Source organism: Centroberyx gerrardi, chromosome 24 (genome assembly GCF_048128805.1).
Source record: "Centroberyx gerrardi isolate f3 chromosome 24, fCenGer3.hap1.cur.20231027, whole genome shotgun sequence".
NCBI classification, from domain to species: domain Eukaryota; kingdom Metazoa; phylum Chordata; class Actinopteri; order Beryciformes; family Berycidae; genus Centroberyx; species Centroberyx gerrardi.
Genome location: NC_136020.1, coordinates 874,988 through 935,935, shown reverse-complemented (window position 1 = coordinate 935,935; position 60,948 = coordinate 874,988). Strand labels below are relative to the sequence as shown.

The window sequence follows — 60,948 nt, the reverse complement described above, 5'->3', positions numbered from 1 at the left end:
ATGTAGTCACAGCCTGGTTAATTGATTTATAAAAGGATTTGGGCAAAAACAACGGGATGGATTGAAATAAGTAAAGACATTTAGGTAAGCTATTCATTTTAACACCGTTAATCCTGCCTATAAGCAATAGTAGTAGGTTACCCCACCTGTGGAAGTCGGATTTCATTTGAGTGAGGAGGGGAGCAAAGTTTGCAGAGAAAAGAGTGGGTAAAGAACGTGTTACGTTCACACCAAGGTACGTGAAACCAGAGCGGCAAAGCTGGAAAGGCAAGTCAGACTGCTGGAGCTGTAGTGCAGCTGGATTTATCGGGAAGCACTCACTTTTCTGAAGAATAAGCTTGTTACCAGAGGAGCCAAATTTCTCTAGAATTGAAACAATAAAAGGTAAAGAGGCAACAGGGTTTTTAACGTAAAGTAATAAATCATCCGCATACAGAGATAGCCTATGTTCCACACCTTCCCGTGCTACACCTTGGAAGGAGTTGGAGGCGCGTAAAGCTGCAGAAAGAGGCTCAATAGCCAGAGCGAACAGCAAAGGGGATAAGGGGCAGCCCTGGCGTGTATCGTGTTCAAGGGCAAAATAGTTTGAGCAGGTGTCATTGGTGCAGACACTAGCTTGGGGAGATGTGTACAAAAGGCGTATCCAAGAGTTAAATTTGTTCCCAAAGCCAAATTTTTTAAGGACGGCAAATAAATACTCCCATTCAATGCGATCGAATGCCTTCTCAGCATCAAGGGAAATAACTACTTCAGGGGAAGTGGAAAATTTCTTTGAGTAAATTATATTAAAAAGCGTTCGTATGTTGAAAAACAAATATCTTTCCTTTACAAAACCAGTTTGTTCCTCTGATATGATTTCTGGTAAGACTGCTTCCAGCCGCCGTGCCAGAACCTTAGCTAGTATCTTTACATCCACATTAAGGAGGCTGAGCGGCCTATAAGAGTTACAAAGAGTAGCATCCTTCCCCTTTTTAAGGAGTAGAGCTATAGAAGCCTGTGTTAAAGTAGGTGGAGGTAAGCCATTCTCGAGTGATTCATTGTACATAGATAAAAGCAAAGGGGCCAATTTGGCGTGACATTTCTTAAAAAACTCGGAAGGAAAACCATCAGGTCCTGGGGCCTTGCTGCTCTGCATTGACCTGATAGATTGAATAACCTTGTCAAGGGTGAGAGGAGAATCAAGGTGATCTGCAACTTCAGACAGGGTCCGACTAGTGCCGACGGTGCGGGACACACCGCAAAAACTAGGGACACCGACGCTCACCGACGGCCCGACACTGGCCGGCGGCCGACCGTCAGGCTGGTGTGTCAGGGCCTTATGGGGTCAAGGGTCAATGGGCTGGTCTTGGGTTCTTTTTCTGTTTTTTCTGTTTTTTTGTGTGTGTGTGTTTGTTATGTGTTTTGTCTGTTTGTCCTGTCTGCGTGTCTAGCTGTAACTGATTGTGTATTTGGTATCTTTGCGCCTTACAACCTATTTTTCTGGATCTGCTTTGCTTTACTATGTTTGGTCAGTGATAGTATCCTTTTAAACTTTAAGTGTCAAACTGGATGGTGTTAAAGGACTGAAAATAATTCATTTGAATATCAGAAGCCTTCTACCAAAAATTGATTTATTTCGAGCATGGGTTGTAGTACAAAAGAAGTACAAGTACAAACCTAATGTTATTACGTTATCAGAAACTTGGCTCACTAGTTTCACACCCAAATAGATTTTTAAAAGCAGGGGTTATGTCTGACTGCCTCAGTGACCATGCAATTGTGTACTGTATTTGGAAAATTAAACTACCCAAATTAATTAGAATCAGGCAATATAAGAAAATGAATATAGATCAATTTATTAATGATCTAATTTCAATTAATTGGGACAGGTATCAACTAATACCAAATGTTCATGATGCTTGGGACTTTTTATATTCCGAATTCATTGAAGTTATAGACATGCTCCCTTGAAAACTACCAAAGTCAAGGGAAGGCATCTTCCCTGGATAACCTCTGAACTTATAAGTATTTTCAGGCAGAGAGATAATGCATGGGCCACATTTCGAAAGTCCAAGGATCCTGCTGACTGGGAAAAGTACAGACAGTTGAGAAATACAAGCAAAACTATGACCAGAAATGCCAAATCCAATTATTAGAAAGAATCTCTTGCTCAGGACTTTAAAAATCCTGAACAATTTTGGAATAAAATCCAAACTATAACTAATGTATCTGATAAAACTTCACCTAATCAGATAAGAGTTAACAATGTCATATTGCATGATCCACTTTTAGTCGCTCAAGGATTTAATCAGTATTTCTCCTCGGTTTGTTCTGCTATAATGCCTGATCCTTCTATTGGTGGTGATTTTAACAATGCACTGTCTAGTCACAGCTCCTTCTCTTTCAGGAGTATAACACCTGTCGAGGTACAGAATGCCATTAATGATCTAAAAGTGAGTAGTGGTCCTGGGTTAGATGGCATTGAAACCAAATTTCTCAAATTATCGTCCCACATTCTCATGTACCCTCTTTGTGATCTTTTTAACATGTCTTTATCTACTTGTGAAATACCTGCCATATGGAAATGTTCACGTGTCACTCCCTTGCACAAAGGGGGCAATGTACTCGAACCCAACAATTATAGACCAATTTCAATCATCTGTTCTACTGTAAAAGTATTTCAAAAACTAATTTATGATCAATTGTCATATTATCTCAATCTGGCTTTCGATCAGATCATTCCACAACTACTGCTTTATTAAAACTTACAAATGATATTTTCTCTGCATCTAACGATAGTAAATTAACAGGTGCAATTTTCATTGATTTGACCAAGGCTTTTGATCTGGTTGATCACTACCTTCTTTTAGATAAACTTTACTCTGTTGGTCTGTCACGTAATGCTTTACTTTGGTTCAATTCCTATCTTCATAACAGAAAACAACGTGTTGTCATACAAGGAAGCAAATCTGATACATTAGTACAACAACAAGGCATGCCTCAAGGCTCAACTCTTGGTCCACTTCTTTTTTCCATTTTTATTAATGACCTCCCCTCGATTTGTTCTGAATGTTGTGTTCAGCTTTATGCGGACGATACGGTAATATACACATCTAAAACTAATTTAATACAGATTTAATCAGCTTTGCAGTCTGATTTTAATATCCTACAACACTGGCTCGCAGCTAATAAATTACTACTCAATAAATCTAAATCTCACACTATGATTTTTGGTACTCGTCCAAGCATTAAATCCAAATCTAAAGCTTATTCATGTGTTATTGCCTGTCTTGATGGTATGCCACTGCAAAGAGTTGAACACACCAAATACCTGGGCCTATTGCTAGACTCAGAACTCTCATTTAAATGTCATATTAATTATATTGTGAAGAAAATGAACTTCGGTATTGGTGTTCTTTACAGTGCCAGAAACTGCTTTTCATTTACTGTTAGAAAGAAGCTTGCGCTACAACTCATTTTACCAATCTTAGATTATGCTGATGTTGTATATCAGGCTTCATCCCAAACTAATCTTCTTCCTCTCAATATAGTTTATAATAGACTATGCAGATTTGTTCTTGGCTGTCCTTTCATAACTCATCATTGTACAATGTATGAAACTCTTAATTTGCCCTCTCCCATCATAAGAAGACAACGACATTGGCTGCAGTTTATTTTTAAATGTATACATTTCAATTACCTTCACTATTTAAAACAGTTTATGGTACCCTTCTCCTCTAATTATCAATTGAGACACTCTATACAGCTCTTTTTTTCTGTTCCTGCAGTGTCTAAGTCAATAGCTAAGAAAGCCTTTATGTTTAAAGCTCCCTCTGATTGGAATAATCTACCTGTAAATATTCGGTCCATATCATCTTTCCACCTGTTCAAAAATACCCTGTCTTCTTATTATGGGATCAGTTGTACATGTCCATAATAACAACTCTATAATTATGTTTTATAACTTTATTACTTAATGCTCTCACTGACATTAATACTTTAATTCTTTTCTATAATCTATGAATGAATGATCCATTTTTCATGTTCCGCTTGGAGTATGATCTCCTGATTTTGTATGTCTTATTATTTGATATTTATTGTTTTGTTTTGTTTTGTTTTTTTTGTTAAATGTTTTGTCTATGTTTATATTGTATTTTTGTTGTTTAGGACCCCCTTGAAAACGAGATGGTACATCTCAAGGGGTTATTCCTAATAAAGAATTTCCATAAATGTAAGGGCAATACACCTTTTAGTGCACTAACAAAAAAACCTAGATGCAACGCACACCATGTCAGAACCATGAAATTAAGTGGAAGTTTCTAATACTATGATGGATGGGCAGTGCCATGGAAGTAGGCTCACATGACCGCTGTGCATCACATCCGAAGGCGGGGTTCAAACTGAAAACAAACGACAGCGTCCCCAACAACCTGGAACAGCTGAAGCAAATAGGCCAGCTTTATGAACATATTCAGAAATGTTAACATCAGAACACAAGATAATATTCAGACTGTGTAAACACATAGAGAAAAAGAAAATGTCACTGGCATATTCCAGGCAGACAGGAAAATTTTAAAACCATGCTAAATGTTAAATCAGATAATTGTACATCCAGCATTTGTGTGGACAGTACGTCACAGTCAATAAACACTAAACATTACTCGATATGAAAACCATAGAGATTAAAACATATCAGAACAGTCACCAGTAACAGTGTGGCTAGCAGGCTAGTAACCATAGCCAGCCAGCATAACCAAATCAGGCTAATTGGGTAAGTAGCTTAGCCGACAGTTAGCCAGGCATTCGACTATCTGTCAATGAAATCATTGGTCCTCTGCCGTCGTGTGCTAATCATGCCTCGGAAGCCCCGAAGTGACGCTTGGCATAGTCCAGAGCCGCCTTTGGGTCCGTGAATGAGTGTTGCTGGCCGCTATGGGTGATGACGAGCCTCGCTGGGTAGAGCAGGCCATACCTGACGCCTGGCTTGTTCCGCAGGATCTCCCTGGCCTGAGTGAACTCCCTCCTGCCCCTCACCACGGTCGGTGGGTAGTCGGGGAAGAGCTGGATCTTCTGGCCCTGGTATTTTAGATTCTTCAAATCAGCAGCTTTTCGTAGGATGTCCTCCACGACATGATAATAATGGAGCCTCACGACAAATGGGCAAGGCGGTTCCCCATCAGCGGGATGCTGTCGGAGGGACCGGTGACAACGGTCGATGAGCGGCTTCTGTTCCAGGGATAGCACATCAGTAAGTAGCTGAGCAACAAAGTCCCTGGGTCTCGGGCCTTCCTTTCCCTCTGGAACCCCTATTATGCGGTTCCTCCGCGATCACCCCTCCAAGTCCTCACACCAGCCACCTCGGATTGCAACTGGGAGATGTCTCCGGAATGCTGGGTTGCCGCCTTTTCCACTTCTGCAATGGTTTCGCCATGTGCTAGCGTTGTAGCCTTGACTGCCGCTATCATTGTCTGTGTGTCCTTCTTCAGAATGGAGATTTCATTTTTCAGATCAGCCGTAACTGCCCCAATCTGAGCCTCGATCGTATCACAAATGTCTTTCTTGTTTTGGGCCATCTCTCTGCGAAGTGTCTCGATGGCGGCGAGCCCCATGTCAGTCGGGACGTTGCTCTCTTCCCAGGAGTCCTTGCTAGGCGAGCTCGGCGCTTCCCCCAGGCCTCCTTCTGACACTGCATTCTTTGTTGATTTAGGTTTCACCATCGCTTAAAATCGATCAATTAGGTCACAGATTGTGTTATAACTATGAAATGATTAATGAAATCGCGCACTGATTAGGTTTCAACTTGTTTATAGATGTTTTTAAAAGTAAAACTGCGGAGCTAACGAGAAGTGCGACTACTCTCTCATTGCGCGCGCCAGAAGCCACAGTCAAAATCACTTTTATTGAGACATATGTTTACTATGAACTCTGAGCAATGACAAAGAAAGTGCAGACATTCTCTGAAGATGAGCCAACTGGATCAGAGTGGCTCTGAACATCTTTTGCAAACAAGCTAACTGTCCACACAAGCTCTCCTCATCTGGGGACTTCATATAGTCTCCTGCAATGGCAAAACGGGAGAGAAAAAGATGGTTAGTGGCTGCACATTAAAGTCTCCATAGCACACCAGTTCAAGTTGACAGACCTCTGTAGTTGACCAAGGGGCATTTCTACTCAATTTCTCATTTCTCATCAATTTCTACTCATTTCTACAAAAAAACACAAGAAGCAAATTACAGTTTAAATAAATAAATAGTTCTCTTTCAACACACAACACTTTTGCTAGTCTCAAGCTTGAATTAGGATGTTAGATGGAGCTCACCTTGTTTCTTTGACTTCCTCCTTTTGAAGATAGTTTCTGGCCACATGGTGCACAAACACAGCTGATCAAAATTTGACCCTGATTGGTTACATGCCACAGTAACACTTTCAAATAATGTGGAAATAACCCCAAAAATGTCCAGACAGACTCAAACCAGCGTTTGGGTAGATATAACCCAGCATTTTTAGTGTGTGAGTAACTGTTCAGATCAGTGTTGCAATTTTCATGCATACAATAATTAGGCTACTTTTGTTTTTGTGGCCACAATGTACAGCTACACAATGTACAATTGGATTTTTTTTTAGAACTGTGGTTTTACACTGGTCTCTTTGATCAAATCCAGTCGGTTTGAGAGCAGTCATGTAATTTTCTTGCAGGAAGTGAACAATAAAATATCATTACTGTCATTGTACTTTTGTTTGTCTTTCCTTTGTCACAGTCATGGCAACAAATGTCTTACTAAACATTAGCAAATGTTTAATTAATGTTATTTGCTGCCACTTTAGATTGGGGGCAGCAAATGTCTACAACTGTTTAACAGATTGTTAATAAATATTCGAACAAATATTTTATAATAAATGAATAAAACCTGTGTAAATACTTTGTCGAGCATTTAGATATCATCTGTTAATGATGAATGAACAAATTATTTGTTCATTAATTAAGAACTATAATGACTTCACATGCTCCCTAGGAAGTTACATGTACACTACATTAGGTAATGTTTTACAAATGATGTATTAGCAAAGGTATTCTTGACTTATAAATCAAGTACAAAGATTTAACTAATGTGATTACTAATGATGTACTAATTTGTTATAAAATATTAAGACATAATTGATAAATCATTGATAATAATGAATTGATGATTAACTCCACATGAACTCATCATGAATTAATCAGTAATTCATTGTTTATTAAGGGCTTATAAACATTCATTATTTTAAAGTGTTACCCATGCCACACCTCCTTGGTGGAAGAGGAAATGTGTTGACCAAAATATTGCTACATGCTTGAAAACATCTGACAGGCTGATAGTGTAGTGGTTACAGCACATGTTTTCCACACCATCATAAGCTGTGTGTTGTGACACGCAGGTTCAAATCCCATGTGAGCTACAGTGTTCCTGATCCCTCTGGTGTGATGAATGCTGTCAGGGCTTCCCTTATAGCTATCTAGAGTTGAATCCTGGATGAAATTTATATAAATATGTCTTTGTTACTTAAAAAATAAAATAAAATGTAATGCATCTAAGACAAATATAGTGAGTAAATAAAGTGAGTGATTTTCTATTTAGGGAACCTTTATTGGTTTATGTGCTGCCCCTAGCCCTTGCTGAAGTTAAAATGCCCACTAACTAGTAACACTGCACACACAGTATCACCTTCAGTTGGTCAGTATGGCTCAGTTGGCAAGAGCACAGCATTCCCATCATTAAGGGTCAGAGTTCAAAACCTGCTAAAGATCAATATTTTAATACTAATATTAAAAACTTAACAATAATTTTTGGTTAACCAAGTTAACTTAATGTATACTGGGCATTTAAATGCTGATATCAGTTAATTTCACTGATTAGCACAACTTCAACTGGAAGAACTAATCAGTGAAATCAGCTGGTGTAGTCTTTGGTTGGAGTGAAAACCTGCAGACTCTCGGCCTCCATGGCACATGGAGTGCTGAGTGCCGAGTGCTCCATGGGATCCCAGAATAACTATTTCTTCCAAAAAGGGTTCTTAAAATGAAAAAGGTTCTTGATATAACTATTTGTCGAACAAAGAACCCTTGAGGATTCTAGTCAACAAAAAAGGGTTCTTTAGAGGCAAATGGTTCTAGGTAGATCCTTACCAGGGGCGGAAATTACGGGGGGGACAGGGGGGTCCGGACCCCCCCTTCCTGGGACTAACAGAGAGTTGTCCCCCTCAATATATCATTGTAAACATAACTATATAATTTTAAATAATATAATAATATGCATTGAAAGCACTTGTGCTAATTATAGACGCAAAACAATGCGTTTTTAAGTTTCGAAAGATTGCGTCCCCCCCTCATACGCCTCACAGTGGTTTGGTCCACTGCCTACCTGACTCCCCGAACCCCCCCACACACACATTAGCCCTCGGTACGAGTGTCTGTGGAGGATCTCTGGAAGTGTGTCAGTGGTGGCAGACCTCCAGTAAGAAGGTACTTTGCAAAGGTTAACTTAAAACAAAGGATGTGTCAGACATTTTTCTTTACTTCTACCACTCAATAGAATAAAACACATTCACAATTGTAACCAGACTACATTTTGTTCGCTCCATTACCTCGCGGTTGAATCTTGTGCGTCAGCGTGTTGGTACGGAGCAGCCGCGTCTCCTAATGCATGTATGTCTATGGAGGCAGGAGGTCTGTCCACAATTAAAATCATCATAACTCACTGAATTTTCGACCGATTTTCAAGCGGTTTGGTTTGTTACAAATGCCAGACATGTATTTATGATACAGGATACTTGGTTAAATTAAAATGCGGGTTTTCATACCAAAATACTTTATTTTTTGTAGATGGTAACAGTAATATTTCTATAATATAATATTTAAGATTAACTTACCCTATGTAATTAGGTTCTAAGTATATTATTTTTTTCTTACTGCATGTAAAATGGCTGCCACTATGTTATTTTGTTCATAATTTTGGAAATAAATGAAGACTTAATTAATAAAAAAGACATAATTACAACAAACATTATGTTAAATATAAGTAAGTTTCTGGCAGGCTTCATAGCGTTCTGGACTTTTACACATTGACAGCAAAACATTAGAGATCTGCTTTTTCGGGAAAACTAAATCTAATTAGGCATATATTAGCTTTAGTTCAGTTAATGGGTGTTGCATCTCACCTACTACTGTAAATAACCTGCATGCTGTGTGTGTGTGTGGGTGTGTGTGTGTGTGTGTGTGTGTGTGTGTGTGTGTGTGTGTGTGTGTCTATTTGTCAGCCAGTCAGTTAAAATGGCAGAGAAAAAAAAAACAGACATCCGATCATTTTTCAGTGCACCGAAACGCCAAGTAGAAAGACCCCAGTAATATCAAAGGCAATTTGATAAAATCTTCATAAGAAAGGAATGAAGTGCTTATGGAAATGTTTCATAATGGACCTCTATATACATTTAATACAACAGTACTTTTGGCGGGACCTTTGGTGTCCTCTTCAGGAATTGCTCTTGAGAAATTTTTCTGTTTATTTCCCCCCCCAACAGTGAAATGAAATATCCGCCCTTGATCCTTACCCCTCCATAAAGAACTCTTTTGGAACCCTGATTTCTAAGAGTGTACAGGCACTGTCATGCATAGCAAATTGTTGTACATCGACTTCATCATCCAGTTCTACCTTTGATAGCGTTTGTGTTTTGGACTTCAGTCTGGTAAGTCCAGCTTCCACTAGTATGGAATTACTTTGGCTACCAAGTACAATGCATATCACAGACTACTTCCTCAATTTCTTCCAGTTCTGTGGAATTCAGCAGAATGCTGAAGACTTACATACATTCTGTTTATCCCTAGCAATGTAGGCTACTGTACTTCAAATGTCACTTGGCACATTAGATGACGTTTTTTTGGACAAATAAGTTGTGTAGTAGCAATGAAAGGTGAACTGTACAGTGTCTGATTTAGTCAGAAAATGTCACAGTGTATGGCTGCCTTTGAGGGCATGTCATGATTTTTCTTAAACGACCTGGGCCTAAATGTTAGTGTGTTGTGAAAGTACAGGTCTGTAGGAGTGTTTATATAACTTGTGCAGTAACAATGAAAGGTGGCCTGTGTAATGTGTATTCTGTGTAGGCTATGTAGGCTAGTCCAAAAATGGGGAACTTTCAACAAAATGATTACAATTGTTATCATAGAAAAACATTGTACAGATTGTATAGTTGCATTCTGATGTTTAATTATTATTATTATTATAATTTTTGTGCAAAAAGAAGTTTGTTTTTTTTAGTCTGTATTTGAGTGTTGTGGCTTTCTAGAAATTACGCTCTTATTCTGAAAACATCGGACCGGATGTCTGCCAGTCGGAACACTAGGCTGGCAGGAACGGAACGGCGGAACATAAGCATGCCAGTTTTCCTGCCATTGATTCTTCTGCGATGAGCGTTAGTGAATGCACTAACGTTACCCTACTCAATCTGTCGTGGTATTTTATTAAGTGTTTATTTAGATAGACCTAAAGGGGCAGCTATATTGATTTACAAGGCATTAAGCGGGTAAATCTTGTACCTTTAATCAGAACTGCTATGGCTGCACGGAAGAGAGGTAACTCTGGTATTGACGATGTGCAGGATGGATTCCTGTCCGCCAAGCAAGTCAGGGATACAAGTAAGAGGCACATCACTGCCTTGATTCTGGCGAGGGGAGGAAGCAAAGGGATTCCTCTGAAAAATATCAAAATGCTAGCAGGGGTTCCCCTCGTCGGATGGGTATTGAGAGCTGCTATGGACTCCAACATGTTCGACAGGTAACGTTAGTTATAGCCTATTACTTAAAGGCCTAGCTTATTATCGTTTTATCAGAGCTTATCAATTTATTTCATTTTTTAAGTTGTGGCTGGCTCCTGTCTGTGTCAGCACCTGGACAGCTGTTCTGTGTCTGAAACCAGGCACTATATTCATAACTAGCCCTGTAGTCCTTCCATTAAAAAACACTCTGAAAACATTCTGTGCGGCACTTTGACTTCATTTAGGCAAGGTTTCCAGACCGAAATGTGCCAATCTGACAAGCTTTCTTGCAAATACTTTCAAAAAATGTGATTTACTCGTGTAACAGAAAAGGGTTCAAGGACCCCAGTAAGCTTGTCTGATTGGCAACATTCGGTCTGGAAACCTTGCCTAAATAAATCAAAGTGCCGCAGAGAATGTTTTCAGAGCGGTTTTTAATGGAATACAAAACCAAATGTAAAGATCCAACAAATATTTTTTATTAACAGTCGAGAGTCAAGAGAAAGGAAACGTTATTGCTTGTTGGCTGTCAGCAATCAGATTTTTGCTGCCTTCAGGGCTCCTCATAAACTTGTAGCCTACTTCCGTGTGTCAAAGTTGTAAATACAACTCGTTGCGTATTCAAAGTACCTTTTAGTCAGATATAACTACCCTGAAACAAAAGTAGCTTTTTCTGGCATAAAAAAGAATAAAGAGGAAAATATTATCAGTTTTGTAACTGATATTTTATTAAGTTTATTTGTTAAAAGTTGTTGTACATGCATGACACCTAAAATATCAACAGGGTGAGACTGTCACATCTTGGCATCTTGGATATCATGTAAAATTCTACTTTCCCATTTGTGTTTATCACTTTATTGTAATTACTGACAGCATTGAAAGGCAGCGTAGGCTTGCTCCTGTAGCTGTGTAGCAGACTGGCAGTGCAGAAAAAGTGTGGAAAATCTAGGGCAGGGCTTGAAATACAATTCCAGCAGGTCCACTAACATACATTTCCTACATAGCAAAAGTCCGGACTATATTGTCCAGGGGTGCCCAAACTTTTGCATTCCACTGTATGTATTAAAACATTAAGTGAAACCAACTAGGTATATTTCAACAAATAATATACTGTATAATTTCTCTATTGTGAACGTTTAATATACTTTCTTGAGTCAGTGCATTAGTGCAATTTTTAATTGCAGGAAACAAGTAGGTTAAAACAAAAGTATTACATGGTCAGAGAAATATTAATATTAATGTTTTAGTTTGATAACACTGATTAACAGTCCCTATAGTAATATTATAGGAATATTATAGTGACTTTTCACTGTGTTTTTAAGCTGTATTTTATCCAGCCTTTTCTTCTCTGCGTTTAATTGCTCTGTAGCCGATTTATCTGTCCTGTCAGCTCTGTACCTATAAATGAATATAGCCTAAATTATATTTTTTTATTATTAGTTTACAGAGTGAAGCCACAGTCTGAAATGAAAAAATGTGATGTGACTTCCACTCTTTCTCAAAGCACCAAGCTGGTCGCAGCTTATTACAAATTACATGCTTGTTATTAAATTATAAACTTTACTACAAACTATTAAGCCTGCTGCAGCCCATCCTCTACTCATTTGAAAATGTTTAAAATGAGTTAATAACACACTTTATTAATTTTTCTAGTGTGTGGGTGTCAACTGACCATGATGAGATAGAGAAGGTAGCAAAGGCTTGGGGGGCCAAGGTGCACCGCAGGAGCCCTGAAGTTTCCAGAGACTCTTCTTCTTCACTGGAGACCATCCAGGAGTTTATCAGGCTCAACCCAGGTATGCAAACACACACACACACACACACACACACACACACACAATATTCTTATGTTCTCTTCTGTAGAAACATGTTTATTTTATGTTGTCTTACTCTGTGGAATGCGATAGTAGTGTCTTGTCCTATTTTTAAGCTCATAAAGTTATGATTTAGTCAATTAACGGAAAAATACAATTACTCCACCCATCTTGGGACTACAGGTCCCGAGTTTGGTATCATCTTATTTGTTCTGATCTGAACTTTTCACATCTGCCACCAGAAATGTACCATGACCGAGTGTACAACTTCGCTTAAAATAATAATGAAACACCACCTGGTCCAAGACAGTATTGATCAGGCTAATACGTAGGTGGAGACATCACTCCTGCAGCACCACTGCCCATAACCTGATTGGCCGAACGTCCCGTCTGGAGGTGGTAACACGAAATCCCTTATAAGATCGTTCCCCGAGAATAGCAATTGAGATAGCTCGTTTCAAGTTCACTTGTTTCAAGAGTTTAGTCAGGCCTCTGCGGTTAGGCCCTGTTTATGAATTGACATAGCCTTGACAGTAGCCCAGCTCTGTACCACTTGGTTTCTAAAATAGTCACCAAAATTTTGTGTCAGGGTCCATTTTGTTATTTCTCACTAAAAAGTACTTGAATACACCATGAGTTGTACGACTGTACGACTGTCAAACTAGGAAATAGGCTACGAGCTTACGGGCAGCACCTGAAGGCAGCAAGCCTCTTCGACAAGATCGGTGACAGCCAAAAGGCCCGTAAGAAATAAAGTTTCCTTTCTGTTGGCTCGACTGCTAAGTGTTAAATGCATTTGTTGGATCATTACATTTAGTTTGTATTATTTATTGCTATTTAAATGTATTCTAGCATATTTAAAACATATGTCCAGTAAACATTCTACTTGTCTGGAATCCTGAAATCTTGCCAGCCATGTTGGCCACTAAAAAAATCTCTTAATAACATGACCTCTTATTGAAATCACACTGTTTAAGAAGGCTATTTAACTTTTCATAAAACATGTTACTAGCTGATGGTGGCCTATAAATTCCAATAATAGTAAAGGACATTTGTGGTGAAAGAGTTAACTCAATGCCAGTACATTCTAGGTCACTGACAGAAAGGCTTCATTTTTGTCTAAACAGTAATGAAGCACCACCGTGCCACAGAATCCTGGAGAAATGCCAGCCATTGTTTAATTTATTCCTCTCTTCACTTTGTTTTGGCAGAGGTAGATGTGATCTGTAACATCCAGGCTACATCCCCCTGTCTCCATCCTTTCCATGTAAAGGAAGCCGTAGAGATGATCACGCAGCAGGGCTTCGATTCAGTCTTTGCTGTGGTCAGAAGACACCAGTTCCGCTGGCAAGAGGTCAAGAAAGGATGTAAGTCATCAGTGTTTGATTGTCACTAGATGTAGGACTATTCCAGTGGATTGATGGTTTGTGATTATTTTTGTCCTACTGGGGATTGGGACCTAAAATAGTTCCACACCTTTCAATGGCACAGCTTTTATAGATAAACCTTTCACTTGGGTATAAGCATTACTGTTTTTTTTTTGTGTAGATCTAGGCCAGGGGTATTCAACTGTGTGCCATGGAAGGCAGAGTGTATGCAGATAAGGTTGAAGGTGTGTCAGTGAAGTCACCTGGTGCAGTCTTTGGTTGGCACGAAAACCTGCATACACTAGGGCTGTGACATTGACCAAAAATTACAAATCGAATAAAAAAAATTGAAATATGAAATGCATATAAAATCGATAATTATCAATATTTTATTATATATATTTTTTTAAATCAATAATGTTAATGTATTTCTAGTGTTATACTGGATATGCCCACTAGAGGGCAATATAGTGAAGGTTTTGACAGAAAGACTGACAACAGCAGCTCATTTAATAAGATTTATTAACAAAACAAACAGAAACAGTGCATTTAGCTTACTGCCGCAGCCACACTGATCCATCAGAAAACGGACAGAATTTTACTGACGGAATTTTCTGTCCGTTGGGCTGTTTTGGAACGTCAACGTGTTCGCCACTATTTAAAGTAGGAACGTCTCGTGTTTCTCATACAGTCTGTCCGTCAAAACGGATGGAAATCTGATGGAGACGGATGCGTAACCTGGACAACGGACAACTCTAATTGAAAATGAATTGATATAACCCTAACCCAGATATAATGCTATCCATATACCCTGAAACAACAAGGTGTAACTCTGTACAAAATGCATTGATTACTATGACATGACATGACATGACAATGATTGTAGGCTGCCTCGCGATACGCAATATTCATATTAAGTGCTTCTCTTTCCTACATTCTCTCTGCTATTGCAGCACCCACCTACTGCCATCACACACACACTGCTCACTTTAAACGGTGACAGCACCTATCATTAATGAAAAACGGCTTTGGCCGAGTGCCCTGTTACCATAGTAAGCTACAATTATAATCATACAATCAGCAGTGATCTTGATGCCCTACCGCATCTTATGTTATGGTGCAGTGGTTTGGTTTAGTCCATTAGAGGGTAACGCCTTGGCCTTAGCTGGGCAAAGTCTGTCACCAGTTCATCTAAGTGTTTTGACCAGCTGAGACTCCACAGAGCATTAGGTGGGTCAGTCTGTCATCACTCATTGTTGTTCTGAGAAGTAGGCTACTACTATTGCAGGGAATTTGCGCATTAATTGCAGTGAAGAAGGGAAGGAAAGTAATTTCTTTTGGCCTGATCTATTTTTTGATTTAGAGAAAAGACAATTTAGAGAAAATACAAAGTGCTAAATTCCTAGTTTGTTTAATTACTATAGGCTTTATCTGAATTACTCCATGAAGCCAAGGTATGACAACTGCCATACACTGCCATACCCAATCCACGCCCATGCATGGAAAGCAGAGTGTATGCAGACGAGCAGCAGCAGCTTTCACTGATTATTTCCTCCTCTCTGGATGAAGGTGTGTCAGTGAAGTCACCTGGTGCAGTCTTTGGTTGGCATGAAAACCTGCATACACCCAGCCCTCCATGGCACACCTTAGCACACCGTAGACACTCCTTTAGACTGTGCGGCTTTCGTGCTTGATACTTCTTATTGGCACCTCAACATGCACAAACCTGTTCTTCCAGATAGGAATACCACAACAAATAGAGGCCCTGGCTAAAAAAGCAGCTGGACCACATTTATTGCAGTGAAAGCAGTCATTGTTGTGCCTTGGATAATGACAAAGTTTCTAATAACCACAATGCATTGCGGGGCAATCAGCAAACAGTTTATTTTTTGTCATGCTATGGGAACCTATTCATTGCTGGTAGCAGCTATATTTTTGATATTTGCTTTCACTTGATGTTACTCCCTTCTTGGGCCTAGCAAGTTGCTCTACTATTTGGAAAAGGGCTGCATCAATAGTTAGGTATTTGACAGCCATTTGATTGTCAGTTGCACCTTCCCAAGTTAGTGTTCCATTAATTTAATTAAATTGGATTAAACTGGATGGCAAATGATGTCAGTTAAAGCAGTGCACTGTATAATTGACCTAACCCTGCTCTCCTCCTTTTCATCCCTAGCTGGTGAGATGACCAAGCCGTTCAATATAGATCCAGCTAACCGGCCACGGCGTCAGGACTGGGATGGAGAACTTTGTGAGAACGGATCCTTCTACCTAGCCACTAGAGATCTCATAGAGAATAAGGGAACTTTGCAGGTAATGGAGGTAGCTTACTCTAGAGCCACACAATTAATCGCAGATAATCGTGGGCCCATATCAAACTAAGTGTAGAAAAGTCTTTTTGTAGTCTTTCTGTAGTATGTTGTATAGTCTTTGTTGGTGTGTTGTTGTGTGTTTGTGTGTTTAGGATCCTTTATGTATATGCCTATTCAGTGTTCAGTTATCTCCTCAATCCGTAGGGAACCAAGGAACACCAGTTCACAGGATTCTTGAAATTGGACCGTCAGGGTAGTTCGCCATCCAGTTCAAAATGCTGTAGAACCTTTAATGGTTTCTTAAAAACCTGACCTGTAGTAAAACGGGACATAATTCACTCTATGTTATCTATTTTCTACTGTTGTACAACATAAAACCAATTTCTAATTCAAATATATGTATTCATTGCAGTTTCTCACCAAAAGCTACATATTACAGGCTTACACTCGAACACATTTCAATTGAGTTGCAATACATTTGAATGGAGTTACTATGTTAGCATTGTCAAATGCAAATTTTTCCAAAACGGAGCTCGAACGCACCATAATGTAACTCAATGCTACCTGGAATTCTATTGATTTCTAAGCATGAAATAACACAATTCAACTTAAACCAAGTTATATCAATAATAATGTGTTTCACCGTTACGTTAACAGTGGTTTTAAACAAGAAAATAATAACTAACGATGCAACTAACAATTATTTTTGTAATCGATTAATCTATTGATTATTTTCTTTGTTACATTAGTCATAACAAAATAAAAAAATGAATCAAGCAGCTAAAAATTGAAAGCTTTATTGAGCTCTCAAGTCTTTGAGGAGCAGGTGGATGATGCTTCCTGTCAAGACTTCTGCTAACTGTGGAGAAAATCATTTATACACCTTTGTTAGTAGGAAGACAGGAAGAAAAAATAGTATACTTCATTGCACAATTGTATGTTATGATAGAATAATATTGTCTTAGGTGTACAATACAGAAATGTATTGATGAATTTTGTTCAGTAATTTCATGCCTGCAAATGCCATAGATTCTCTGTGTACAAGTAGAGGTGAAGAATTTACTACTTTAACTTTGGGGTTGTTCTTTAACATTGTGTAACTTATTTGAGCGCTTTTCTTTAATTTAAAATTATAAAATACTCTTCACATAAATATTAATTTAGTGGCCAAAAAAATAGCAGCCTGTGGATTTATGGCTAAATTTTATGAAAAAGTTTTGCTTGGAGATGAGAGCTGTATGTTATCTTCATCCTATAAGGTTAATAGTTACCTCACCATATCTAGCCAGAGCGATCAGCACATATAAGTTCTGTAGTCAAGTTACTCATCACTGATAGCCAAATAGCATAAATAACGTCACTCATCAACTACTATCAGTTTCAGAAGTGGCTCCGGGATACTTTCGTTTTAAATGTTGGGGTGGTGCTATTGTGGATGTCCATTCTATTCTACAGAGGTTTTACTCTGCTGTATCATTGGCTTTAGAGCTGAAAAATTCCCGGACTTTGTTTTGAAACTTTCTTTTAATGTCTCGCAGGTCCGGTTGTATTTTCCGTGGTATTTTTCAGCCGTCTTCAGTTAGGGAAATGTCGTCTTTGCCTGTCTACTGCATGTCGATCAGTTGGACTTTTTAAGCACTGCTGCTACGTAGCGCAGCCTTTGCGTATTGCATCGACTGTATATAGCCCTGATACAGCCTGAAAACGTAAAGATATGCGACGCGTCGGTGATAAAAATCCACATTGACGAATTTATGTGATCGATTTCGTCGATTACGTTGACTAATTGTTTAAGCCCTACTTTACCACACAAATTAACAACACCCTTTTTACCGAGTTGACACAGCCAGCAACAATGCCTACATTGCCACATGAAATAGATATGATTGGATGTCAATATCCTTACATGTTAGAACATGTTTTAGTACTCATAAATGTTTGCATTGCAGTGGTGGGTTTTTTAGTGCATGGAACAAGAGAGAATGAGCTCCTGCTGTGAGCCCCCCATTGTTTGTTGGTTTCATTTTCGTGGTTTGGCTTCCACTGTAGTCCAGCAGACGTTTAGGTATGCTGCTCTGTGTTTGTCACTTTTCTATTCTCATGTCCCCCTACTCTCTGTTTCACCATTCCGCTCTCTCCAGGGTGGCAAGATGGCCTACTATGAGATGCTGCCAGAGTATAGTGTAGACATTGACGTGGATATCGACTGGCCTGTGGCAGAACAGAGGGTTCTCAGGTGAGACACACACACAAAGGCTTAGCACACAAGCTAGGAGGATGAACGAAGAGGAGAACTTTTCATCACAGCCAGCCTGAATTAGGGACAACACGACAACTGTATTACTGTTTGTGCTGACATTCATCTTTAATCCTACTCTTAATCCATGGAATACATTGTTCTCCAACAGATGTTCATTCATTTCCATTACTGTGCTGTCAGCTCACCAATTTAGATTTGCCACCTTAGAACTTTTGCCAGATGCACTTGCCATCTCCTGTCTCACCCACCCAAGTGTCTACATCCCATCTGGATGGCCGTTGTTAATCAAAATACATCATTTGAGTTTTCATAGTAAAAAATGTAATTCCTTTACATATGCCATTATTACTGGGCTAGGTTGGAAAACCCACTATGTGGTGAGAAGACCAATTATTTTGGGCTGTCCAACAGTAGTCATAGAAAATAACCTTATAAGTCAAATAGCTAATAGTCTAATTAGAAGTTAACTGAGCCTAGGCTGAAAAAGGAAGTTTGTGTGGAAAAAACTGAAGTTGATGGGAGGGGTTAAGATACCTCTACACTGGTTCAGAGTTACCCCAACATCATACTCGCAATCTACACTGGACGCGACTCAGCCGCGTTTTTTAGTTGTCCATCTCTCGGAACAGAAGCGCTCCCATTTTAATCAATGCTGCTGTCTACACCGGCCACGTACAGGCACGCGCTCCAGCTCCGACCCACGCGTCACTGCGACCTGCAGCATCTTTTTATGCTTCAAGTCTATTTTTTGGGGAGAGCGCACGTAAACGCGCCATGTAAAACCCATTGCATAGGCTTTTTAACCATTTTAATACCAGTATTTTGGTGTATTTTTTCTATTAACACTAGACAGGGCATGGGCTGGCTGTTTCTGAAACACTGGAAATACTATAGTCTCATTCCTCCATGACTTTTTCCAAATATTTGGGCTTTAAATGCCTGTGTTTTCATAATAAATAAACTAGGATTGTAAATACATTTTTTGCAATTTTCTCCCTGCAACATACCTCCAGCTTACAGCAGTACAACAGGCTACAGTGTGTTGATAGACAAGTGAAAGTCTCTCCCTCTCCTTCTCCTCCTTGTTGATCAAATCAGCGCCATCAAAACCATACCTGTCAACATTGGACTTTGAAAATAAGGGAGATTTTCCGGGACCCCCACCCGACCATAATTTTTACATTATGAAAGGGATTTCCTCTCTCGGTTCCAGAGATCTACCAACTAGGATGCTGGTTGACATCTTTTTTCCACCGTGACCAACACTAAACTCCACCCTAAACCTTGCAAAACGCATGGTTGTTTCCCAACATACTTCTGGTCAGGAATGGATAAATAGTCTCCCAAGTGTCTTTTTTTTTGCTGGCGTCTGATCAGGGACGGACTGGGACAAGAAAATGGCCCTGGACTTTTTGACCCAGACGGGTCCACATCCAGCCTGCAAATATTCCACCATCCCCAACCCATTGACACATACATGAATACAGCAAAACATAGTGTCACTACTTATACAGTATATATAAACTAGTACTACATACAGTTTGTCGCCAGCAGACCATCACTGTGAGGATACCACAGCATTGAGCATTTAGTGCATCATGATAAAGGGCTATATTTGAAAAGGCGATATAATCTATATCAATACAGATGAAATCAGTCAGGGATTGCCATTGCCATTTTTAGCACTTTAATTTGGTAACTTTCAACAATAAATATTTAAATTAACCAACACCAGGCAACAATAAATTCTAATAAACTATAACATCTAATTACAAACTATAAACAATTAAAAGGTGGAGTAAAAGAGTGGGCATGTAGAGAGAGGCACTGAGCCTCTTGATACCGGCAATGGAAATACTGCTGGTGCTTGCACTACTGAAAAGGTCAGTAATTTTTGCGCATTTTGATGCCTGAGCTTCACGGGCCTTTATATTTTGTCCCTCAATTTCCCTGCCCCACCTTTTCGTTTTTTGGAAGGATTCCTTTCCATTTTGTTACGTTTTACTGCTGTCTGATCAGTCTGCGCTGATCAGCTCATCTGACGCTCCGTTCGCGAGGGGTGGAGGCATAGCTCACTCACCGCCATAGAGATATAACACTAGAGAGGACATTACGTCATAGACTGTGGGATAACTGTCCGCCATCTTACCTGGGTACAGTTTACCAGCAACTACAACAGCTGTCTATGGGAAGCAACCACTGTCAGTGTTTCCCACACATAGACTTTACTTGGGCGGGCCGCCCAGGTATATTAACGGCCGCCAAAGTATATTTGGCGACCCATTTTAGCATTTTTTATTTTTATTTTTTTATCCGTCCGAGAGAATGACGCCATCCGCGATCGATTAACTAGTGGACAATCTCTCCTCGCTCTACCCCTCCAGGGTTTCCCACACACAGAAAACTTTATATGAAACTATATAATCGTAAAACTGCGTGTAGCACATTGATTCGCTCAGCCCCTAATTGCTCCACGCGACCTCTCTCTCTTGCTCTCTCTCTTTCTCTCTCTCTCTCTCTATCTCTCTCTCTCTCTCTCTCTCTCTCTCTCTCTCTCGCGCTCTCTCACCGGACCCGTCTGTTCGCCTCCCACTGCACAAGCGTGAGGGATATTTTTTTTCCATGCCAAGATGACGGCCGACTGAATTCCCGAAAAGAAGAACTAACAGTTAACGTTACTCGGAATACAGCTGAGTTTCCGAGATTAGCACGCTGTATAGCCTAGCTGCTCAGTATCCACTGAGTGGACTGATAACGTTAATATTAACTTTTTAACTCTGACTCTGAATGTTTGCTCCCTCAATCCAGATTAATATTGAAAAATATTTTCAAAGAAGGAAAAGGACTGGTCCTGAGGAGGAGCAGGACAGTCTGGACCAGAGGAGCTGCTGAGCAGTAAAACAGAGTAGATAATAATGTCAAAGGCTATAATTTAACGATGTAAAGATACAGGTGAAACTGAGAGCACAGAGAGATGCAGCAGGGCAGAGGGGCAGAAAAGCAGATTTCTCTGTAAAAGGAGTCTCATTTCTATTCTTCACCTTGTAGACAAAAGCAAGCAACAAACAGAACAGTGTAGCACTGTTTATATTTTTAAGTTATGTTATCTTTGACACAAAGTACTTTAGATATATACAGGTTAGTTATTTGTTTGACAAATGGAACTATTTAAAATGGAGTACATTAGATAATTTTTCAGCCATCCAGGTAGTGGGATCCTTTATTGATATTAGCCTATATATTGACAATATAAGAGAATACAAGAATAAAAAGGCATTGAACCCCCCCCATTAGATGTAATCTTTACATTTCAGCTGTATGTTAGTTGGCTAGCTCTCTGCTGCCATACAAACACGTTTCTGAGAACAATCAGCACACATCATTCAGCATTATGTCCAACCAGTGTTTATATTCTTATATTCGCCACCGTAAAGTCGCGACCCGCCATGCTAAACATACGTTCTATAGTGTTTTCTATAGTATTTGTATAGTACTCTGTAGCGGCACCGCTGCTGAAAATTTTTTTAAATTAATTGCAGGCTATTTCTGCCAATACGCACCTTAGTGATGGAAGTGACACATAGTGGCGTGTGGTGGCAGACAGAGAGGACATTCATTTGCATATCTGTATAGGCTACTGTGGATTTTAAGTTGATTCAAGTGTAGCGCTGTTTGTTTTTACTGTAGTAGCCTACTTGTTTACATGATGGCATCTATATAAATTATTTCTTTATGGATTGTAATCTTAATTGTAGGCTAAGATGTCATGCCAATAAAGTAAAAAAAAAAGTGAGGGCTGTGATGTTCACAGGAGTATTATGTGTTGACAGTGAAACTACGCCACCTAGTGAAAGTACTTGGGACACAGGAAGTCAGCGAGACAGAGATAACTGTGCGTGTACAAACTAGGGTTGGGCGATAGGACGAATATATCGGCAATCGGCAATTGGATGAGTCCATCGCAGGTTGATTTTTTGGGCGATTTTTTTGGGGCGATTTTTGTCATTTTATTTTGCTAATTTAATGGTCTAATTTAATGGTAAATAATTAACCTGTAAAGCGCAATTCAAAGCGTGCGCGAATAGGAACTGGCAGTTGGAGTTGGGCCATATTATGCACGTTCTTGTTGCACTGATTTCTGACGAGTCTTTCACAAAACAGGGCAGTGAGTGACTAAATGACAGTTAAGCCGTCTTTAGTGGTTGCTGTCCGATCAATTGGTGCTGAAAAGCAACGTCAATTCATAAATCATATTTGAGAACTAGACCAAAAGCTGTATGTGCAGTTGTGCACCCTGATCATTTAATAGCATATGTTATCCCCACCTGTTTGTTCATTTGGAGGCTGCAAGCGGAGGCGTCCTTCATCTGACGCCATCGGACTCTTTTTCAAATAGTGTCGGACAGCTGTTCAGCCTGTCTTTACAGCTTATTGCTTAGCAAAGATCTCAAGGTGTTTTATTTTGTGTAAGAAGAGTAGCCTATAGGCCTATAGGCTTTAATGTTTCAGTAAAATTAGATTTTCACATTAAAGATGTCAGAGGATAAGGTGAAGGCAAATTTATTCAAACAGAATAAATATTTGGTCCACAAAAATCACACAACAATCACACAAAATAATAATAACAACAATAAGGCTACAGCCTAGGCTATTGCTTAAATAAAGAACTATGAACAAAGAATAATAATGCCGTTTCGGCCGTGGCTAAAAACGCCCTTAAACTGTTCTAAAATCACAAAGTGGGTTATAGCCTCTCGTATTGCTCAGATAAATATGAACAAAGAACAATGGAAAGATAAAGTGCAAAAATCACACAACAATCACACAAAATAATAATGCTGCTTCGCGCCGTGGCTATAACACCCTTTAGCCTATTACTTAAATAGGCTATCCCTGTGCAAAAATGATGACAGTGACAGGCAGAGTGTCGGTAACACACATTGTGTTACTGTAAAGGCTTACAGATTCTTCTAAAGGAAAACGAGCATGTTCACCTTATCTGGACTAAGCAAAGTGCGCAGGTGGTTAACGATATTACCAGCCGTGCTAAACGCCCTTTCTGACAGCGTGCTCGTGGCTGGTATGCACAGATATTTCCGTGCCATGTTCCACATTAGAGGAAAGCGCTTTTCGTGCGCTTTCCACCAAGTCAGTGGGTCGTCTTCACTGTCAGTGACCTCTTCACTGAGATAACTGTCCATCTCTGTCTCTGCCTTCTGCTCCGGGGTGCGGCTAATCGGAGGCTTCATTCTCCCTAAGAGGCCACCCAGTGATTTAGTCTTCTTCACTGGCTGTTGAGGTGCTTCCTCCTCTCCCTCCTCATCCTCATCTTCCACCTGAACACGCACCGCTGGGCCAACAGGGCCTGCTCTTTTATTTGACCAGAACTCCACTATCTCAACCTGGAGTTTAGTTTTGATGAAGTCAAGCTGGGCGGGGGTTACATGGTCTCCCTTGTAACGAGGGTCGAGCGAAGTTGTTGTGCGCATCAGTTGCATGGTTTTGTCATTGTCATATTTTGTGTCCAGCTGCGCCAAAACCTCCTCTTTGATGACCCTTGTCATGTTGGCATCTTCTTTTTCCACTTTAAGAGCAATGTCTCTCAAATGATGGAGCATCGGGATGAGGGAGGAAACAGTCACGTAATTTTCCGCCGTCAAAATGTCCGTAAAATCCGTGACTGGCTTCAAACCCGCATTCACCACCTCAAGGACACTGACATCTTGCCAGGCCAAGTTGGGGAGAGAACGCCGGCTCTTGTCTGCAGCGAAAACCCTTTTAATGGCCGGGGCTTGTTCGAGGACCCGCTGCACCATTTTCTGTTTCGTTCCCCAGCGAGTTGCGCAATCCTTAAAACACACACACGCAAAAAAATTACATAGGCTAATGCTGGGATCTTTCATCCTGGCACTGTAACAATGAAGATGTGGCTGAATCTAATGCTGCTGTTTTTATGTTACTTTAATTTATCTAAGGAATCTGTGTAAGAGTCCATATTCCATAATGACCAACAGATCATGGCACCATAAGCCAACAAATATGACCCAGCAATATTTTTCTGCTCAGATTAGATGCTTCGACTCATTAGACAGACACACAGATAGATAGAAAGATACATATTAGTCAGTCCGTCTCTCCATCCCAGGAGGGAAATTTTCCTGCAGCCTGCACATGTTCATGTCTCACATGAAAAACTGAATATGGTTTATACATGCAGCAGAGCATGCACCGACACATTATCCACAACTTCCTTATATTATAAATATATTTTGTGCTGCACTCTATTGAAACCAAACACTACTGACTGAACTTTTTGCTCCCTCATATCCTCTTCTGCACAAGAAGTAGTGAATTTAATATGTATGGATGCAACTTCATGTCGCATATTGGCCATTGCGGCTCCACAATAAAAGCATTATTGCCCAGATTCTAGCAACTATCAGAAATAACCTATGTTTAAATAAGACCAATTAGGTGGAACAAATATGCTTATTTTATTTATATTACCGTTATCAGAGAATATAGTGGCAGGTCAAGTTCCTCTTGCGCCTTGCGGAGCTCCCGTCGCCTCTGCCAACTATGCGCAAATGCTCCATTGATAGAGCGGCATACACCAAAGGCTCGGTCAGTGTTTGCTTTCTCTTTCTTAATGGCATTATTCACTGCCACATTAAGGTTATGTCCAAAACAATTAAGCCATGGCCAATCGAGGTTCCTGATGGCGTTAACGATGTTGGCTCCATTGTCTGTGGTGACACAAGACACCTTTTCCTCTGTGATCCCCCATTCTTGAGCGCACTCTCGCAGCTCTTCGGTTAGCACCGCGGCTGTGTGGTCATCGGGAACATATGTTGTTTCAAGACATTTCGCTTGCAGTTCCCAACTTTCAGTGACATAGTGTGCTGTGACACTCATATAGGGGACCATGTTTGTAGCTGACCACATGTCCGTAGTCAGCGCGACAAAGTCCGCTGCCTCCAGCTCTTTACTTACTTCTGCCCTGACTTTATTGTAGAGATCTGGTATGGCGGTTTTCGAAAAATATTTCCGCCCGGGAAGCTCATATTGCTTATCAAAAGTTTTGAGCAGCTCCTTGAAAGACTCCCTTTCCACAGTGTGAAAAGACATCATATCCTTTGCAAGATATCTAGACACAGCCAACGTGCATTGCGCCCATCTCGGACTGTCCTTCTCATATTTACTAGTTTTGGCAAAAGCACCAAGGATTGAGGGCTGGTGAAGCGGGGCTTTTCCAGTGGCAGTTGAGGGGGCCGCTGCTCTCGGTGTTAGTTTAGCGTGCTCAGCAGGATGGTGTATTCGCAAATGCTCGTGCAAATTGGTAGTGTTAGAATCTTTTGCCGGCACTACTCGTTTGCAAAGACGGCAAATTACTTCATTTAGGTCCTTCGGCTTGCCAGTTTCGTCCGGGTTAAAACCAAAATAATCCCAAATAGGGGATTTGGTATTCTTTTTGGCAACGAGCTCTTCCATGATTGTTCGCTGAAGATGGCGTGTGGGGAGTGGGGGACTCCCCCGCCCCCTGCTCGCGCCGCACACACACCTGCGCGAATATATCGGCAATCGCCGGTTGATGGGCTGACGGTGGCCGGTTGGAAAATTTTAGCATATCGCCCAACCCTAGTACAAACCTTGGTTAATAAACCATGTTGCTGTTCAGTAAGTTGTTGTTCGTTTGGTGTATAACTACACAACAGAAACATTACAAGGGCCTATGTCCATTATTACCTGCTTAAATTGGCTTAAAGCTGTCACACTAACCACTTAATGGCATTACATTTGCCTTTTATTGTATATTTTATATGTGTTTATGTGTGTTTCAGTGATGTTGATATTTAATTGCTGCCAACATCTGTCTATTGTTACAACAACAGATCATTTGGGGGTTTTACATTAAAAATAAGCAGATTTTCATATATACTCTTAATACAACTACTCAGTACCAAAGAGTACCAAAGAAATCTGAGAATTATAAAGTCTTCTTGAAAATAGGATTCATAGTTTCTGTAAAGTAAATGCACTATTCAAATACTTCTAGAAGATAATCTTCATTATTTAAAACATAATTACTTAACATAGTTTAGCTATTTTTATCTACAGACTACAAAAGATGCTCATGTTTGGTACCATTTTAGACAGTCACAGTTGTCTTGCATACAGTGAGCTAAATAAAAAGTAGTAGTGATGTCTCAATAAAAAAATATTAGCATTATAATGGTAGCATAAGCCACTTTCACCATTGATTCCAATGACAGTCAGCTGAGAAGTGTACCCAGGTAAGATGGCTGCCATATGGTCCCATTCCAGAATAAGAATTCTCTATGACATGTCCCCTCTACTGTTATATCTCTATGCTCACCGCTCTCTCTCTCTCTCTCTCTCTCTCTCTCTCTCTCTCTCGCTCACTCACCCCTCTCTCTCTCAATTTTCAATTCAATTCTCTCTCTCTCACTCACTCACGTGTCTCTCTCACGCTCCCTCTCTCTCGCTCACTCACCGCTCTCTCTCTCTCGCTCACTCACCCCTCTCTCTCTCTCTCTCTCTCTCTCTCTCTCTCTCTCTCTCTCTCTCTCTCTCTCTCTCTCTCTCTCTCTCTGTATAACTGTAAAAATAAAAAAAGGAAATACGGGAGATTTACGGGGAAAATTACCAAACGGGAGCACGGCGGGAGAGGGGGTGAAAATACAGGAGAAACACAGGAAAAAACAGGAGAGTTGACAGGTCCCGCATCAAAACTCCACGTAAAGTAATTCCACACATATCATATGATTACTGGCATAGATCAACAGTATGATGAGGCGAACAGAGCTCCTGCACATGTCTACTAGTCTATGTCTACACGGGGCAGCCTGTCTGTGGATTAATTGAAAGCATTTATTGCGCAATATTGTGCTCCTGTATTTCCGTGGGATATCCAAACATGAATATCGACAGCTAGTCGTCAGAAACACTTTTTTCAGACAATTAAGATTATATTAAGTATTTAATGACTTTTGTGTTGATATAGCCTAGATATAGGCTTATTTACCCATATCAATGATATATTTCAATTTCTGCTAGTGTATTTTGAGGCTTTGTTCTTGTTTTCACGCTTCTTAATGCGCGGCTAAAACGCAGCTAAAACGGAACCAGTGTAGACACAAACGCAGGACTCACGCATGCTGCTGACATGCTGCTGACGTGACGTGTCCAGTGTAGATTTGGCCTTAGGCTTTAACAGTTATTTTCACCAATACTAGGGGTTGTTTTTCACTACTGGTTGTTGAAATAAATCTGAAAGAGTAAATATAGCTTGACTCTGGATTGACATTACTGTGTAGTACTATTATATATTATGACTTCTACTCATGCTACTGTTATTACAACTACTACTGCTATTACTAATGCTACTAGTGCTACTACTGCTACTCCAACTACTACTGCTACTACTACTACTACTTCCCCTAATACTACATCTACTGCTAATGTAGGACTATGACTACTGCTGCTGCTGCTACTACTAGTAATCACCCAGCGCCCACCTAGTACCACCCTAGCAACCACTGCTAATCACCTAACAGCTATTGTTAATCATTTAGCAACCCCATAGAAACACGCTAGCAACCTGTAGTAATCACTTAGCAACCACCTAGGAATGCACTAGCAACCACTAATACCCACCTAGCAACCATGTAGAATTACCCTAACAACCATTAGTAATCTTTTAGCAACACCATGCTTGCACCCTAGCAACTTCTGTTAATTACCTAGCAACCACCTTGTACCACCCTAGCAACCACTTTTTTGGCACTTAGCTACTCTTATACCATTTAAGCTGTTAATACCATTGAATGTTTAAAATGTTCATCAGATTAAGTTTATGTGTTCTTCTATTTGAAATGTTGATGCTACTTTCTACTTTTTGAGTTATTTAAGTTGTAAAACACATTTGTAGAAATGAATGGAATCTTCAGATAAGCTAGAGCACATTGGTAGGTCTTCAGCTGATGATGACATAATCTCACTCTGAAGCTATTAAATACATGCTGATCACTGTGCAATTTGCAGTTTGTTACAAATCAATCTAGCTTTTAATCTTTAAATCTGAAGCGAGCACACAAATTGTCCATTGGAAATTTAGCCATCTCTCTCCTTATGTTCCTCTCCATTACTCCTGAGGGGGTTACTCTTTCAGCGGACACACTCTTTCTCTCCAGTGTGCACTATATACAGGGGAACAGAGGGTCTGATTTGCATTTGAATGTTTATTTTGCTTGAGTGGGCTTCTGGCTCTGTACATTTTTCTCAGTTTTTCTGTTTCTGGTCTGTGTTTTCATGTACTGGTAGGTGAGAACAGGTGGTTTTATTAAGGTGCTGCAATGTATTTTGTATTTTTTTCCCACCTTTTAAGTGAGATGTTTTAAAAAAAAGAAAAGAAAAAGCCTTTCTTTTTTTTCAGCCTATCTGTGCTTCTTTCCCTAGGTATGGTTACTTTGGCCAGGACAAGCCTGAGGTGGTTCGGCTGATGTTGTGTAATGTGTCTGGATGTTTAACGGATGGAAAGATCTTTGTTTCTGTATCCGGAGAGGAGATGCTGTCTGTCAATACCAGAGACACCATGGGCATCCGCATGCTGAAGAGAGAAGGAGTGGAGGTAGTTTAGCCTGGGGGACTGTGCATGTTTTCAAACTCAAAAAGACACAAGAAACTAATTCGCAGTACCAGTAAAAGCAAGAGATTGTCCTAATTTCACTAATTTTGCCAACACAGCATTGTGAATGTGCATAGCGGTGGCAAGTGTCTCAACTTTTAGTTGACCTTTTGATGTCTGCACTTCTGTGCCGTATAGATATTTAATTTTACCTTCTCCACTTTCTACATTATTTCCTGTTTTTTTATGAGGTTTAAGGGATACAACCACATTTTCAATGGGCATATATTACATACCACATGTTTGCCCAATTATCACTAACTTTTATTGGATGGTGGGGTAGGCTACCCCTTTGCTCACCTGCAATAGACTCAAATCATCCACTACCACAACACTACTGTCTCCTTGCTTGCTCCACCAGGTGGTGCTGTTGACCTCTAGTGAGGAACCCATGAGCAAGGAATTGTCTGACAAATTGACCCAGAGAACGGGCTGCCAGGTCCAGCAGATGGGAGTGGAGCTGCTGGGAAATGTGAAGAAGATGATGGAAGAGAGGAAGCTGGAGTGGAAGGAGGTGGCCTACATGGGTAACGCTGCTGTACATTTGCTTGTTCTTGCAAAGCACACTGTTATTATCCTGCATACTTATTAGTGTGCTTGCAAAGCTCACTGTTATTATCCTGCATACTTATTGTTTTTGTTAGGATTATTATGCTTCTTCTTCTTCTTCTTCTTCTTCTTCTTCTTCTGCCCTAGTAGAAGTATCTGGATCTCAGAAACCGTAAGAGCTACAGCAACCAAACTTGGCAGATAGATCCAAAGTCTCAGCCGCTACTCAGGCCACGAAACCCACGTCAATTGGCCTCATGGTGGCGCTATAACAAGCAACTTTACCTTTTGGCCTATAACTTCTGAACCGTAGGTCGTAGAATCAAAATTATGGATTCCTTGGGTCATTCCATATCTATCTGTATAGGCCACGCCCATTTCCGTCAGACTAGATTTTACGCCATTTTGAATTTTGTCTGAAACACTTCTCGCTACTTCTCGCTACCTGCTTCTCACTTTTCGCTACTCCTCCTAGGCCGTTCATCCGATTGACATGAAACTTGGTGTGGAGCATCTTGGGACCGTCCTCTTTCAAACTTCTATTTGGATAATTGATTGCCCCAATGGATTGGCTTTTATCAACCGATAAACTTTTAACGAAACATGCCCTAACACAAAACTGGAGCTAAAATTTGTAACACATGTTGAGGAGTGTTGCTTGAGCACGCCCACAAAAGCATTTGGAGTTCCATCACTAGTGGGCGCTACAAATGCTAGAAGTTTATATCTCATAATTGACTGAATGTATTTATATGAAACTTTGTACACATATTCTAGGACCATGTCCAAGTCGATGTAATTGATTAATGCGCTTTTTTTCAACATTAATGCAGCTTGAACCGTTTGAGCTATCGACGCGTTTCAAACTCTCAAATGTTCAGCATGTTCGGGAATAGCCTGCTACGATTTTTATAAGCATTCCGACTTTTTTTTTTTCCGCAATTTACGTTTAAACGCATTTTTTTCCCAATAGAAATGAATGGCGGAATGTTCAGTCTGCAAGAGTGCGTGAGGTAATCACGTTTGTTTGTGTAATATATGCATTTATTTATAGTTTTTGCAATATTTGCGATTAAATGCAAATGTTTTGCACTTACATGGGATTTTGCATAAAAGTAGCTGCAGCTCACAAACTATAAGAGCTACAGTTCCCAAACTAAAAATTACACCAATTGACCTCATGGTGGCGCTATAGCAGCCCTATTTACGTTTTGGTCCATAACTTTTGAACCATAGGTTGTAGAATCAAAATTATTTTGAGGTCATTATGCATTTACACATATAGGCCACGCCCATTTCCATCTAACTAGATTTAGGGTTAGGTTAACAGTTTTTTCGCTACTCCTCCTACATATTTTGTCCAATCTTTGACACACAGCACATCTGGACTGTCCTGCACAAATGTGCCGATTCGTTTTTTGATGTTCCATACCATTTTGATGTTATTGGCTTCCAAAGTTTGGTCAAATGTTGTGGGCGGGGACTATTTTATAAAAATTGGCATAACTCATGAACGCATTATGCTATCTCAACCAAATTTGGTACAATTGTGCGCCTGTCATCTCTCAGCCAACTTGGTGTCTTTTCGCCAATTGGGGGTGCTACAGCAACCTTTTACATTTTAAATGAACATAACTCGGTGACTGTAAACCGTAAAAACAAAATTCTTTTTTTCCTTGGATTCCATTTTGTCCCTAGCAACCACTGGTAACACCCTAGCAACCGCCTAGCAAAACCCTAATCACCTAGAAACACCCAAGCAACCACTGGCAAAACCCTACCCACCACTTAGCAACACTCTAGCAAAGACCAGTTCATTAAGTGACTGTTGCTTGGACAGCAAGCACACAGAAAATTTAGCCTTTTCTAGTTACATGTTAAAGGGGCAAAAGAATGGAGCGTCAGCTTTAGATTATGGATCTTTATTTTAATCCATAATAAACCATGATAAAACAATATAATTAATTAATTATGACCAGTTGGGGCACCACCCCGTTAGCCTGGAAAACTATTGTTTGAAATCAAGTTGACTTCTGAAGGTATTCTGAACGTACATGAGTTCTTGTCGAGCTAGACATGTCTACACTGAAGAGCAAAAGGAGTAATTCACACGTATTTATTGACTAGACCCTACTAACACAAAAGACAAACAAAAGCGCAACAAAATAAATTCAGGAAATTACCAACTAGGGAGAGCCATGGATGATGGCAACAACTCTGCCATTTTTATATTAGATGGATACATTACAATTAATAAAAATGACACTCAAGGTTACCTACAAAGATGGGAGAAGTTTATTGAAGCGGAGGGTTGGTGAAGTGTGTTATTTATTTAACTCTCTCCATGGCTGTCTAGCTGCCATGGAAATCCAATGGTTATGTTTTGGTGATTACTTTGATGCCGTGCCATGTGTCCGGCAAGGCTGCAGAAATCCAAGGTTAGGTTGTGGTGATTTCTTTGATGGCATGCCGTGTGTCCGGCAAGACCACGGAAATCCAAGAATTCTTGATGACAGCATTACACATCAATGTAATCAACATTTCTGATATTATAGACTGTTCCAAGAAGAATGATATCGAACATGATATGACTATCTTGTGTACAAAGTACATTAACTTCAAAAAGGTGACATTCTCTGGCTAAATTATACACATGCATAAAGAGAGTCGTATAAAAAAAGAATCAATATTACATCCAGGCTAATACCAAATCAAGTTCAAATCAAAATAATGAAAATACATTTCATTCTGAAAGTCTTTTGTATGGGAGGTGCTGTCAAGACTCCTTTCATAGGTTGATAGGACTATCAGGTAGACATCATGGTGATGGGTTTATGGTGAAGGGTGAATGACTGACTCAGGAGTCATCTAGTGAGCATGAGAGTGTAGCGGCCACATAGCACTCTCTCTCTCTCTCTCATGGCAACAGTCTGACCCATTAACATGGCCGCTGAAAGGGAGCAGGCTACGGTTCTTTTATGCAAAACACAGTTCTGCTAGCTCAATCTAGTTGTTACTAAAACATTCACCAGCAAAAATAATTTATATCAGCATAGATTGGTCAGTACGGTTACAGAAACACATTGTGAGACGGACATTGGTCAAGCTAGGTTCACGCTATATGGAGAGAGAGAGAGCGGGTCCTTAGCATTGGCCAAACTTGATAAATTCCAAACTCTTCCAGACCACAGGTCTTCTAGCTCAATCTAGTTGTAACTAAAACATTCGCCAGCAAAAAAAAAAAAATGTTTTGTCATAGACATAGAGTAGCTACCACAGTTGCAAAGCCATAGCTACAGTAGGCTACCAAACAGCGGTTGACTAACCTGAATGTGGCTCCTTCCTGATGAACAGCTCTTGTGCAGTGGAGAAAATAACTGTCTTCTTTACACAAGTTTATTCCAGTCCCAGTATTCAGTTTGGATTATGGCTGTTTCACCTCATCTCTTCTGTGGGCATATTTATTTTCTCTCTGCTGTTTGCAGGGCAGGCAGGTACTAGACTGTCTGTGTGTGCGTGTGATTGACAGTCAGAGGCGGGACACCTCCTTGCGGAAGAGCTGTCCTGATTGGTTGTTAAGATCCAGGTGCCCTGAGATTTTGGAGTGGCTGATTACAGGGCCTGGGACAGCCACAGAGACCAGATTTTTTTCTCAGAGCATTTGATTTATTAATAGCTGTCAGGATGTAAAAAGAATTTCAACAAAAAATACCAAAATGGTTCTAAAATAAATTGCCTATCCTAGCTTTAATAAATGCTTTTTGGTTACTTTTCGTATTTGGTATTTTTTTTATGTATGTTTATGGGCTAGTGAAAGCAAAGGAAATGAAGTGACTGTTCTCTTTTCTGTTTGCTGTTTCTCTCTCATTCATCTTTTCCCCATTTCTCTCCAATCAGGTAATGATGAACAAGATGTTGCATGTCTAAACCTGGCAGGTTTGAGTGCAGTACCTCAAGATGCCCCAGTGATAGCAGTCAATGCTGCAAAGTACACCTGCCACAGTCCTGGGGGAATGGGAGCTGTCAGGGAGTTCGCTGAACACATCCTACTTCTGAAAATGAAGGCAAAGTCTCAAATGGAACAGGACCACATCAACCGACAGAACTTCTGATTTTAAATTACATTTTAAATGTATATGGAAAATTCAAAATTACTGCAGATTTATACAATGATAACCACTATAGAATGCACTCTTCAAGTAATGTACAATAAAACATTATTTGAGATACACATCTATTTAATTTTAGTGTTGATGTATGTAAACACCATATTCAAAGAAATCACACATTACATTTTTACATTCCATTCACATTGAGTATTCCAGATGGTAGCTTATTTACCAGGCTGTGGTCATCTTCAGAATATGAGATTCTTATGTATCTTCTGTATCGTCATATCCCTGAAAGTATGAATGTAGGTAATATGTATATTAGCATGGAATTGGAACTTTTACACAACAAAAGCCAACCTTTATGTATTATAACAACAACGATAATAACTAGTAACTGCTAGCAGTTATGATGGGGCCGGCCAGATATAGCTTAAGAGGAAAAAGAAAAACAAAGTAAAGTGCTTGGAGAAAGAAGTAATAAGATGAAGATTATCATTAAAACTCTGAAATATCTTTGAAAATATGTCTCTATATCACACGGCAATATGCCAGATTAGGCATAAGCATGTTTATTCGGCAGAACCCAGGACTCAAACTCACAACATTTGAGACCGAGGGCAAATCACAAACTTGTTGAGATATCTGAGAAGTGGCTTGACAGTAGGTGGCTGACTTGAGCCGAATGTCCACCAGATGTGTCACGGCTCCGGCACGGAAGTGGAACAGCCGGGGCACGGGATCGGAACGGCTTTGGAACGGAAGGCAATGTACACCGCGTGCGTTTGATTGAGTTATATGCATCACCCACAAGTCAAAGTGCATTTTCACGTTTGTTAGACGCAAGCGGATCCGGCAAAAATAACACGGAAAAAGAACGGAACGTCAGAAATTGCCACGCGGGTTCCGCACAGCTCCGGCACGGAAGCCGTGCCGCTACCGTAACGCATCTGCACCCGGTGGACATTGCAGCGCTGATTCACATGGGTGCGAGTCTGTTCCGGCACACGCACGGCATTTTTATCACATTTTTTTTATGTTTTTCAAATTTTTGTATCATATGATGCCTGGGGGTTTTCCTTAATAATTAAGACTTGCATGATCTTTTCCTAAAACTTCTACTATAGCCTTGTCTTGACGCCTACAAAAATGTTACCTTCTTTTGGCTGCATATGTAATATTCATAACCATATGCAAATATCCAGTTTTGACAAAAATCATTAATATTTCAATATATTTCCTTAATGTATATCCCTCATCCATTTCTTCCATTGGTCTAGTGCCTTTTAATGATTATATCAATATCACTTATGATTGTTTTTTTTTCTTTTTCTTTTTTTTCGATCAAGACATTTGTGATTAACTGAGCATTGCTTTCCAGTGTTGTATCTCTCCACATATCAACCTTTGTGTAATCTGTCACTGTAAAAAATGTGTTTGTTTACTTAATAAAATTATGGCAACAAAGTGACACGTAATAATTTTGAATAGATTTAGTGACACGTAATATTATGAATAGATTTCAAGTCTATGACATTTATTAAAACGTATTGAATAAGTTATTAAAATTTACACAAAAGTAAGTCAAGGGTAATAAAAATACCTATGAAAATGTGTTGGATTTAGCAAAAATATGCTTAAAGGCCCCATATTGTGGAAAACAGGATTTCCCTAGGGAGTTCTGGATTCGGACGGCTGTGGGGAAAAAACTGTCCTTGAAGCAGGTGTTTTCGGAGTGTAGAGACCTGTAGCGTCTACCTGAGGGCATGGATTGAAATAGGTAGTGTGCTGGGTGGGAGGGGTCCTCGGCAATCCTGCCAGCATGAGTGGCTGTACGGTTGGTGAAGAGGGAGTCCAAAGAGGGAAGGTCACATCCTGTGATTTTGGAGGCCTTCTTGACTATTTGCTGAAGTTTGTGTTTGGAGTAGCTATCTGTGGTTCCGTACCAGACTGTGATGGATGAAGTGAGTATACTCTGAATGATGGGGGTGTAGAATTGGACCAGCAGGCGTTGTTTGACCCTGTACTTCCTCAGTTGCCTCAGGAAGTACAATCGCTGCTGGGCCTTCTTCATGATGGTGGTGGTGTTGATGTCCCATTTTAGATTATTGCTGATGTGGGTGCCAAGGAATTTGAAGGAGTCGGTCAGAGTTATGGGTTGGTCTGAGATTATTATTGGCTGTTTAGGTGTATTTTTTGTGGTCCTGAAGTCGATGGCTATTTCCATAGTTTTGGAGGTGTTGAGCAGGAGGTTGTGTTGTGAAATCACCAGCAAGGATGGTTGGTGTCCGGCCGATTGCGGTGGGCTGGTCTGGACAAAAGTCCCAGCACATCCCTGAATACGTTGTCCCAATGTGCTACTCCTTTCACCATCTGCAGTTCCCACTGTCACATCACCTCACCTGGCGCTTCAACTGTTGAAGTGATTGCTTGCTATATTGAGCTTGCCTTATTTGGTGGTATGTGGGGTCTTGTCTGTGGTGCTGAAGTTACATTAGATGTCTGTGTAATGTTTTTTTTTTTCTTTTTTGTATTCAGGCCTTTGAAAATTCATGGTGGAAACAATGACTTAGCACGTCTGATGTGAGTTGCATTCAAATTTGATACAGTATAGCTCTCTGTGTAAAGGCTAAAATGGCATTTGTAGGCTCAAGTCAATCTAAGGTGTAAAGTAATGTGTTGGTTAGTACATTATCTTACATTTGTCTGTAGTATGTGTGTTGAGCCTGTATAGTTTAAGTTAATTTAAATTTATGATCTTTATTGCCATAGTAAATTTAACTTTTTTGCGTGTAAAGTGGAAGGAGGGGTTCACTTCAAGTGAGGTCACCCTAGACTGCTTATTCACTGGAGAGTTTTCCCTACCTGTAGCTGCCAGCGCTGTGGTGTCTCACGTTTCACTCTTGAAACGGTTAGCCAATCAGAACAGAGGGTCGTTAATATTAATGAGCCTTAAAGGAATAGTTCACCCAAAAATTAAAATTCAGTCATTATCTACTCATTCTCATGCCAGTACAAACTCGGGTGAGTGTTTTTTCTTCATACAACTTACCTAGAGTTCTCCAGGCTTGCTGCTGGAGGAGCTTCTTCCAGTGAATGGGGAGCCGGACGTTCTGCTTCAAAAAGGGCAATAAATGTCCATAAAATTACTCCATAAAGCTCGTGTAGTATAATCAAAGTCTTTTGATGCCTGACGACGCCTGAGCTGCTCTGTCCTGCATCGTGGGAGGAGGAGCCTGTGGCTGAAGCTGCTCCTCATCAGCCTCAGCTCGTCGTAGAGAGGGTGAGAGGGGTTCTCCAGGATGGCATTGATCTTTCCCCTCATCCTCTTCTCTGCCACTGCCTCCAGACTGTCCAGTTTTGCCTTCTTCACCAGCTTGTTCAGTCTGTTGGCTTGTTCAGTCAAGGCCCTGCCTTGATGCCGCCTCCCCAGCACACCACAGCAAAGAAGAGTGCACTGGCTACTACAGACTGGTAGAACATCTGCAGCAGCCTGTTGCACACGTTGAAGGACCTGAGTCTCCTCAGGAAGAACAGCCTGCTCTGTCCTTTCCTGTAGAGGGCCTCAGTGTTGTCCGATCAGTCCAGTTTGTTGTTGAGCTGCACTCCTAGGAACCGATATGAGTTCACCATCTCTACCTCCTCCCCCTGGATGGTGACAGGAGTTGGGGGCCTCCCACTCTTTCTGAAGTCCACCACCAGCTCCTTGGTCTTCGTGATGTTGAGCTGGAGATGGTTGTTGTCGCACCAACCTACAAAGCTCTCTACCAGGTCTCTGTATTCCTCCTCATTGTCCTCCGTGATGCAGCCGACAATGGAGACAATGATGGCCTGTCCCTTTCTGTCCCTATAGAAAAACATACTGTATATCCAGTTTCTCCTTTTGTGCTTTTATGAATGTCCAGTCCCTCTTGTTGTGTCACTTTCCTTCCGTGATAGTTGCAAACCACCTCGCTGTTTGTAAATGGTCTGGTGGTCACGACACCCTTGCCCTTTCGCCCATCGTCTGTAATTAGAAGCCCCTTCAACTTCTGATTTTTGGTAAGTTTCTTTATGGTCTTACTGCCCATCGCAGTCTTGACTGGACCGGCAGGCCTCCGCTACCTGATGATTGTTACTGCGTCTGGTAGGTTGACTGTCCAACCGTGTTTCTGCATCCAGCTGCGAACCCGGCCTTTAGATGGCAGACGTCGACCAAAATGTGCTGTAAAGGCATGAAAAGTTTTATTAACCAGCACATCCAATGAGACAATATTGTGAAGATGTAATAATTCCAATTATGAGGTATTGTTAGTAATTAAATAAAATTACTCACTTAGAACATGCTGCACACAAAGCTGCAGCTGGTCACTGTGCCAGCGGTCACGGCAGTGGCGCTTATGCACCCCTGTCAGCTGTGCTCTGATGGACCTTTTTGGAGCAGTCCACATGGGTTTTTGTTTTTGATGCGTTTTATCCAATCATATTCAGCGAAGCAAAGCAATATTTTACATTTACCAATAGAATGCGAGCAAGTTTTTTTTTTTTATCCAATGAACAGCAAGCTACTTTCTATCACAATGTAGCACCAATTCTGTGGTGTAGCACAGCTGAAATATGGAAATGAAGTTTATGAAAGCTGGTGAAGATACACGCGTCACTGAGACAGGAGTAAAAAACAAACGGCGATAGGTATGGATTGAATAAACGGGTGGAGACTGGAAACCGTTTGACACTTGGTGCGACAAATTAAGGGAACCGGGTGTTTGTTCTGCACTGTGTGCTCAACCAGCAGAAACACAGCGCCGCTATGCGCGTACTCCTATATCTGACCACATTGCCGGGAGTGAGAGTTACTGTACAGCTGCCGCTCCAGCGGCAATGGCAGACCGGAACGTGATCTGTCTTTCACAATTTACAATCGTCATTCAGCATAAAAATGTGGCATTGCTTTGGCTGTTCTCTACAGAGCTCCCCAGGGGTCACCTGGTAGTAAACCGTGCCCTCGAATTAGTGATCAGTGCGCACGGAGTCCTAAACCATGGCCGCGGATTAGTAGACCGTGCACACAGATTTTTAATATGTATATTGATAATGTCAAACAGGGACACCACAGCGGCCCACAGAGTTGCATATACAATTTAATTAACATGCTTTTTCTACAAGCATGATTTATAGGGAGTAAATAGGTTTCATATTGTCACCAAAACACACATCGGATCATAAATTAGACCTACTGATGTGATTAATCAATGGTTATGGTTCACATATGGTCTAGGTGCCTAATGGCTATTACAGCTCACTATATGTATGCCAAGCTGTGTGTAATGGCTCTGGCTCACTGTATATAGGCCTAAAAGTCCCTCTTTGATGTTATCAACATAGATATTACAAATCTGTGCGCATGGTTTACTAATCCGTGGACATGGTTTAGGAGTAAATTGTAAGAAAACTGTGCCCACTGATTTCCGCATCATTTTTTTTTGTACCAGGTGACCCCTGGGGGGCTCCACAGTTATCCTTATTGCACTAGGTTTATAGTGTAGAAGTGGCAGGAAAGTTGAGATGGACAACTTCTCTAGTTGACTACACCAATTCGTGTGTCATTTATTTTTTCCACAGAGCAAGACAATTTCCTTCGCGCTCAAAAACACAACATACGTCAAGCAGACGTCAGACTCAGAAAACCAGACTTTCTTGAAGGGACTGTGTCTCCTTAACCCTGAGAAGCACACAATATAACTGTGTGTGCTAAACATACCCAAACCACAGGTTATGGTGAATGAGTCTGTAGAGAGTAATGAGTCTGTAATGTAATGTAATGAGTCTATAGAGTCCGCCACAATAGATTAATAATGCTGTGTGTTGAATGTTCATTCATTCAGCACAGAAATGTGTCAATTGTTTTCGTTGTTCTTGTTATTGGACTAGTTTTATAGAGAAATAGAGAAATAAATGGTGCGATGGTGCAGTGTGCTGACTTTTCTATGTATGACAGTCATAAACCCTCACATGGAAGCACATGATGAGCACATGTTAATCAATACATTGGAACATACAAAGGGCATACATACATAGTACATATTTTCTCTACAGTCCCCCCCTCTGAGACTATAAAGGCTCACATTCAAAATATGTAGAGTTGCCATTGAACCATGGCAACTCTACATATTATATTGTCTGAGAGTAACTAATCACACAACAAGCATATACTAATCAATTAAGTCATTAATTAATATATAATGATTATGATTATGATTATAAATAAGGTATAAAAAGATATATGGTTACAACTAAATCCACCCAATATGTCTTATGAGTTCCATATATCAGGCAAGCGACTGAAATTAAATTTAAAACAAATACATGAACAAAATGGAGGTCAACAGACATAAAGGTATACACACTGGCCAAACATCTCCTCCCCCATTTGACATGGGAAAAGTAAAAGACCAAGTGGGCATCTAAGCTTAATAAATCCACATTCAGGACAAAAACCCTCATGATGATAGTAAGAGGGAAAAATCCCAAATGAGGCTCATTTCAACACAATCATCATCGTCTTTAAAGGCCCTGACACACCAAACCGACTTCAAAGAACCAGCGGCGACGAAGGCCGACTGTTGCGTCGCCTCACGTCGCCTGCGTCTGGTCCAAAAAGTTGCACTTGAACACACCGCAAAGACTACACCCGACGGCCAACTAGCACGTACGTTCTGCGCCTGCGTGAGGGGAAATAACTCTCCATACCTTATGTCTGATAAGAAGTTGCAAATGGCACTGGCGTTGTCAGCCCTTGGTCTTTTGGTTGTGGAAGAAGAAAGGAAGAGGCAGAGGCAAAAAATAAGGAGAAACCGCACTAAATGGGTGAAATCATGAATAACGTTACTCCAGCGACAGGCTCAAGGGGCTTTCCCGAACCTGTGTCGAGAGCTGGAGATAAATGAAACCTCCGATTTTAAAAATTTCGCTCGGCTCTTTCCTGTTCAGTTCCACATGTTGAAGGAATTTATCAGTCCAATCATCCAGAGGCAAAACACGAACTACCAATCAGAGTGATCTCTCTCACCGATGGCTCCGACGCCGATTCAACATGCTCAATCGGCCGAAAAGACGCCGACAGGGTCCGACAGGGTCCGACTAGTGCCGACGGTGCGGGACACACCGCAAAAACTAGGGACACCGACGCTTACCGACGGCCCGACATTGGCCGACGGCCGACCGTCGGCCTGGTGCGTCAGGGCCTTAAAGGCAGTAGTTTAGGTGTCAGTATTCAGTAGAGTGAATGCATAGTAGTTGGAAACATAGCACAGACCCTAGCATTGTCATAAACCGTCATTGGAGTGTAATCATCATCATTATCACAGTCAACATAGTCATAGTCCTAGTCATAGTAGTCTTGGGCATTATACATAACATCAGGATACTTTAGGGGTGCCCAAAGCCTTACGATGCATCTGAAACAGTTCAGCATAGATGTTGGTCATAGGCAGGGCGTCTTGTCCTGGTTCCATTGATCTCTTCTCCCTAAGAAGAAGTGTGGTGTTATCAGTGTGCGTGTCGGTGTTGGGAATAAGCAAGCTTGTGCGCTCTGGCTCCATCGATGATCATGGATCGCCTGCAGATATACCAGGATGAAGATCAGGAGTGGCACCACGATGCAGCCCATAGCAAGGAGGCATCATATCAGGGAGCTGTTCCACTGGGTCCATCTGGTTTTTCCCCCGTCACCTCTGGGGTTAGACATCTTTTTCAGTGGGAGCCATGAATCCATGTCGGCTTGCCTGCTACCTTTACTGCCGTATCACTGGTCAACAACATCTGGAAGGGACCTTTCCACTGAGGAGACAAACAAGAAGACTTGCCAACTGATTTTATCCAAACATATTCTCCTGCCAGGAAAAGATGTTTGGGCCCCTCCACTGCCGGCGGGAATGCTGCTGCCACCTGTGAATTGGATTTTTTCAATTGAGCAGTTAGTGCAGACATATACCGCAGGGTTGCTTCATCTGTTCATTGTAGAGCCACCTGCTGTGGTGTAAGAGGAGGTGAGGACCCTGTTGACATTGGTTGCCCCATGAGGATCTCATGAGGAGACAATCCCGTTCTTCTGTTGGGAGAAGATCTTAGAGACATTAGTACAAGAGGAAGAGCATCTGGCCATTTGATCCCTGCCTCAGCTGTTAATTTACCAAGTTCATGCGTTCTACCAATCCTGAAGCCTCAGGATGGTATGTTGTAAGTAAGTGCCAGTTTATTCCTAGGACTTTACACAACTGTTTGTGTGGTGAACTATTTAGCTGGCTCAGGAGTGTTCACCAATATGGGGTGTCGGGTTAGGACACGGAGACTGGACTTTGATGCACAGAACTTTATTGAAGGTTTAAGGCATCAGGTACATAGGCACAACAATTGCTTATAGTCTCTCAATCCTATCCATCGGCATGCCACAATACAGGGATGTGATGGTGGGTTTGTGTGTGGTCTAAAACAGGAGAGTAATTATCATTACTAATGGAATTAAACAAGGAATGCACGAGAATTACTATCCAAATAGTAATAAGGTAATCAGCATGAAAAACATATAAAACTCTATATAACGATATAACTACTATAACTACTATATAACTCTCAGTAGTTAGCGGTGAGGGAAAGTCCACACAACATGGATACATCTCTCATTAAAATACTGGGTGTGCAACATGAAGGCTAACAAATTCCACATAGCTTAGTTATTAAACTTAACAAGGCTCTCTAACCATAGCTGAGACTAGCGCAAGCAAACACCAAGCAACAAACAGGCAATGTGGGTCCAACTCATTATAATCATCTCCTTAACATCAATTTAACCTTACACCAATTTCCATAACAGTTAACTGACACATTCTACTTACATTTGGTCATCTACGCACACAACAGGTAAGGTTTACTCGGTTTTAAGTCCTTGAGGTGACTATCTGAAGAGGCTGTCTGCTGTGCGGCATGGGGGATTTTCCGAGTCTGCCTGGGCTGGGGTTGCTATGGCGATTAATTGGCTCGTTAACAGGTGCACTGCCAGAGCCTTTTCTACAGTTTGATAACAGCGTGAGTGAAGTGAGTTCCTCTATCACTGTTCAAGGACTTCGGGATGCCAAACCTAGGAATGATTTGTTGTACTAGTAGCTTAACTACTGACTTGGCATCACATTTTCTAGAGAGTATTGCCTCTATCCATCTGGAAAACATATCAACACACACAAAGATATATTTATATCCCTATGCACTAGGCATATTTACATAGTCTATTTGCATATTTACAAATAGCCCTAATGGTACTGGTAAACGGCTTTGTTTTGTTACTGCTTTTGGTTGCCTTGCATTGTGTTGTTGACATGTCATACATCTAGCACAAAAATCTGCAGTTAGTATGGTCACCCCAGGGGCGGACCACTGTGTTTGAATTACATGATTCATCCCCCCCAATCCCTCATGCGATGGGCCGTGGGCTAAACGGACTAAAGCAGGTAGGAGAGAACGTGGGCAAATTATACGACCGTCAGGGTGGAGCCACAGGCCAGGGTAGCAACCTTTCTTACGCCAAACAGCCTGTTCCACTTCATCAGCATTGGACTGTGCCACAATGACATCATTAAGGCTGGCAGAAGCGTAGGTTGCACTTGAGGACATTGGGGAACCACCCGAGTAGGATGAAGCGCGGCCTGTTTAGCGGCTTCATCTGCACGAGCGTTACCTAGGGAGACAGGATCTGAACCACCAGTGTGAGCTTCACATTTCACAACAGCCAATTGAGATGGTAAAAGGACAGCTTGCAATAGATTGTCAACCAGAACATGATGTGTTAATGGACCACCTGATAAAGTGATGAAACCGTGGTGTTTCCATAACATCCCAAAATCATGAACTATACCAAAAGCATATATGGAATCTGTATAAATGGTAGTGGATTTATTAGTAGCTAAAATACATGCCCTAGTCAGTGCAAATACTTCTGCCATTTGAGCAGATGTTCCAGGGGGTAGTGCTGCAGATTCTAGCACATCAAAATTTGTTGCTATTGCATAGCCTGCTCTGTAGTCTGTATCAGAAAGGCGTGATGAACTGCCATCTGTATAAAGGATTAAATCAGAGTTAATCAACGGTGTTTGTTGCAAATCTGGACACGGTGTTGTAGCAGACTCAACAACTTGTTCACAATTATGGGGTGTAATATCATTATCAGTAGAGTCTGATGGAGGTAGAAGGGTAGCTGGATTAACAACTGGCGACCTAACAACAGTGACATTAGCATGACCTAAAATAGCAGCTTCATATTGTTAACAGCGTGCAACAGTGTTGTGTGGCCGTCTTCTGGAGGAGAATTTGTACTGCATGAGGTACATAGAGAGTGCATTTTGAATCTAGCACAATGGGAGTGCTTATGTCAATCATTAATGCAGTGGCAGCAATAGACCTTAGACAACAAGGATGACCACGAACCACAGCAGGGAGTTGAGCTGAATAGTATGCAATCGGGTGTTAGCCATTACCATGTTGTGCCAGGATACCAGTGGCAAACCCCTCTCTCTCAGGTAAGTTAGCTGATGTGGAAATTGCAATGTTCTGCATGCGTTTAACCATTAAGCCTAATTCACATGGTTCATGACCTAAAGCAACCGCTAATGTGACATGAGGTACAGAGTCACTCACAACATAAAGTGTCGATTGTTCAGTAGTTAAGTGAACTTCTGCTGCACACCCCTCAGGACCAAAATAGATTTTGCCTGTCAACTGTAATTTAGTTTGTAGGGACAGGTGAGGCTCTACCATTTGAATGTACTGTGTGTCCACTGCTCCTTCGAAGAATGCTGCTGTGCAGTGCAATATAGTGAGTGGGCAGTATTGTAACAAATCTGGACCAATTAAGAGATTGGTTTAGTTTAGATATAGCCTGTATAGTTGCAATAGAAAACAGACTCTCATTTCAAAACACATCTGCTAGTATAGACCAATTATACAAGGTTGTCACAACCTGAATACAAGCCAGTAACTTAGTGCATTGATAACTTCTCTTTTCTGGAATTAACAAACTAACTCCTTCTGGGGAAAAGAACATGGTAGCATGCAATTTACATAACAAATCCCTACCCATCAAGGACACTGGAGACTGGGTGGAAATCAAAAAGGAATGTTCATCATCTATGTTATTTGACAATGGCTCATTAAGTGGAATCCCTGATATCCCTACAGTCTGCACACTAGATGGGTATAATATTTACAGACAAGATAGGAATGCAAATGGAGGTGGAGTAGCAATTTATGTTCAGAGCCAAATACCAGTAAGAGTTAGGGAGGATCTAAGAAGTACAGGAGTTGAAGTAATCTGGTTACAAGTTCAACTGCCTTATCTAAAGCCAGTATTTATTGGGTGTTGTTATAGACCACCAAATGCAACAATAATGTATCTGGATCAAATATGTGAAATGTTAGATAGGGTATGTGATATAAATAATGAGATTTATTTCCTGGGTGACTTAAATATTGATTGGAATTCAAGGTGTTGTGCACTCAGAAATAAGTTGCTTTCTCTTGCAGATACATGTAATTTGTCACAAGTTATTACAAAGCCAACAAGAATATGTTGCAGAGCTGATGGTTCAAAATCATCGACTTGCATTGATCTAATTTTTACAAATGTCGCTGAGTTGTGCTCAAAAGCAGTATCAATTCCAGTAGGCTGGAGTGATCATAATCTAATTGCAATTGGAAGGAGGACTAAAGTTCCAAAATCTGGTCTGAAAATAATATTAAAGAGGATGTTTTAATACTTTAACGAAAATAATTACTATGATGAAGTAAGAAATATTGACTGGTCAACAGTTCTACAGGAGGAAGATCCTGATTTGGCTTTGGATGTTTTTACTAACTTGTTAATGCCAATTATTGACAAACATGCCCCTGTAAGAAAGCAAACTGTGAGAAGTGTTATGGCTCCATGGCCGGACCAAGAACTCAAAGAATACATGGTGCAAAGAAACCGAGCCAAGGCAGAAGCAACCAAATCGGAAAATATCGGAAATATACTGTACATTTTAATGGTAGTTATTCTGAGGTAAGAGCAGTGAGTTGTGGAGTGCCTCAAGGAAGTTGTTTGGGGCCGCTTTTGTTTTCCATTTTTACAAATGATTTACCTCTAATTTTGAATTATGCCACCATTGCGACGTATGCAGACGATTCTACAATATATGCATCAGCACACACACCTGGAGAACTTGGTAGGGTTTTAAATGAGGAATTAAAGTTAATAGAAGAATAGGCAACGGTAAATAAATTGGTTCTTAATATAGAAAAGACAAAATGTATGGTAATTGGTTCAAAATATTCATTAAAAATCGCACCAATTTTACACTTAACTATAGGAGATATAGATATTGAACAAGTAACAGATGCAAAGTTATTAGGGATCACTGTTGATAGTAAAATCTCTTGGAACAGCCAAACTGATCAAATGGTGGTAAAAATGGGCAGAGGCATGGCTGCTATAAAACACTGTAGGAAATTCATGCCTAGCTATCTAACCAAAAGATTAGTGCAAGCTTTAGTGTTATCACAGTTAGATTATTGTTCAGTAATTTGGTCCAACACAACAGAAAGTAATTTGAACAGGTTACAGGTAGCTCAGAACAAAGCAGCTTGCATTGCTCTTCACTGCCCATATCAAACAAGAGTAAGTACAATGAATAATAATTTGGCTTGGTTAAGTGTAAAAAGCAGGTTGCATTATTCTCTAGTGTGCTTTATTAAAAATATCATCATAACTAAAACCCCAGAAATACTTTATAGTATCCTATCATTTTTTTCAGATAGACATCATTATTCTACTCGGCAGTCATCAGAGGGTCGTTTTCTGTTGCCTCCGTGTAGAACTAGTTTAATACAGAGAACAGTTCATTATCGAGCAATGGTGGCATGGAATTCATTACCAAGTTTTTTGATTTCAGAAAGTAATACATGTTTTAACAAAAAGTTAAGATTGTATTTGCATAAGGAATAGTGTAGAATATTATATGAGTTTTTGTTTTTGAGTTATCCATCCCACTTTTATTTGTGATTTAGTGGATGAGTTGCTAAGTGATTTCTTTTTCTCAATCACTCAAGAGATGAAATTATTATATAGAGCTATCGTATGTATTAGACAGGCTTTGAGTTGGTGTTTGTTGTTGTGTGTCTTAGTGGTTGTGTAATGTATTGAGTCTTATTGTGAGTATGAATGTTACGGATGTGTATTGATGTATTTTCTGTTATTGAAGTATTGTTAAAAATACTAATGGGGACCCCAGAAAGAGTAGCTACTGTTACAATACAGTAGCTAATGGGGATCTAAATAGACAAACAAACAGACACTGGCAGCTGAGGGGGAGCAAACTTTATCATTTCTTAACGTAATAGAGGTGCTTTGTTCTGGCCTTTGCGCTCTCCACACTCTCCTTACTCTCAATTTCTTGCTGTTTATCTTTTACTGGAACTGTCTGTTCGCCCTGCCTCCCTCCCAATGAACCCAGTTCATTATCTGGCAGCTGCTGTTGCTGCTGTGCTCTCAATTGTAGCCTTTGTTGTGTCTGAACTGCGGCTGCAAGTGTGAGAATATCATCATCAGTGTCTGGGAAATCGATTTTCCCTTGTGATGTTATTACAGGACATTTAGGATACATTCCAGCCGGTTTAAGCGGCACTGGAGTGCGAGTTAGATTTATCAGAACTTCAGCTGTATTGTACATGCCGACAGACATAAACTTTTTAATAAATTTGTTAACATCAGGGTTAATTTATCTTTTTGCCCATGTACCAAAAGCCATCATTGTCTGTTTTTGTAAGTTGGAAATGTTTAATTTTAGCTATCTCCTGTTTTGTCAATCCTGTACTCCAACAGAATCGTGATAAATATTCAGCATCTGTCTGCTCTGATGCTACATTCATTGCCATGTGTAATTTAGCTGGCCACCTTTTTACTTATTTTGAGTTAATTTTGGGTCAGTTGTGGTAGTTATGGAGGTGCGTTGATCCTGCTTGGAGGATGAAGTAGTTGTTTGATGTAAAGAAGATTCTTTCCATTTTTTATCAAAAGAAGCCTTATCCAATTTGCTTTTTAAATCCATCATAATATTTTTGCCCCACGTTCCCGTTTTTGGAAACTTTCCTTCTGTCATTTCTTCCCATTCCTGCGGCACTTTTAACGCAGTCCAGGCCCCATATTTTCTATACATTACATCAGCTGGGGTCCCTGGAGGGGGTTTTAAACTCTGTTCTTTATCATTTTTATTCTTTGACATACTTTTATTCTTTGACGTTTTCTTATATTGTTTCTCCTTTTCTTTCTTCTTTCCCTCATCCAACATTTTACTGTTATTAGTACCCATGTTGATTAAGTCATTCACTACACACATAACCAAGGAAACTTACAGGCTTAAAGATGGATGTTTAGGACTGTAGTCCTACTCCCTGAGGACCAGATTGTTGTCCGTGTCCTTGGCCTGTTTCCAAACGACTTCAAACAGGGAAAAAATATACAAGACCCCTAGGCCGGATTATATTTTCATACAATGTACCATACACAGTATTACAATGTTACGGATTCCCTTCCCGTGTGGAAGCCAATAATTGTTTACAGTTATGGTTATTTCAGCTCCTGTTTGTTCTACAAGGAAAAAGGAAAAGTGAATTCATCATATAGTCAGTCCAAGCACATTAACAACAGTTACAACTGTATTTTTACCCCCCTAAAGGAAACAGAATCAAGCGACGTTACTTCTGATATTGAGTAGTCACTCTCACACTGGTGACACTTCTGGTCAACCAGTATACAATTAAGTGTGCCTTACCTATTCAAAGATAATCACTACTTAAAAGATCTCCTGGAGTCACCGGAGCTTAGAGTTTCAGTTACAATATATGTATAGTGCTATAACTTTTCTGAGAGTGACTCCCTCAATTATTCCTTTCAAAAGGAAATCAATTTAGATGAGATCATGAAGGATTCTTATAAGGAGCATAGATTTTTTTTCCAGTGGTCTTACCCCACCTTATAGGCAGGCCCACAGCCCCTATAGGACTGGTAAATGTTCCTTTAGAACAATACACAGATAATCTAAACAATTACAATTATAAACTTCAAGAAATCCTTCAATTCTCAATACAGGTTTGTGGATCCCGTCAGAGCGGAGAAACTACTCACCAGAGTTCCTCTAGACTACTGTTGGGATCCTGTTTGTGACGCCAATTGAGGAATAATTTTATAATAAAGACAAGTTCGCCGTCCGTTGATTCAGTGGTTTCTTTAATGATACATTGTTTATTGTTTATTGTTTATTAAATGGATCCCCATTAGCTGATGCCTTGGCGACCACTAATCTTCCTGGGGTCCACAAAAAGTACATATGACATGCATAGATACATGCATGGAGAGAAGTACATCATAGCAAAGGGAATGGTGCAGTTCTCTAACGAGGGTCAGACTAACCAGGCTTATAGGACAAGGACAGCCACCTGCAAGCCTATCCCCCCTAGACAAAGCATCGTCTCATGATCCTAACACTGTCGTATTTGTACGGATGTTGTATCAGTATGTCTAAGGAACACTAGCATCTTTTCTATGTATGACAGTCATAAACCCTCACATGGAAGCACATGATGAGCACATGATAATCAGTACATTGGTACATACAAAGGGCATACATACATAGTACATATTTTCTCTACAGTAAGTTTCTTTATGGTCTTACTGCCCATCGCAGTGTTGACTGGCAGGTGGCCATCAGGGCACTGATGAGATGCTCTTCTGGAGTTAAATACTCTGGGCTGGTCGACAATTGGCTGCAGGCACCGCACCTAGGGCCAATGGGGGGAGGCAGGAGCAACGCCAACCAATGAAACGGTCACCACACTTTGACCAATGAAGGGAGGCAGGAACAATGCCAGCCAATGGAAGCAGGAGCCAGGTTGATCAAAGGAAAAAATGCCTAAAATGACATACCCAAAATGAATCAGGAATAGCTCCTCAACCATGAGGCTTTTATGCATGGTAAGAAGCTAAGGAATATGAATCCATTGTAAGTAAACCTATATCTATAAACCTTCCAGAGTAAATGGAGATGCAATAAAGGAAAAAATAAAGATTTTCATCCTCGCCTAGTATATAATCAAAAGGCAATATCACCATTATAACCAAGATCCCATGGATAATGATGCAACTGAATGTGTTCCCCTGCTCCTTGACTACAACTGTAGCTGTAAATTTGATGAAAATACAATAAAATACAACATTTATGATACAATTTATAAATATACCCAGGCGGTCTCTGCTTTGGCCATTTGGGTACCCAAATTGTCCATCTGTGCCTTTTGTGTTTTCTGACTGTTTATGTAACAGATTGAAAAGTATGTTTAATGTTAATCTGCAATGCTGAAACAATATGCAGTGATTGTTTTGGTTTAGTATGTGTTCTTTTACTATCTAATAGCTATACTTAAACTTGTTCTCTATTGAGATTGGGTGTTATACCTTGGAGCTCCGCCAGGGGAGCATGCTCCACTAGGGGATGCACGATGCTCTTTTCCTTCACTCATTACACGTACATGACTGAAGAGAGCCCGTGTCTGTGTATTTCTTTACACACATACAGTATATCCCCTTTTCAGGTATGAAACCTTTCCTAAACATGTTCATAGTCATGTGATTGGTGAAACACATTACAAACTTATTTAGGAACTGTTTTTATTTAAATATGTTGATGTTTTCACTGAGTTACTCGTTATTTTACTGACCAAGTTTATCGAACCTAGCTTGAGAAACACTAGCTTGCAATGTAGCAACAACGAAGTTAGAACTCAGGAGATATACATATTAACTTCGGTTATTATTGTGTATAAGGACTGATTTTGTAATTTTTTATTGCTGGAAATCGACTCATTACACATGACTGAAGAGAGCCCGTGTCGGTGTATTTCTTTACACAAATATCCCCTTTTCAGGGCTTTTACATTTACTGGGAATCTTACTTCAAAATACTATTTATTTACATATATGTTACAAATAACAGAAATCTCCAAAACATACAAATAGTAATAAACACAATGAATATTGATCAATTTTGTACCCTCCTGCGTACTGACATTGAATCAGGGCCACAGAGCTCCATTCTACGCAGGCATATTTATAGACAATGGCTGGGTCCTTCAGGTCATGTGACACATCCCTGGATTCTTCTCAGTCAGAAGAATTGAATGGTATAGGACCCATTGGTGTCAGTACTTAAATACAGCCAGCAAATGGCGACAAAGACCATGAGTTCGTTCATTTAATAAAGCCCCGGAGGGCGGGAGTGGATGAACCCAATTAAAGAGTAACCGCCCGTACGGGACGCTTTAAGAAGTAAAGCGAACGCGCCCGCAACGAGGCAGGGATCATTTCATTGGTCAACACTACACCTGGCATTCTATTGGTTGGGGAATTTTGACATGGTTGTTGCACAAAAAATCAGAGAGCAGAGCAGAAATCTGAGAGCAGACGTTTCACGAGCGCACAGAAGCAGCGGTGCGAGGAGAAGGGCTGAAGCTGGAGCGCAGAAAATCTGTGTGCAAGCAACATTATATATGAGTGCAAGCATACAGTTTGAGCAGAAGCAGAGCAAATCTAAGCGCAAGCAGGAGCTATTTGAGTGCGAGGGCAGGGTTTGAGGGAAAGCATTACAAAATCTGAACGTGAAATCAGTAAATCATGCTCTCAAATTGAAAGACCAGGCTCTTGAATAAAGATAGGAAAAAAGCTCCATACATAGAACCATTGGAAAGTTCCGTAGTGGTAGATCGCGTCTCATAACCAGTCTTTGTGCACATACATGCACCTGAATAAACAGCAATATAGATATAGATGTATAGATTTTGTGTGTGTGTGTGTGTGTTTACACGGCCTACCGGCTTTCCCTCTGTGTTGAAAATCCCGACAATGGCCAGAACCGTAATAGAAGGTCTGTGCCCTAACTCTGCTGACATGAAGAAGAAACGTCCATACATCCATAATTGATCTTGTGGAAGTGTATGTCAAGTGTTCCAAAGTTACAGTCCAGTCTTCTAACTCTCTCTCCCTGAATCCCCCGCAGCAGACGAGCATGTCTGCTGCGGGGGAGCAATGTATAGATTTCACTTTTCATGCTTCAGTTTAATACAATGCATGATACTGGTCACTCTGCTCTGGAAAATACTTATTGGACAAACCGTGGGACAAAATGAGAGCGCTGCTGTCCCGGTGTGTAGATAAACGTCAATGGCGGAAAAAAAGGATCTTCACTGTCACAAACTACACATCCTTCCTGTAGCAGAACGTGTGCTGCCATTAAGGGTTGCCAGATAAGATATAAGTATCAGCTTAGATTTATAGTTAATATCTCCTAAACCTTGAGACAGATCTCTTAGAAAAATACACGCGCACTCACCCGTCACACATTTTGATGTATGATATGTCTATGTAACAAAAACTGTAGACGAAGAAAGATGCCAAAAAAATGTCTGCCAGAAAAAAGACAATAGTAATAGTGTGCTTTGCCTACAGCAAGCACACTAATTAAATTTTTCACAGCGACTTTTACTCACTATGCCATGGGGTTCCTGGTACCAGGGACCTTCGGGTAGAACTGGTTGGGGAACCTGGAGAACACCTCAACACATGAATTACACCACGCATGTACATATGGACGTAACACTCCCACCCATAAGAACAAACATACAATGTTTGTGTAACAACTACAACAACATTAAACACGGGAAAGGGTATCAGCTGGCACATTATCACAACCTTTCTTGTGCCTGACGTCAAAATTGTAATTCTGTGCAATAAGCGGCCATTGCATAAGGCGCTGGTTGTGGTTATACATTCGAGCCAGGAAAACCAATGGGTTATGGTCTGTATATACCACTACCGGCAAGGAGCTGGACCCCACGTAGACCTTGAAGTGCTGTAAAGCTAGCAACATTGCTAGGGTTTCCTTCTCAATGGTGGAGTACCCCAACTGATGACGCTTGAGCTTGGTGGAGAAGTAGCACACGGGGTGACACACATCATCCACGCCCTCCTGCAGTAGCACCACTCCACACCTAATGCTGCTGGCACAGGAGCACTGCAAAGGAGAGACTTAGCACAGTCGAAGGCATGCTGACAGTCCGCTGTCCAAATAAAAGGGTTAGCTGGTCAAGCTCAAGCGTCATCAGGGGCAACAATGACGGAAAAGTTCTTGCAAAAGCATCGATAATAGTCGGCCATTCCCAGGGAGCGGCGCAGCTCACGCCGAGTAGGCACTGGACATGCAAGAATGGCAGACACTTTCACATCAACAGGACACACCTGGCCGTAGGTGATGGTTGCTTTACCAAACATTTAGCAAGGCTAAGTGTCAGAGAGGCAGCTGCCAAACAATCAAAGACAGTATGCAGGATTGTCATATGTTCAGCCCAGCTGGAAGAGTAGATCACCAGATCATCCAGGTACGCATTGCAGTTTGGGACATCAGCAAGCACAGAACTCATCAGCCGCTGGAAAGTAGCAGGGGCATTGCGCATTCTAAACGCCATCACAGTATACTGCAGGAAGTGATCTGGTGTCACAAAGGTAGAAATGTCAGAAGCACAGGGAGTTAGAGGGACCTGCCAGTAACCTTTGAGCAAATCTAATTTGGTAACGAAGGCGGCAGAGCCAATGTTATCAATACAATCTTCTATGCATGGTAATGGGAAGGAATCTGACAGAGTGACAGCATTAACTTTACGGAAATCTGTGCACAAATGAGGGGACCCATCAGATTTAGGGGTTAAAAGGCTAAAAGGCATCCATTTTCAAGTAGGAATTTGACCTCTTTTTTCATCAACTCTCTCTTTACTATATTGCAACGGTAGGCATGTTGCTTTATAGGCACTGCACCACTGACATTAATGTCATGTTCCAACACAGTGGTGTGTGAGGGAACATCACTGCAGAGTTCGGGATAGGAGTGAACTACCTTCACGACATCCTCTCTTTGCGAGTCAGGCAGATGTAGTAACTGGGTGGGTAAGTTGGATAATACCTCAGAGTTTGGTAACCTGGCACACTGGTTCATGGTGTTGCTCAACTCCAAGCCATCATCATCCTCACCACTGTGGGAAATAAAATGTACTTATCGGGCACGATCCGCGCAAAGTAGGCAACGGATTCCAGCAGCAGCAGTCAGTGATCAGCAGCGTTGTCTCTCAAGATGTCTCTCAACAGCGCAGGCACGGGTCGCCTACAGCAGCAGTCCGATGAACAGCAGAAAGCAGATGACGCAGGCAGGAACTCAACAGCAGCCAGATGAACAGCAGATCAGCGCAGGTAGGTACCAGTTGCCCCCAGTGGCGGTCGGATGAGGAGCAGATCAGCGCAGGCCCGGGTTATCTACAGCAGCAGTCCGGTGAACAGCAGAAGAGGCAGGCAGGTACCGGTTGCTCACAGCAGCGGTCAGATGAAGAGCAGATCAGTGCTGGCCCGGGTTGCCTACAGCAGCGGTCCGGTCAACGGCAGATGGCGCTGGCAGATAGAACTCAGCAGCCGCCTGGCGGACAGCAGGTGGCGTAGGCAGATAGGGAGACTTGCAGCGGTAGCAGTAGCAGGCTGGGAAGATACAGAACAGGCAAAGAGTAAGGACAACATCTACACACACTCGTAACGACACTCACACCATCTGAGTAGGAATCGATCGTCCCTGTTACGCAGAATGGCGAGCGTTGAATGTGGTTGCCCCGCTCCCGATTTCACGGCTGTCTGGTCCTCCCGAGCTCCCTGATAATCTGGTAGCATCTCCTTTTATAGACTGGTCGCCACCCCCCTTCCGGGTCAGAGGGAGGGTCACCTAGGAGTCAAGTTTAACAGAAACAGCGCACCCAATGGACACAATACACACCATATTCTAGCTCTGGCTAAAATAGGCCTGTTCCCAGAACCCAGGAGAAAACCCCTAGTCTTATAAATCACGTCGCCTCCATCCGCGACACTAACTAAATCTACTCTAAATTGTCTGTGCTAAATAATAAACATATAATACAGATACACGTAATTGTCAGTGGGGTTCTTATAAACCTTGCAAAATTCAATAAGTTACCCTTTCTCATTCCTTAGGTTACCAGAAGAATGAATCAGCTTCAGGATCTATCTACATGCATGGTGGATCATCCTGGTCTGGAGCCTGTATGTTTGAATGTGTTCTCACTCAGAATGCAATGAACATTTATAAAGCAGACTATGGGCCCTTATGGCTTAGAGGTACAGAGCAGTAAGTTTCTTTTATGCATTCAGTGCATGAATTGATTTGCCAAATAATGATATGGCCAACATGTGACTTTGGATAATACTGTACATGACAATAAATTAGAGTAAAATAACTCTGTGTTGTTATACTTTATTACACATCCATGTAGAAAAACAACTTTAGCACACCTAAAAGTCTTTTAGTGACTTAGGACAAAAAAAGTTGAAAAAGTAATAAAATCCCACACACTGTCTACATTTGCATGGTGCTTCATTACATTTATATATTTAAATTAAATGTAAATGATATGTAAATTAAATGTGAAACCAGTAAGTAACCACAACACTGACTGTTCATACAGAATACAATTATTTTATTATAGAAAAGACATAAAAAAGGCACATGTAATGTGGGGTGATGTTATGTTACAAAATCTACATCTGTGAGTGTACACGGGAGTGTTCCACTGTAGCAGTTATTGCAGTGTAGTAAAGTAGTGCAGTATCAATCACAAAAATGATTTATAATGTGATGTTTTTAGTTATCTGTTATGTATTCTTGGAACACATCCAACTACAACCGGAGCTCATGCTAGTTAACCAAAACAAAGGAAGAAGAGTCTAAGTATTCAAATAAAATGTATTCACAGTATGTGTACCCTCTTCTCAGTGGTTACAGGTGTTTAGCCTACAGATCCTTTGTCAGCTAGTGCTGGGGCTTTCTAGGTTGCAGGGTAAGAGTGGTGATACCAGTGTGTGGTGTTATGCATACACCGTGAGTTCCCTGATGCTGCCAGCTACGTTGGGTTCAGACTGCCTCTTGATTGAACCAAGGCACGTGGCTGCAATGACGTCATCCTTGGCTGGCCTGTCAGACAAGTCTTCTGGGATGGGGATCTTCAAAACCTCGCCACATAGGGTGCAGGGTTCTGGAAGACGTGATCAAAGATGAGGTCCATCAACTCATCGACGTAATCTGTGGAGTAACAGAAACACAGAAATCATCAGTTGTTCCATTACAAAAGGGTGTTCATCACATACTAGTGTGTAGCAAATTTGCAATTTTTATAGATTACTTTACACTATAGTTTATATTTACAAAGTTTTGTGTACGCAATAAAAATGTGTGTTAGTAATCTCAGGCGGTCGGCTCAGTTGACCCAGGGTCCTTCTCATCCTCTTCCTCCTCTGTTAGGTCAAGACGGGTCTCTTGGATGATCTCTTGATAGGTGGGGAGGTCAAGCTAGGTTGTGGAGTAACAAATGGGACAGCTGAAGTGCCAAATCTGAAATCCCTGCAGGACACTGCTGCTTGGGTACCTTGTATGCACAGAAACAGATTTTGAAAATTCTGTCAGTGACATGATGTAATGAAAAATGAACTGACTTTTCATGTCCAAGCTGCAATGAGTCAATCCGGTAAAAAATTCTGAAGACAATAATGCTGTATTCAACATATTGTCTGCTAGATCACAAACCTGTAAGTTTGATGAGATGCTGCAGAGTTTTCAGTGATAGCTGCGTGCCAAGTGGTCTGTCGCTGGGGGGGCAGTCTGGCAGCCAACATGTACAATTGGGAATGTCTGAGATCTGTTGTAATAGCAGGGAATATAAATGTTTACTGCAACCAATTCTCTCAAATATTTTTTTAGGATATTGCATCATGAATAATAATGCCACAAGAAGGGAGGGAAAGAAGGGAGACTTGACCCGTCAGGACTCCCCTGGTTACTGGCGGGTCTCCTCTTTTGGCCGCTGGGGGCAGGTGGCACGCAGATGTCCCCAGGCTCCGCAAAAGAGACAACGCCCCTCTCGCTGTCACTTGAGCCGCTCCTCAGCAGAGATGTGCATGCCCCCAATCTGCATGGGCTCCTCAGGACTGGTGAAGACACAGAACGTGGAGCAGGTGGAAAAACAGATGAGGGTGACGGACTGGCCTGCTGACTGGTACGGGATGTAAGGAATGAACTTGATCGACCCCCTCGCTCTCTGCATCGCTCCCTCAGGCGGCTGTCAATCCGTAGGGTTATCCTGATGAGCTCCTCCAGATTGTCAAGCTCCTCCCAAGAGGGGAACTCATCCTTGATCTCCTCAGACAACACCTGGTAGAACGCCACCCTCAGAGCCTCATCGTTCCAGCCACTCTCTGTCAGGGTCCGGAACTCAATGGAGTAGTCTGCCACAGTTCCCCTGCCTTGGCGCAGTATGTGAAGATGACGACCGGCCCCTAGACTGGAGACAGGATGGTCAAACACATATCGGAGCTCTGTGGTGAAGGCTGCGTAGTTCTTTTTTTTTTTTTTGAACATTTTATTTATAGTGGCTTTGCATACATAATAAGATCAGACAGACAAGACATACTGAAACCAGTTGGACAGGTACAATACCTAAAAATAAATAAATAAATAAATAAATAATATTAATAACAGCGAAGCCCATCCCTACTCCCCTCCCCCCTCCCATGAAAAAAGAGAGAGAAAAAAATGTGTTATATACAGTATATATTGATAATAACAATAAGACAAAAAGGAAAAACATTAGGGCAACATTCTCAGTAATATTTTACCGTTTTCACTGCTCATCTATAAAAGGGTACAAGGGCGCGTTATACAAAGAGGGAAGAGTTCTATTGGTCCTTGATGTGCTGTAACACCGGGTTCCATATTCTGAAGAACTTCTGAGGATTGTCAGACAGTTCGTATCTCAGTCTTTCTACATGTAAAATGCCCACCAATTCACTTAACCAGGTCTCAAACTTGGGGGTAGAGTCAGATTTCCACATTTTCAAAATGCATCTCTTGGCAATTATCATGCCATACACCAAGGCTGTGCGGGCACTGTGGTCTAAGTTTTCCACGGTTGTGGAGTACCCGAATAGAGTAGTTTCAGGGTCAGGGGTTAAAGTGAGATTAAAAACAGTGGAGTACCATTGAAACAGGAGACACCAAAAATTATGGAGTTTTGGACAAGTCCAGAAATGGTGGGCAAGAGTACCCTCCTCACCATTGCACCTATTGCATAAAGGCGAGAGATCAGGAAAGATTCTGTGCAGTTTAGCCTTAGAGTAATGCAGTCTGTGTATTACTTTGAATTGGATCAGTTGGAGCCTGGCATTAACAGAGCAGAATTTTATTCCTGTTAGTGCTTCGTCCCAGATATCATCGTCAATTTCAATGTTTAGTTCTTCTTCCCAGGCTTGTTTTATTTTGGAAGTGGATTTGTCTAGTTTTCTTGAGAAGATGCACACCAAGTCTGAACCTAGATGTCTTGCTTGTGGGGAGCCCAGCAGAGGCTTGAACAACGATTTATCTTCGGGCAGTGATTCAAAAGACAGAATATTTTGCCGGACATAGTTTCTTAACTGTAAATACCTGAAGAATTGTGTTTTAGACAGTGAGAACTTGGATTGTAATTGTTCAAGGCAAAGTGTCAGTTTATGTAGAGGTCTTTTATAGTGACTTTACCTTTCCGGCTCCACTCTCTAAAGGCAGTGTCTGCAAAGGATGGCAAGAAGGCGTGGTTGTGCCAAATTGGGGCGTGTATCGATATGTTTGGAAGCCCGCAAGATTTTCTAATTTGGCTCCAGATTCTCTGAGCGTTGGACAGGATGAAATGATCCCTCCTAAAAGCAGTAGGAGGCCTAGGAGATGAAAAGAGGAGAGCAGGGAGAGAAGTCTTACTGTGCGCTCACACCAAAAGTGTCATGAGCTACAAAAGCGGCCGGCAGTCATTCATTTTCAATGGGAGCTGGCGACGAGAGGCGTCCGACGCCGTGGCAGCAGCGAACGGCGTGCTGCCAGCGACCAGAGCAACGAGTTGAAGTTGAGCTGAGGTGAACTTTATGCAAATTAGCAGCGATGCGCTGAAGCAGCAACCAATTGCAGATCGGGATTTGATTTTCTTCCCGCTGTAAACGTCTCCCTATGTAGGCTTATTTTATGAAATACAGACTAGGTATATTTTGCAGGAAAACGTGGAAGTTTGTTTATTTGATCATGCTTGTCACAGTTCACAGCAGGCCTGCCGAATAGCTCTACTACAAACTTGATATATTGGCCACAACCGAACTTGATGTCTGCAGTGCTGCTTGAACGCCCCGCCCCCTGGCGACGACTGCTGAGGGCTGGCAGCGAGCAGCCAGCGACCAGAGCTGGCTGTCTCCACCTTCATATCCATACTGCCAGTATACCATGACTCTAACATTAGCTGCCATTAGCTGCTTGTGGCATTTTAAAGAGGGTTTTTTGGATATTTTAATGCCCAGATATTTTATATTGTCAGAGGTTATTTTGAACTGTGTAGTGGTCAGGAATATTGGATCCAGATCAGCTGATATTGATATAAGTTCACTTTTCTGCCAGTTAATGGTATAACCTGAGACCTCTCCAAAGGAGTTAATAAGCTGGAGTAGGTGTGGGATTGATTACTCGGGATCCGATACAAAGAGGGCAATGTCATCTGCATATAGGGAAATTTTATGATCAACCCCACCTAGTATTATCGGTTTAATGAGGTCATGCTCTCTTATGCTGATTGCCAGGGGTTCAATGGCTAACGCGAAGAGGAGCGGCGAGAGAGGGCAGCCCTGCCGTGTTCCCCTCTGAAGGGAGAAGGGGGGTGATCTATGTGATCTAGACATACCCAGGAGATGAAAGAGGTACCAAGACCAAACTCTTCCAGGACCCTTAAGAGATACCTCCATTCAACTTGATCAAATGCTTTTTCTGCATCGAGGCATAAAATGGCCTGCTTAGTGGACTTATCAAACGTATGGTACATAATGTCCATAACTCTCCTACCATTGAAAAAGGAAAACCTATTTGGAATAAAGCTGGTCTGGTCTGTATGGATGATGGATTCTATACATTTATTTAGCCTATTTGCTAATATTTTAGTGAAAATCTTGAAGTCTAGGTTAAGCATGGAGATTGGCCGGTATGAGGAGGGATCAGTTTAATCTCTGTCCTGTTTCAGCAAGAGAGAAATATTTGCATTATACAGTGTTGATGGGAGCTTCTCGGATTCAATTGTGTGGGAGAGCATCCTATGTAGGATCGAGTTATCTGACCTGCAAATTTCTTGTAAAACTCAATACCAAAACCGTCTGGACCAGGGCTCTTGCCATTTTGCATTGATCTAATAGAGTCCATGATTTCTGCAGCGGACAGTTCTGAATTTAGGGCCTCACAAAAGGCACTGTCTAGTTTCGGTATGTTCAGGTCTTTTAACCAAGCATTAACATCTCCCTTAGCTTTAGATCTGTATAGCTCTTCATAATACTCTTTAAAGCGGATATTTATCGACTTTGGGTCGGCTAAAACTACCCCAGCGTGAGATTTTATTTTGTGGATGGCCCTGCTGGCTTGTTGTCCTCTGAGCTGATGAGCTAACAGTGCGTGGGGTTTGTCCCCGAGTTCAAAATATCGTTGAGTCGTAGGAGCTGATCACTGACTTGTCCCGACAAAATTGTGTTATATTCATTTTTAAGGTTAAGAATGTTTTGCAATGTTTGGGAGTTGCCTGTGCTTCTGTACGATGTCTTCAATTGCAAAAGCTCCGAGTCAATTTCCTGTAAACGTTCCTTTCATGATTTCTTTAAAGATGCTTCATACGCAATAACATGCTGGACCGACGCATGCACTTCTGCCGCTCCAGGCGAAAAACAATTATGCCGCCCCTCTATTTGCAACGTACCATACCAGCAACAACACACAAAGGCCAATATGCCATACACATAAAGCAAAAATCAGCAACAACACACAAACACCAATATATGCCATACACATAATGCAAGTGCAACG

General features: G+C 41.1%; 1 protein-coding gene across 1 annotated transcript; it reads left to right on the top strand.

Moving 5' to 3' along the window:
• Positions 1 to 10,361: 10,361 nt before the first annotated feature.
• On the top strand, positions 10,362 to 34,008 carry cmasa (cytidine monophosphate N-acetylneuraminic acid synthetase a). Its single transcript, XM_078282127.1, has 8 exons — positions 10,362 to 10,787; positions 12,421 to 12,563; positions 13,793 to 13,948; positions 16,125 to 16,261; positions 18,402 to 18,496; positions 29,000 to 29,171; positions 29,590 to 29,755; positions 33,675 to 34,008. The coding sequence occupies exons 1-8, from the start codon at positions 10,567 to 10,569 to the stop codon at positions 33,887 to 33,889; spliced, it is 1,305 nt and encodes a 434-aa protein (XP_078138253.1). The 5' UTR covers positions 10,362 to 10,566; the 3' UTR covers positions 33,890 to 34,008.
• The last annotated feature ends 26,940 nt before the right edge of the window (positions 34,009 to 60,948 follow it).

Coding starts and splice junctions, on each gene's coding strand:
- cmasa (XM_078282127.1), top strand. CDS start 10,567: ATGGCTGCACGGAAGAGAGGTAACTCTGGTATTGACGATGTGCAGGAT. Junction 10,788..12,420: donor GACTCCAACATGTTCGACAG/GTAACGTTAGTT, acceptor TAATTTTTCTAG/TGTGTGGGTGTCAACTGACC. Junction 13,949..16,124: donor GCAAGAGGTCAAGAAAGGAT/GTAAGTCATCAG, acceptor TTTCATCCCTAG/CTGGTGAGATGACCAAGCCG.